The following is a 70,699-nucleotide window of genomic DNA, read 5'->3' as shown; positions in this document are numbered from 1 at the left end:
GGGAGGCTAGAATGTGCTAAGTGCTGTGGGCAAAAGGACTTGTGAAGTAGGCCAGGCACGGTGGCTCACACCTGTAATCCCAACACTTGGGAGGCCGAGGCTGGTGGATCACCTGAGGTCAGGAGTTCAAGACCAGCCTGGCCAATATGATGAAACGCCGTCTCTACTTAAAAATACAAAAAGTTAGCCAGGCATGGTGGTGGGTGCCTGTAATCCCAGCTACTTGGGAGGCTGAGGCAGGAGAATGGCTTGAACCCGGGAGACAGATGTTGCAGTGAGCCAAGATTGCTCCACTGCACTCCGGCCTGGGCAACAAGAGCAAAACTCCATCTAAAACAAACAAAAAAAAGGACCTGTGAAGTAGGTAAAGGAATGAGGGGGATCTGGGCTAGGGGCAGGGAGCGGTCAAGGTAGGCCTCATAGGAAAGGGGTGATTGAGTTGCAGGGTATCAGGGGCTTGCGCCCCTGGCAAGGGGAGCCTATGCCTGTGTGCTAAGATTCAGGAGGGCAGAGAGGCTGGGGCAGAGGAGCCAGGGGAGAGTGGTGGGAGTAGAGGTCAGGGCGGTTAGCACAAGGGGCAGATCACGAGCTGCCTTCCTGGCCATTGCATGAGCTTGGGTGAAATAGAGCCATGGAGAGTCTGATCCCTCTGGCTGCTGTGCTGAGAAAAGACCAAGGGGTCACTGGGAGGCACGCCAGGACGCCACAGCCATAACCCAGGTGAGGGATAATGGTGGTGTGGACCTGGGCAGAGCAATAGGAGAAGGTGAGAGCAGGTGGGGTCCTGGCCATTGGGAGAGGTGACAGCTTTTGCTGATGGTTTTGGTGTGGGATGTGAGAGAGAGAGGAGTCAGGGATGATTCCATGGTTTTTGGCTTGAGATGATGGAAAGATGGAGTTACCATTAGCATAGATAATTTGTGTTATTCTAGCTACTGACTGCAGACTCTGGGCCAGGGCCTGGGTCAACCACTTTTCACCCTGATCCCATTCAGTCCTCACAACCCCACAGGTAGGAACTTGTCCCTTCGGCTCAGAGAGGGTAACTAGCTGACCAAGGTCAACTAGTACGTAAGTGGTGGGGCTCAGATGCCACAGGCTGGTCTGACCCCACCAAGCAAATGTGTATATCCTGTCCCCAGGACTTGGGACACCAGTTCCCTCACCTCACCTGACCTTGCCTGGACTTGCACCTCCCTCCCTTTTTACCCTACAGCAAGCTGCCTCAAAACTACAAAGCTCTAATGGCCTGATGTTGTATACATCCTGAGGCTTCTCTCAGAGGCACTTTAGAACTCCTTATTTGGATATCTGAAATTAAGTAGAGGGGTGGCCAGGACTAGGTTGTTTAGGGACTTCCTCAGAGGCCTTGGGCAGACAGGGGGGCCGTGAGTCAGGGGCAACAGGTGGAGGGAACACAGGCAGGCTCAGCAGCTGTAGCAATAAAAATTTGGGATTCTTGTGAATACAGTCAGCTACCCTGCCCACCACCCCCGCGCCTAAGCTGGAGGCACTGCTCTCCCACCCACAGGATTTATTTTGCTCTTCTAGACCACCATATTTCCAGTGTAGAGGAGAAATGCGTGGGATCGAGGATTTGAAACTGATTTGCTCAGACATGGGGGCAATGCTTGTGTGTGTGTGGCGGGGAGGGGGACATCCACAGCATAGCATGACAAGCACAGCATGGTGGTGTTCGGGGCTCTGACCTCTGCCCACCCAGGACCTGGTCCTGTGCCAAAGTTTTAGCACCAGGCTGCTAAGAGCTGACTTAGCACTGAGCCCAGGCTAGGGGTTCCTGGATGGCTTTCTGGGCTCCGAAGTTGTGCTGAGGAGTTGGGGATATAGCCCCGCCACCTGCCCGAGTCACAGGGAGGAGATTTTAAAAATGAATAAGCACTTGCTCTGTGCCAGGCGCTCTCACACACACCACCTGCTTTAATTCTCATCACTGTGAGGTCAGGACAAAACTAAGTTCCGAGAGGTTAAGAGGCCACACGGCTGGGGGAAACTGATTGTACCCTTGGCTATCCGACTTCAAGGCTCCCAGGGCCCCAGGGCTTTGATGTCTCTGGCACCCATAGCTCAGGCTCCTCTGCACCTCCTCCTGGCTGAGTGACGAGTCTGCTGAGGAACAATTCTGGGTCAACCCGGCTTTCTTACCAGAAGGCTCGCCCTCGCTGGAGCGTCCCAGCCAGGCCTGGGATGTGGAGAAGCCCGCAGGGAAGGCTGACGCCTTAGGGTGGGAAGTGGGGGAGTTGTGCCGACATATTTTTGGAATTTTTCTGACTCCCCCATCCTTTTGGACAGACAGCAGACAAGGACTAGGCATGTGAGCAAAGAAAGGGCATCCCTCTTCTCAGGAGGTGGTCCTGAGGCTGAATGGGGTGACATCTATCTCCACTGATATTCTTAGATGCACTCTCTCCTAATCCCACTCCTCAGCTGCTGCTCCAAAGCTCCGGACCTGTCCCCCAGGGCTCACTTTCAGCCAGCGGGGGACTGGATGTCTTCATTGAGCCCCTAACCCTGGAGTGTCTCCCCTTTCCCCAGGCCCTGTATGCCGACCCAGCTTTTGAGCCAGTTTCTCCTGGCTTGTTTGGTGGTTGGGACTCATGCAGCTGCCTGCATGATGAGGTCCTATAAGACAGTGCTTATCCTAGAGGAAGGAACTGCTAGAAAGGGGTTGTCTGACCTCATGGAGGGATGCGTTGCATAGAGCCTGCCCCTGACATTATCAAAACATCAGGGAGATGTGCTGTCCTGGGGTCAAGGCTTCAGGATCTCAAGAGGCCAATTCAGAGGTTCCTGGAGCCCTAGATTTCCAGGACTGATGGGTACTGACAAAGGCCACCTCTGTGCCTTGGCCTTGAGGTTTGGGGTGGGAGGGGGACACTGAGCTGTGGTCAGAGTTCAGCTATCTGGGGTGTGACAGGCACACACCTTCTCCACTTACCATGCTGCTGGGTATCCCCACCGCCAGAATGTCCCCCTTCTAAACTCCCTTCTAACCAGCACTGATCTCTTGTCTAGATGCTGCCTCTCCTCGGATCCTGTGTCTGAGAGCCGCTGCAGAGAACCAAGGGACGCGCACATGCAGAAGGCCCCGGTGGAGGCCAGAGACGGAGCCCGAGACGGGGGCAGGGCGGGCGCACAGACAGCCTCTGTTGGCCTGGCAGGCGGGGAACAGTGGCAACTCAAATACTGTTGTTTGCAAATGAACAACTTCAAGCCTAGAAGACAGCTCATCTTTGTTTGCCCTGGTTGGTGCTGATGTGGCTTCTGCCCCACCCCCCATCTGGGGTTCTTTTTTTCTTGCTCACTGCAGCCATGGACCCAGGGAAGCAGGGACAGGGGTGCGTTGAAACCCAGGCCTGAGGCACCTGATCTCCAGACTCAAGGATTCGATTCTGACCCCACAGCCTCTCAGGTGTGACCCCTCTCACCTAGCAGTCATGAGAAGCTGTGCTTAGGATCACAGGCCCCAGGCCCCTCCCTGCTGGCCTGGGCCTCTGCCTCAAGCTCAGCGAGTTCTCAAAGCCTTGTAGCAACAAGGCTGCAGCTCTGTGCCATGCCCCATCAGAATCCTAGAATATCAGGGAAACTTGGTGTGTGGATAAAGAACCTAACTCCTGAGATGTTAGGTAATTTGCCCAAAGTCACACAGCTGGTGAATAGCTGAGCTGGCTCTCCATGCTCTTGGAAGTGTTCTCTTCCCATTTTTTCTGTGGGTTCCTCCCAGACCCCAGCCCACCCAGGAGAGCCAAAGCTGGGCTGGGATGAGCTCTCTCTCCACACATGTGGTGCTTATCAAGCAAACATGGCCTCGACGGGTTTCGCAATGAGCCTTATGTTCTGGTCCCTGCAGTGGGCTGGGAGCTCCAGGAGAGTGGAGACCCTCCTTTGCTGTTCTCTAACTGCTGCCCAGGTTGCTGCCCCACACACACCCAGGGCCAGGGCCCAGCACATCCTTCCTCAACGAGAGAAGAGACTAGCAAAACCTGGAAAGGAAATGGGCTCAGGATGGTTCAGACTGTTTTCTCTCCGAGGGAGCAGAGCCATGCGTTGTGCAGGAAGGCAGGGAGATGTTTGTAGGCTCCGGTTTAGGAGCGGGACTTGTAAAACAGGGAGGTGGCCAAATTCATTCAGATTGGCCTTGGAGCAGGCCCTACGCATGGAGCCAACTGAAATATTCAGAACTGCAGGCCAGCAACCTGTCCCCAGAGGCTGAAGGAGGAAGGCCCAGTCTACAGCCCACAGTGGCAGGACCGGGCTCAGGAAGGCCTGAGCTGGCAGAGGGTGACTAGGGGAGGTTCATGGGCTTCAGGGAGCAGGCAGGCGGGCTTCTCTGGGAGGCCTTCTTTCTCGGATTAATTAACCCCTCCTCCTCCACATTCAGCCAGTTAATCAATCGGCTTTCCCATGAGCCCAGTGTGGTGCTAGAGGCCTAGAATGGGGTTGGGGAGGCAGACACCAGAAATATGAGCCAGTGTCTGCCTTCAAGGGGTCTGTAAAATAGTTGGAGAAACTAAGCAAGCACATGCAAATCGGAACATGGTTAAGACAGGTTAAATAGCAGACCATAGGTGACCAAATGCAGTGGGGTAGGGAATGTCCTATCCACTGTGCCTAAACACTGGCTTCTGGTCTTTTATTTTTTGTCTTTCCTTCAACCATCCCCCCAGCCCACACAGAGTCCCTTGCTTAACAGGGTCAGCAGTCGAGGCTAGGGAACAATTTCCTAGTAAATCAGGGACTCTGTGAGGCCTTGGCAACATCTCAATTCTCATCTTGAATTTATAACTCTCAGGGCTCTCACTGCTGGCCACCAACCCCAGCATACCACCAACATCTTCAGTTTATTGACTGACAGGCTGATTATCGCTGTGCGAGCCGGCCAGCACCGGTAGTTTGCGGAAAGATGGCACACAGGCAGGAAAAAGCTGAGAGCAACTTGGCAAAATGCAGCAAGCATTCTTCCTGCAGGGAGAAGGCAAAGCATTAGAACACCTCTCTAATGACTTTCCCAGAGCAGATTCTTTGGTTCCCACTTCTGAGCCTCCACACTTTCCCCACAGCTGGAACTTCCCCACCTCCTCTCATCCAAAAGCTCCTCCCCAATTTTGAAACCAACTTCTAGGGAAACTGGCTCTAGGTCTCATGCTTGGCTAAGCCCATTGGACCTTCCCTGCTCTGTTGATTGAGCTTGGGCAGCCCAACTGTCAGTCTCTAGGGGCCAGGATCAGACTCTGGGGTCCTTCTTGTGTATACACAAGTTTTCTACTCAGTGAACCCTTCTGAGTGCCTGCTCCTTGCCTAGCTCCAGCCTACATCAGTGGGAGACAGTGGGGCAAGCCAGGCCTTGCTGCCTACAAGTTCACGGTTTTGTTAGGGAGGGAACACAGACCCTCACCAGAACAAGCTTAACACCACCAGGTGGCCTGGAGTCAATGTCCAATTAGCAGAAGCATCATGGCCTTCTTTGTTTTGCTTTGTTTATTATTTATTTTATTTGTTTATAGCGGTTCTATTCACAATCTCTAAAAACTGGAAACAAACCACATGTCCCTCAAAAGTTAATACGTTTAAAAAGTTCAGGGGAGAAAGATACTTCTGAGTGCTGGGAGATACCCCAGCTTCTTGAAGAATCCGAACCGTGAAAGAATGTGGACAGGTGGAGAAGACGGGAGAGCATTCCAGGAGGGGGAAATTGCCTGAGTCCAAGGGTGGAGGTCTGTAAGACGTGGGCAAATATATGGCACACACGCCAGCCCTCTTCCATCTCCTCTACGTGGCAGACATTGTCGACGTACTGTTTCCCTCTGACTCACTGCAGCCATCGCCAGTCAATCAAAACTGACGAGTGAGAATCAGCCTATCTGTCCTGGTGGTCTAGAGTGTTTAGAAGGCAAGGAAAACTGGTCAGGCTGGAGCAGAACATTTGTGCCATGAAGGAAAGGAGACAGGCAAACTCATCGAATTGTAGGATGACAGAGTGGGAATGGGCCACGTAATCTTAAGGAATCTAACGCTAGAAAAAAAAGAACTTGCCCGAGGTATGTGGAAGTTATTGGCAGGAGTGTTGGAACTCAAGCCTCCTGAACCCTGGGCAATGGATTGGGGCCAGACATTCAGAAGGGCCTTGAGCACTCAGCTGCTGAGTTGATACCTAATCTTGTGCAATCTGGAGTTGGCCACGCAGGAGCCACGGCAGGACAGGAAGGTCTTCTAAGCTCATTCTTTACTTCCTGACACTCTCTCCTCACTGTCCAAACTCTCATTCCTCCTGTGCTGGGAGTCCAGGAGGGTGTCCTGGGATCACTGAGGCAGAGAAACAGGTGGACTCTCCTCCCAAAGGAAAGAACTTTCTCCCCCTGAGCCTACCCTGAGGGACCGAAGCACCAGTGAAGAAGCCCCCCGCCACCTCCCCCAGCTTCCAGGCCACAGGCTTTGAGCATGAAAGTGTTATGATAAAGTGATATTTACAAAATATTATTATCAAAGATTAATCTATCCTGCATCCTTTTAGGAGAAAATACCTCCTATGGGACATTCCTGGATGACTGTGAAGCTCTGAGGAATGGGGTTCCCCCATGCATGAGGGCTCCAAGGAACAGGGTACCCACTGGAGGTGAGGGGGCCACTTGGAGGAGTTGCGTTATGGTGGAGAAAAGAAGAGGGCCTTACCCTCAGGTACAAATCCATGGGTCAGAATCCACTGAGGCCCCCAGGAGGGGTCAGGATCAGAGCCAGGAGCTGTATCTAGCTGCAGGAGCTTTGGATGGGTGTCAGGCTTCATAACTCCCCATCTGGGGTGGGCATGTTCTGCTTGTTTTGCTGTTTGTTTCCCTGAAGGAGATGTGAATAAAGGATGTTATAGGCTTGTCCTGGGAGGTAGAATGAATTGGAGACTGGGGGCCGTCTCTGCAGGCAGGATCTGGGGATCAGAGCAGCAAGAGGTGGGAGACAAACTCCAGGCAGAAGAGGAGTGACAGCAAGAGAAGGCACAGAGAAGGATGCAGCCTGCAGGAGCCCTCTCAGGACCCAGGGGGTCAGCCAGGAAGAACCCCAGTCTAAAAAGGACAGGACGGAGCAGCAGCAGTGGGTAGAGACCCCATTAGCCTGTAAGCCTGCAAAGGTTGGGGACCAGACCCCTGCCTTCCTCATCACAGTCCCAGGTTCTGGAAACTGGACATATAAGCTGTGACCTTGCTTGAATGGAATTGACTTTATCTCTCTTTCTGACCATTCCCCAAATCAGAAACAATTCTTCCACTTGTAGAAATGGGCAGGGAGGGGCAGTGTTGCCCCTGCCCACAGAGGGGCTATCAGAGGGAAGGTAGAAGGAGCTGGGACCGGAGAGATGAGCTAATTTTTCTTTTCAAAGGTCATGTCTGACATCCTGTTTTCCAACCCTGGGAGCCACTTCTCAGCGTTCACCCTCTCTGGGGCAGCTGACCATGTTGCTCAAGCTTCACTTCTTTAAAAGTTACCCCCTTGGCTTCCGGCCTTTGCACCTTCATGGTTCTCCCTCGAGGGCTGTAGTTCCTCTTTCCCCATTTCTGGTTTAGTTTACTCTTCTTCCTAAGCCCCTTAGATCAGGTGTCCCCAAAGTTTTATCAATAGTACCTTCTGCTTGGACATCCCCATGGTCTCCCTAGGGGTGCTCACCACTCACACAGCTCTGATGGTCACTTGCTTGTTGGCGAATCCGAAATCTACACCTTCAGCCTGGTCGTCCTTCAATTCTAGGCCCTTGTTTGTAACAGCCTGCTGAATAGGTACAACTGGACGCCCTCCACAATCCCCAAGCTCAACACACCCATTGTTCAGGAGTCTTCCATGGGACTTGGGAGAGCCTTGCTGGAGGCCGCACTTCAGTAGCCAGGCCTGGAGATGAAGCTGCTTGGGTTGCTGTACCTTCACTTCCACTCACCAGCATCAGCCCCGCCATCTCCCCACAGGAGGCTGCCAGCCCTCCCTCTTGTCTCTGGCCACTCTGCCTTCTGCTCATTCCTGTTGACATTCAGGATTCAAGTAACCCTGGCTGAGTGATTGGTGTTGGGCCTGGAGGATTGACAGCCCCACTTAGGCACATCTTGGTGTGTAAATTCTAAATCTATTTGAAAATGTTCAGTTTCGACGAATGCTCTGCACTGAGAACTCACAGGAAGGTAAGAGGGGATGTCCAAGGCTGAATGGGGAGAAAAGCTACTCCCTTATTTGTCCTTGAAGCATTAATTGAGCTCCTTGTCTGTGCCAGGGACTATGCCAGGGGCTCAGGATCCAATAGAGAAGACAAAGTCCGGCTCTTGTGGCGCTCACAGTCTGACAGAGAACCAGGCGTTGGCCAGGCCTTTAGAGGGTGGCAAGTGATCCACAAGAGAAAAATAGGATTGAGGGAGAGCAAAGGACAGGGCCTGAGACCTAAAGGATTATCATTAGCTAAGAGGAAAAGAGGGAGAGGAGGAGAGGATTGTTCCAGGCAGAGGGACCAGCATGCAGGAAGACCCAAGGCCAGAGCAGCACTTTCGAGGAACTGAAAGAAGCTCGATGTGGCTGTGGAGCATTGAGAAAGGGGAAGAATGGCCCAGAAACAGGAGGGAGAGGTGAGCAAGGACCACGTTAGGCAGGGCGTCGGGACCCTGGTAAGCGTTTCGGATTTCAGAATTTAAACCAGTGACAGCCATGATAAAATATGAATTTAAATAAGACCACTGGGCTGTTTGTGGCAATCACGTACTAGAGGCCAGCAAGGATGCTGTGGCAGGTAAAAGATGGGGTGGCCTTGACTAGGATGATGGCTGTTGCTGGAGTGAAGAGGTCAGATTTTAGGGATATTTTAGAGGATTTGGGAGCTAAAGAAGAACAGAGGAGTCAAGGTCAACCTAGCATTTTTCACTTGTACAATGCAGTAGATGGTTGAGTTTGTTTCCTGGGAAGTCAGCTGTGGATATGCTGAGTGGGGCTGCCGTGGGGTGGTCTCAAATAAAGGTGTCAAGTCATGCAGGGTTGCCAGATCAAATACGGATGCCCAGTTACATCTGAATTTTAGATAAACAACAAATAATGTTTTAGTATGAATCTGTCCTATTATATTGGGCATATTCATACTAAAACATCCATTGTTTATCTGAAATGAAATTTAACTGGGCATCCTGTGTTTTTATTCGCTAAATCTGACAACCCTACAGGCAATTGAACCCATGGATCTGAAGCCCGGGAGGGTTCTAGAAGAGAGGTGTGCTCCATAGTTTCCAGCCTAGAGCAGCACTTGAAGCATTAGGAGTGCAGGGGGTGGCTTAGGGGCAATAAACAGAGGAGACAGGTCTAGGGCAGTCTCAGTAAGTCCAATATTTAGGGTTTGGGTAGAGGAGGACAAACAGGAAAGTGTAACGGAAGCCAAGGGAAGGAGAAAGAAGAAGTGACCCTCAGTGGAAAAATCAAACACGCGAGGGCTAAAACTGTTCACTGAATGTATGGAGAAGGTCATTAGTAGTTTGGGTGCAGTTTATTTATATTTTGTGAGGGAGGAAAAATCTATCACAGTGAGTTAAAGCGTAAATGGAAAGTGTTTGAGATGTTTTCCTAGGAAGAAGAGGGTAATCATTGGAGGAAGAGATAGAATTAAGGGAGGGCCCGATTTCACATTAGAGACTTGAATGTGTTTAAATGATGGGGAGCTGAGAGTAAAGAGGGAGAAGTTGAAGATAAAGGAAAAGAGGGGATAGGCAAGGTCCCTGAGATGGCAGCAAGGGTTGGGATCCAAAAGCTAAGTGGGCAAATTAGATAGAAGGGTGTATGCCTTCCATTAAACCAGGAGGCAAAGTGGAGAGAACCTGTGCAGCCGGTAGATAAGAGAAGCTGCAGGATGGCCGAAGACTCACTGCCTCAAGGCTTCTGTCTTATCTTTTTTTTTTTTTTTTTTTTTTTAGATAGAGTCTCCTTCTGTCACCCAGGCTGGAGTGCAGTGGCGCGATCTTGGCTCACTGCAACCTCCACCTCCTGGGTTCAAATGATTCTCCTGCCTCAGCCTCCCCAAGTAGCTGAGACTATAGCTGCCCGCCACCATGCCAAGATAATTTTTTTTTGTATTTTTAGTAGAGATGAGGTTTCACCATGTTGGCCAGGCTGGTCTTGAACTCTTGACCTCAGGTGATCCGCCTGCCTCAGCCTCCCAAAGTGCTGGGATTACAGATGTGAGCCACCATGCCTGGCTGGCTTCTGTCTCATCTTTGAAAGGAGTAAGAGATAACATCTGCTGAGAATTCAAATGGAGGTAAATATGTGGAAAGTTTGAGGACAGGGATACGGTCTAGCAGCGTGGTTTTTCCAGGACTAGAAAATGTATGGCAGGCAGCACTGAGGACCCAGCCAAGCTTGGTGGTCACAGCGCTGGAGGACCTGGCTAGCTTGCCACTGTGGCCTTCTCCTGCAGAATCACCTGTCACGCCAGTGCCGTTCAGAGGAAAAGGACAGCTGCTTCATCCACCGGTGGAATTTTGGCAGGTGGTGCAACAAGGGGGAATTTATGTTATGGGAGAGAATGAATAAAATTCTGAGCTGTGCATCTCAGGTGTGAGAAAAGAGAATGCAGGAAGAAGGGGGCTGCTGGATTGAAAGAAAACAGAGGGATCTGTGGATGGGGCACCTGATGGGGTCAGAGGTCAGGAGTAGACAAAGTGATTGAGTGGAGAAGCTGAGAGGATAGAGAAGGCCATCAAGATTAGTGGTTTCAGAGGTGAGGGAGTTCTGGGTGGTGACTAAGTCTAGGGAGTGGTGATGGGAGTGGGTGGCCAAGTCACAGTGGGACAGAAGGTTGTCAGAGATGGGGAAAGCCAGCAGCTCAGAAGCTAGGGTGTGAGCTGCCACTCTCACGGACATAAAGTCATCCGATGATGGCGGGGGCTCCCTGTACGCACCACATCTTACCTCTCCTGGCAACACCCCACTGCGTCTCAACCATGTGGGTTGCTATGGTGGTGGGTGTATGTGGGGTGGTGGTAGTTAAAACTGGGAGGGCTCTGTGAGATGTTTCCATAATAGGAAGAGATTTTGTCACTTGTGTAAGCTTTGAACACAATGGGTTCCTCAGAGTCCTCACATAGCTTGTTATCAAGATGAATCAGGATTGAGGAAATCTAAGATTCTTCCTCTATTCCCATGCTGATGGCAGCCCAGAATGGAACGCCTCCTCCCCTTCCCCCACTCCAGGAGCCTGCTCCTCTCTCATGTCCTCCCAGCCACTCTGTGTAGATAATTCAGTCTCACTCTCATGTCACCAACTCTGCCTCTTTCTATTTATTCCCACTGTACCTGTTCTGATTCATGTTATTGCCACCAGTCTCCTAACATTACATTGCTTCTTAACTGATTTATCTACTCCACCCTTTCCCTCCAACTTTCCCCAGCTCCCCCTTCCAGGGGAGAGAGGCCAAAGAGAGGACACTCCTAGAAATGCACTCCCCAAAATACACCCTTCCCACAGCCATCAGCAGAGCCTCTGCAAAATGCAGGTCAGTTTAGATGACTCCTGTCATGGAAACTTCTCAGAGGGTCTCTGTGTCTACAAAACAAAGATGACACTCCTTGCTTAGCATGATACCAAGACTCCTCCTCGCCTGACCACCTACATCTCCTGCCTCCATGTCCTATGCGCCAGTCCCTGTGGGCTTTTGTATGTTAGCTGTAACAAACTGTGTACTTTCCTGACTCATGCCCTCCTCCTGTTTCTCTGGCTGGCAAGAGCCTGTGCATCCCATAGGGCTTAGCCGCAATCACACCTTCTCTTTGGTGCCTTTTTTTATCCTCATCATTCAAAATTAATCAGCCCTTTCTCTACAACAAAGCCAGCATGTTGTCAAATCTCTATTTAGCATATATCGTCAGCCTTGTATTGCAGTCAACTGTTTAGAAGTCGTTCATGTGACACTTATCTATAAATATGTTTAGTTGTGTGAGACACTGAGGTCACAAAGACAGAAGGCCAATCCCTGCCTTCAGAGTGTTCATGTTTTGGTGGTGGGGAGATGGGAGTTTCTGCTAGGCTGCCAGGAAATGGCACAGCTTAGTGGTATATGCTGTGATGTTTGAAGGACGTCTACCCAAACGGGGGTCAGGGAAGACTTCCTGTGGGAAGACGACATCTCAGCTGAGGCTGGAGGGAGGAGCTGCCTGGCTTTTCAGGTAATTCCACCATGTAGTAGAATTACCAGTTTATATGTCTCTGTCTCCAGCTACAATCTAAATTTCTGAAGTTCAGAGAAATGTTTTACTTATCGCTGAGTCCCCACACCTCATCCCAGAGCCTGGCACATCCTAAAGCACAGTGATGATTGTTAGGATGGTCCTCTAGACTCCTGGAAGGCAGGAGCTCTGTCTTCTCCATTCTTTTATCCTTCTCCCTTCCAGCGCCTTGTAGCGAAGCCTTGGCAGATTGGGTGTTTGCTGACATGAGTTACGAGAGAGCTTCCCGGAAGTAGCAGGTGCTCTGGGGACCCATGAGCAAACAGTTGGCCTGGGATGAGTCTCAGACTAGACAAGTGCACACAACTCATGTGACTGCCATCTAGACCCCAGATGCAAGCAAGTTGATGCTCATTCCAGCTGGGCTCCCTGAGGCTGGCTGACTGAACAAGACCTCCCAGCCTTGGCCTGTTGTCCATCATTCTTTCCTACACACTGCCAGGAAATGGACAGGGAAGGGACACTTCCAGGAAGCAGAGACTGGGCCAAAAACTCCAGGGACCAGGCTAGAGTGACTCACCGGGACAGTGTGGGGGCATGCTGAGATGCACCAGCAGAATGCCTCCTGCCCCGGCTAGAGATTGGACCTCAGCATGGTTTTGGAGGCTGTAGATTCAGCAGTTATGGCGTCAGCCATTGAGTCACTCGTCTCAAATAAAGGACAGGGGGGACTCAGTTTGAGCCCCAAACAAGAAGCTGATAGGCAGCTTCTGAGCCCTGGAGAGAAACTGTTTGCTCTTGGGCTGGGTAGTAAGGGGGGGTTCTCCAGTGGAACCTCCTTCCTCCACCCAGCCACCACCAATTTGTATTGGGGAGGGGTTGGTATGCAGAGGGTGAAGACAGTATCATAAAAGCAGGAAAGTGTTCTGAATTCCAGGGCTGAGGAAACTCCCCCCGGAGCTCTACAGTTCCTACCAGGAAGTGGGGAATTCCCAGCAGCTTGCAGTGGGTGGTGGGGAGGTGGAAAGGGAGAAGTTTCCAGAGGGTCAGGGCTTCCTTAGGAAGGGCCCTCCCATCCTGAGGCAAATCTCTGCTCATCCCCTGAAGGTAGAAGTGGGCTTTGGGATCCAAGGTGCCCTTTAGCTTGGGATGTAGGGCATGTAATTCTTACTCACAGGACAGCCTCTCTCCTCAGGCCTCGGCAAGGAGCCAAGACAGATGCCCTCTCCTCCAGCAGCCGGCTCCTTGGGGCTCCTCCCCCTCCTCTCCTCCCAGCGCTCCTCCCTGGACTTCTTTATTCCCCACATTGTCTTCTCATCTCCCCACTGAAACTAGGAGAAGGTGGAGGGAGGGCCCAGACTGTTCATCTCTGAAAGAGTCCCCCAGTTGGGTAAGAAGAGCTGGTCTGTGGTCACGGCCTGCAATCCAGTAAGCTCGGGCTCTGCCTGTGGCCAAGTTACTCAGCTACTCCAAGTCCAGTCTTGCTCCTCTGTGAAATGGGGATGCCCCTTTGCAAAGCTATTGTGCTGAGCCATTGCATGTCAGACTCTTGGCAAATTTGCTTTAGAGATTGTTGTTCATTAGTCGAACATCCATTCAACACGTTTATTGTATGCTCAGTATGTGCTGTGTGCTGTTCTGTGGGCTAAGAATGTAGAGTGAACAAAACAGACAAAACCCCTGTCCTCCTGGAGCTCACACTTTAGTGGGGAAGATGAACAAGAAGGAAGCCAGCAAATACACAAACATGTAAAAATAATAAATATAATTGCCTTCCATGCAAAAAATAAGGAAAGGTGACAAAGGGTGGAGAGTTCTATCTTAGGATACTCAGCAAGAGCCTCTCTGAGGAGGTGACATTTGAACAGAGGCTTGAATGTGGTGAAGGGGAGGACCAGGTGAGAATGTCCAGGAGGGCCTTCCAGGAAGAGTGAGCAGCGCCAGCCGGTGCTCTGAGGCAAGGAGCAGCTTGCTCAGGGACCAGCAAGGAGCCCGAGGGGCAGTAGTGGAGTGAGCAGGATACAGTTCCGGGGAGATGAGGTCAGAGGACAAGGTAAGGCCAGGTCCCCTAGGGCCTTGTTTGTCACTTTAGGGAACTTGCATTTTATTCTAAGTAATGGTTTTGAACAAGGGAGTGACATGATCTGATTTATGCTTTTAAAATATTACTCTGCATGGAGAATTTGCTGGCAAAGTGGGGCCAGCAGAGCAGTCAAGAGGCTGTGGTCATTATTCACCACAGCGCTCCCCCTCTTCTGTCTTTCCTCAGCCAAACTCCTCGTTTCCTCCCCACTGTTCCTGGAGTCTGTGTGCACACTCTGGAAGCTGCAGTGGCCTACCCCAAGGGGCATTGGCAGCCTCCAGCTCTCTGAAGCTTGCGATGCTCTTGGTCCGCTCCTCCTGTCAGGAATCTCCACGCCCTGGTACCTCGGTGCTGCACCACACAACCTAAAGTGCCCATCTGGGGCACAAAGCACAGCACTTGTATAAGGTCCACTCTCTGACCATGCCTTCTTTCCTCCTCTGGGGGCTCCTCTCCTCTACCTGAGGCAGAGGTGTTGCAGACCTCGGGTTCTCTTCCAGGCCCCTTCTCTTTCCACTCTGACTGAAGTTCTGCTGTCACCCCCACCATCCCGTTCCCTGCTGCAAGTGCAGCTATGGTGCTTCCTGGTGAGTCAGATGCTCCCGGTTGCATCCCGTCACCAGTGTCTACTAGATGTCCACTCTGGGCATGCCTCAGGCACCTGCAAAGTGACGGCAAAGCAGGCAGACTAAACCCCTCCCCTGAGGGAGGTCTCATTCTAGTGACGGAGATAGAAAAACACATGCACAACCTACAACATATCAGTCGGGGAGTGATAAATGCCAAGATGAAAATTAAAGCAAAGGAAGCACATTGAGAGTGATGGGGGTCAGGATCTACTCTAGACAGAGACTTGGATTATTTGGATGCACAAGCCATGTGAGTGTCAGGGGACAGAGTGTTTCAGGCAGAGGAAAGAGCAAGTTCAATGGCCTAAGGTGGGAAGTGAGCTTGTAAAGAAGGTAAATGTGGCTGGAGGGTGAGGGGGAACACGACTCACGCCACCATGACCTTGGCCCAGACCGTGTGAGCTGTTCCCATGTAAAGTCTCCCAACCTGCAGCTCACCCTCCTCCAATCTGTGGCCCCCACTCCAGTCACTCTGGACTTTCCAAGGTGCAAATTTGCACACTGTGAACCTCTGCTATAAACCATTCACTGGCTTCTCACAGCTCTTAGGATAAAGACCAAACTGTGAGGGACCACTGGGCCACTCCCTGCCTCTTCTCACCACCCACCTCACACCCTCTACTCCAAATTTTATGACCAACTTTCAGTTCCTAGAATGCACTGACTCTTGACTGAGGTCTTCCTACTTTCTGGTTCCTCTGGTCCACACATTTTTGCCGCCAGCTTCCAGCCCTTGTTCCCTTACCTACGTACCTCCTACTCACTCCCCAGGAAATCAGCAGGGGTGTGACCTCCTCCAGCCACCTTCTGTGATCTCGTGGTGGGTGAGGTGTCCCTCCCAGGTGCTACATTGCAAGTGCCTGAGTATGTCTCTGTACCTTCTGCAAGCCTGACAGGTCCATGAGTGCTTCTCTAGCTCATCAGAGGTGGAAACTTCAGCTCATAGCACCGGACTTGGCACATAGAAGGTGCTCATTAAATATCTTTTGGATAGATGGAAGGGTGATGTGGGATTGGAAATGGGAATGATGCAGCTGGAAAGGAAAAGGCATTCCAAGGAGGGGGATGATGGAGAAGGGCATGGCGAAGGCAGAAATGTGGAGACGGCCACGTGTGCTGTGTCACATGCAGGAGCAAAGGAGGCCAGCCTGATGGAGCAGAAGGCATGAAGGAGCAGGGGGTGAGGAAGTTGAAGAGGAGGTTGGGGCCAAGTGAGGACATTTGGACTTTATTCTGGAGGCAACAAGGAGCCTCTGAAGATTATAATCAAGATGTGACATGGTCACAGCTGTGTTTAAGGTGTGTCCTGCAGGTGTGACCTGCAGGTGAAACTGCAGGGCAGGGAGGAGTTAGGGGAGGGATTTGGAGACCACCTCCACTTTTGGGGGTCAGCAGGCAGACTATTCTCAGCCCCTTCTTCAGCAGGAAGACCCTGGTCTAGCCACAAGCCTTGGTGACCCTGGACAGTGAGCCTCCCCTCCCGGGGTTCCTCCTCCCCTCAGCAGAGGCAGATTGCCCTTCCTGGTGACTCACCCCAGAGGGGTCAGCTCCAAGCAGAAAGTCATTGTTGACAGGAAGAGAGGTCAGACTTTCCCTTCTCCGGCCAGCTTCCTGGGTACCAAAATAGCAACGCGGCACAACAAAGAGTTGGGGCAGTGGAGGCCTCCCAAATGGGCTGGAGGACACGCTGGCCCCACTCCATGCTGCCCACCCACCCATGGGACCCACCATGCCACATGACAGCCAGCCTGACAGCACCAGTCGCTGGTGAGTCAGGCAGCCCTGGAAACCCTCTCACAGCCAGCCGAGATGTGAGGGACACAGAGAGAGGAGGTGCCATTTCAGCCACCTATGCCAGGCAGGTTGGGGTGAGAAGGACACACCAATCAGAGCTGGTTCTGAGGCTCGCATCTGGAGGGAGATGCTGGAACCAGGGGGCATCCGAGTTGGGGACACAGTCTGGGAAGGTGTCTAAAGGAAGTGAGAATTGAAGGAGGGACAGAGCGCTACCCAGAAGGGCATAACTAGAGGCTGAGACCAGGTCAGGAAATGTGTCCCTCAGGTGTAGAAGCTGCAAGTGAGAAACCACTGTGGTAGGAACCTCAGCAGGCTGGCTTCAGCTCCAGAAGCTGTTGGAGTTGAGGATTTGTTCTCTGTAGAGGAGCGACATCACCTGTGTAGTCTGGTTCCTAGGCTAGGCCATCCTCTAGAATTCTGTGTGAGCCAGAATGTTCAACTAATAAGAGAAGGCTGCACATTGGGGGTGGAGAGCAGGAAAGAGAGGGGGCTTGTAGCATCTGCAGGGGCCAGAAACCACATGCACAGAGGAGATTTCTCAATCAGAAAAGAGCTTAGGAAACATTGAACTGGAGAACAATGGAAGCAAACCTGTGTCCGGGAGTGGCTCCAGTGAAACCCAGCACTTTCTCTGGGTATGGAATTCCAAACACCCCTTGTACAGGAGGAAGCAGCTACAGATCATCCTACTCACCAGCTGGGTGGCACCACCGGCTTTAAGTAATGGATAAACTGGCTCAAGCACGCCTGGGACTCAGAGACAGATGTGCGAAGCAGAGATGTTGCCATGCCTAGGCTGAGGGCTTTCAGCCAATTGGTGAGGGGAATGGAGGAGAAAGGAGAGAGGGGAGTTGGCTTGAGGGCTGGGATATTAAGAAAAGGGTTGTATCCTGGGAGATGAGCTAAGGATCAAGAGGATGAGGAGAAACACCCCCTCCCACAGCCTCTGCAGCACCCAGAGTTGCAAGATCCAACGAGATGTTCCTTTCTGTCCTCTCTTTGCTGTCCCCCTCCCCTCCTGGCCCTCCCAGCATTGCAGACCCTTGCCTCTGGTTTGCAGCTGGGCTAAGGGCAAAAGCAGAAGCAAGAGCCTGAGCTGCTTTGTCCTGCCTGGATTTCTGTTCTTGCAGTTGCCACAGAGCTGGCTCCTTCTCATCATGCTGGTCTTGGCTTAAATATTACATCCTCCAAGGGGCCTTTGCTGGCCACCACAGTGATGTATTCCACCCTGACATCACTATCACAGTCCCTGCTTTAGTTTTAAGATAGCACTTACCACGAACTGGCATTTTCTCTTGTTTCCTTGTTTATTTTTGTCTCCACCATCTAGAATGGAAGCTCCCCGAGAGCAGGAACCTTGTCTGTGTTGTTCATGGCTATATCCGTAGCACTCAGAACAGGGCCTGGCACAGAGGAGGTGCTCAAATATTTAGTTGATTCATGATGAATAATAATTGCTAACATTGGTTGAGTGTTACTACATGACAAGTACTTATTTCACATATTAACTCATGGGCCAGTGAGCTATAGGCCTCAGGGCAAATCCAGCTGCCTGCCTGTTTTTATAAATACATTTTGTTGGAACATATGCCCATCGTGTATATATTGTCCATGGCCACTTTCATGATACAATGGCAGAGTGGAGTAGTTGTGACAGAGCCTGAGGCCTCCTAGAAGTGCTAGAAACTTTTCCTCACCCCTCCAACCCTCTGCCACTCACACTTACCACACTGAGCCAGTCTCCCCTCTCCCCTTTGCTTTTGCTGCTCCCTCTGCCTGGGACCCCCTTCCCTGCCCCATGCTTCTCTCTTTTCCTTGGCTCACCTGTCATCAGCCTGAAAACTGCACCTGATACTGGACCTTCTCTTGGAGGCTCTCAGAGTAACCTAGGCATCTTTCTCCACAGCACTAACTATGGGATGCCGTCACTGGCTGCTTGCCAGGCTCACCCCTTCCAGTTCTGCTGGACTGTGAGCTCATTGACAGTAGACTAGCTTCTACTTTGGAAATCCCAGCACTTAACCTTGAGCCAGGCACATAGTAAACATTAAGTAAAGATTTATCAGCCGGGCTCAGTGGCTCACACCTGGAATCCCAGCATTTTGGGAGGTCAAGTTGGGTGGATCACTTGAGGTCAGGAGTTCAAGACCAGCCTGGCCAAAATGGTGAAACCCCATCTCTACTAAAAATACAAAAAGTAGCCAGGCATGATGGCGGGTGTCTGTAGTCCCAGCTACCTGGGAGGCTGAGGTGGGAGAATCACTTGAACCTGGGAGGTGGAGGTTGCAGTGAGCCGAGATCTTGCCACTGCGCTCCAGCCTGGGCGACAGAGCAAGAGATCAAGACTTCGTCTTAAAAAAAAAAAAGATTTATCCAGTGGATGGCTATCCGATTTTTGTCAGACATGGGATGAATAATGGCACATGCTAAAAATATTTACTATCTGGCCCTTTAGAGAAAAGATCTGTAGACCCTTGTAGTAACTCAGTTAATCCTCACCAGTACAATTAAGGTCAGTGCTGTTATTATCTCCATTTTACAGATAAGGCAACTGAAGCACAGAGGCACAGAAGGCTTGTCCAAGGTTACATAGCTAGTAAGTACAGAGGCTAGAGTTGAATCCAGGCAGTCTCGCTCCAGCCCATGTTACTAATCATTCCCTTTCTGAGAATGTTACCTGCTTCATTCCCTTTCTAAGAATGATCAGGAGGTGGTGGGTGGGGTGGGAGGGATGGGCTGGCCAACGTCATCATGGGAGCAGCACAGCAGGAAGGAGAGCTGGGAGCCCAGCAGAGCTCTGATGACCCAGGGCTATTGTTTTTGAGGCTTGGCCTGATTCTGGGACCCAGAGCTCTCAAATTCTGTTTCCTAGAGCCGGAGTCCTACCCCTAAACATACATAAACACTCCCAACCTTCCCAATCTGAAGATTGAGTGTAGAATATTCCCCACTTAGGACTTGAGGTCTCAACATTTTCCTTAAACCTTTGACCCCTGCTATGAGTTGTCTACATGAGAATTGTCTTAGTCTGCTTTCTGCTGCTATAACAGAATGCTTGAGACTGGGTAATTTATAAAGAAAATAAGTTCATTTCACCAGTTCTGGAAGTAGGGAAGTCCAAGGACATGGCTCCAGCATCTGCCTGGCATCTGGTGAGGGTCTTCTTGCTGCGTTATAACAGAGTAGAAGGGCAAGCAAGCATGTGAGACACAGAGAAGCATCAGGGGCCAGACCCAACGGATAACAGCACACTTTCATGATAACATTAATCCATTCCTGAGGACTTCCCATCATGGCCCAATCACTTTTTAGTAGGCCCCACCTCCCAACATGGTCACACTGGGGATTAAGTTTCTAACACATGAACTTTTGGGGGATGTGTTAAAACCATAGCAAGAACATGGATCCAGTAGTCTCTGATTTAACACAAGTTAGGTTAATTTGAGGTTGAATACACTGTTATTTAAAAAGACGTCGGGTGAGGTGGCTCATGCCTGTAAATCCAACGCCTTGGGAGTCCGAGGCAGGTGGATCACCTGAGGTCAGGCGTTCAAGACCAGCCTGGCCAACATTGTGAAACCCCATCTCTACTAAAGGTACAAAAATTAGCTGGGTGCGAGGGCTCACGCCTGTAGTCCCAGCAACTCAGGAGGCTGAGGCAGAAGAATTGCTTGAACCCAAGAGGCAGAGGTTGCAGTGAGCCGATATTGTGCCACTGCATGTGAGACTCCATCTCAAAAAAAAAGAAATTTTTTTTTGTAGTTCCACAAAAGATTGATCTGGCTTCTATGGGCTTTACAGTTTAAACATGTTTAAGAACTTCCCATTCTTCTGATTTTGAAATTTGGATGCAGTTCAACTCAGAGGTTTAAAAAAAACACACACATGCACACACAACCAGAAGTAAATCCTCTAGAATCAGAAGAAAAATTGCAGCCTTGAAAATCACAGCTTTACTCATGAGGCCTCCTAGAAGTGCTAGAAGCTTTTCCTTACTTATAAGAAATGGAAAAAAAAAAAAAAAAAAAAGGGCAGGTGTCCGGGAGGATGGGAGGACGGGGCAAGCTGCTGGAAGGTGTAGTGAGTGCTGAACAGGTCAGCCCCATCCTGGTGCAGAGGCCTGGTCTGAGACTTTCCGCCATGGAGGCATGTCCTGGAAGGTGTATGCTGGTGAGGAGCAGTGGAAAGGCTTCCCTACTCCTAATCTTCTGGACTTCGGAGGCTGCTCTAAAGTTTACCAAGACTTCACATTTGCCATCACATTTGCTCATGACAAGGCCCTGAGGGAGGAGTTACTTCTATCCCCATTAGAGAGGTTCTACAGTTTGCCAAAAGTCACACAATAAGTGGCACGACATGATGGTCCTCCTCTTGAATAAATTCCTTGCTTATGGAGCAGTCTCCAGATGATTCGCTGGGGAGCCTGAAAGAGGGACAGGGTCATTTGGGTGGGGATTGAGGTATTTCAATTCACCTGTCTCACTCTCCACTGTGTTCTGGTACCAAGACCTAGATCCTCAGTCAGTATTTGTGCAGAGTATTGAAACTCCATGTCCCTGCTCTAGGCAGGTACAGGTGTAGGGCAGGCCCAGATAGAAGCTGAAAATAAGCTGGCACAGGGAAAGGGTTAGGAGAGGGATGTAAAGTGCCACTGAGGTTCTGAGGAAGATGAGACCATGTGGGTCAGGGAAACGGAACCCTTGTTGGTGGAGAGAGCAGCCTAGAGGGCGTTGAGGGGGTTTACTTCCACAGGTAGGGATGGAGGCATAGTGACACCTCTGTGGCTTTGCCTCTGCCAGCCTTGCCAGACTTCTTCCCCTCCAACCCTCTGCCACTCACACTCACCACACCGAGCCAGGCTCCCCTCCCGGCTTTGCCTTTGCTGCTCCCTCTGCCTGGGATCCCCTTCCCTGCCCCTCCCTTCTCTCCTTGTCTTGGCTTACCTGTCATCACCCCTGAAAACTGAGCCTGACCCTGGACTTTCTCCTTAAGGCTCCCAGAGCAACCTGGGCTTCCTCCCCAATAGCACTAACTATGGGGTGCTGTCACTGCCTGCTTCCAAACCCACCCCTACAGCCCATTGGACCGTGAGCTCATTGACAGTAGACTGTCTTTTACTTTGGAAATCCCAGCATGTAACCTTAAGCCAGGCACTTAGAAAACATTCAATAAAGATTTATCCAGGGCATGGCTATCCGATTTTTGTCAGGCGTAGGAATGCATAATGGAAAACAAGACGGAAGCAGAAGGTTGGGACCAACCCGAGGAAGGCCCTGGCATCAGTCAAGGGTGCTAGCATTTACGCTGTGGGCGTGTGGAGCCACTGTCAGCACTAGGTGAGGCCACAGCAGGGAGGACAATGCCCATTGGTAGGACTGCTATGCCACATGAGGGCTGGAGCAGAGCAAGGACAGACCAAGAGCGAGGAAGGCCTGACAGGTGCCCCAGCATCCTGTATGCATGCAGGTCTCTGCAGCCTTCAGAGAGCCTGGACAAGCACCCCGAGTTCTGCTAGCACCTGGGTTACACTGACAGAGTGACTTCTGACCTGCAGCTATGGCATCCTGCCAGAACCCATGACCTCACCCAAGTGCAGAGGGCCCATGACAAGCATGTGACACAGCAGCCAGCACTGGGACAGGCCACAGTGGGATGAAGGGGTGGAGCTTAGCTTAGAAACAGAGGAGGGAAATGGTTGCTTCCAGCAGAGGGCATGACCTGGATTCATAAAATCCATTCATTCACTCATTCATTCATCCATTCAACAAATGTTTATTGAGCACCTAGTATATACGCATTCCGTGGGAGATAAAAGCTGTCTCTCATAGTTCAGTAAGAAGAAGGGTAAGAAATGTACACAAACACAAGAGAGACACAGAGACCAAGAACCATGGGGCCAGAGGAGAGAGGAAGCATTCCTGTTGAGAGTAAGGGGGAAAGCTTCCCGAGGAGGGGACATTTCAGACGGGCCCTAAAGATGAGTACAAGGAGATTCCAACAAGAAAACATGGCAGGGGCAAGCAGGGATGGCAGGAGACCATGAGCTCCTGGGGACGGGAACCATGGCAATCTGGCTCCTAATTGTCCCTGGTCCCCACTTGGTGGTCAGTGAGCATTTGTCTTGTTCGTTGAATGAGACAATGACTGTTTCCTGGTCCCTCCTTCTCTCTTCACCGGATCCACCACTGATTACCCGAATTTCTCCCTCTACAGCACTTAGTCTCCTGAGCTCTGTTCCTTCTGCCAAACTCACATCTTGGACCTCAAAGGCAAAACATCCATTTCTCCGACCCCACAGACCCTCTCCTCATATCCTTGATCTCACCCCTGCCTATCCCCAGGACCCTGCTCCTTTAGTGGCCCTGTCTCTCCATCTGCTTAGCTTCTCCCTCTGTGGACTCCTTCCCTTTCGCTGACAAACCTGTATAAGTATCTGGCACTCCCCCAAGCCCTCACTTCCTAATGAGATACTGCATTTCCTAAGGACAAGTCCAGGCAGCACCAGATGTGCCTCTTCACAGACCCCATCAGACAGTGCCCTATGCTTGGAACACACTCACTGAATGGATGGATCCAATCCTGTCATCTCCTAGCATCCTCAGTGGTGCTCAGTGTAAAGTCAAATGTCACGTGTATGACCTACAGATGCCCAATGAATGGGATTGGTCTGGCCTGTCTCTCACTTCCTCTAGTCTTCCTCCCCAGCTCCAATCATTCCTGAGTAATTATACTACCCAGAACCCACTACACTGCCCTCGCCTCTCCTGAGCTTTGTGCATACTGTTCCCTCTCTCTGGAATGAATGCTCCTTCCCCACTTCTGCACCACGTGCACTTTTGCTCTCAATGCAGCTCAAGGGTCTCCTCCTCCCATGAGACTGTGAGCTTCCTGGGAGTAAAAGGTGGTCCTGGTTAATAACTTTAGCCCTAGTGCCTAGGTAGGTGCTCAATAAATGTTCATTAAATACGCAAATTAAGGAATGTAGGGAGAAGTGCTAGTGATTCCAGAGGCATATGCTCAATTTTCCTCTTGAGTCCTGGCTCCCACCTGCAAAAAGGGGTGAAATTGCTTAGGGGCATGGAGTGTCCAAGAAGACATGAGCCCATAGTCTGATTTCCCCCAAACTCAGCTCTAGGAAGATTCTTCTTTTAAGTTGGCTTAAAGAATTAGGCTTGTGCTCAATGATTTTCTTTTAATTCAAGGCAGAACGGAAGTATGACTTCTATTGTCATGTTCTAAAAATATATCTTCTGTGGTTCTCTGCTTTCTTTGCAGTAAAATAGCCTTGGCATGACTCTGTTTTTGCATAACTGAAGACACAATTTAATGAAATAGCACTTTATGAGCTTTAAGGGAAGCAAATATCTGACCTAATCAGGGGTGAAAGGAGGGGAGAGAGACTCTATGCCAGGCTGTTCCATCTCTGTTAGGAAAGGCCCAGGGCCAGGCATTTCCCAGCTTTTCAAGGAATGTTGGCACTGGAGTCCAGGATCAATTATCCTCAATCAATCAGCGAATATTTATTGAGTAAGTACAGCATGGGGGGACCATAGCTGTGGAAAATAAGATGCATGTGAACCTGGTTTGCTTTCTATGGTGAGCTCCTTCTGGTCATATCATTCCTGTTACTTCTATGAATAATTGTAGCTAATAGTCACTGGGCACCCCACTCTGCAGCATGGGCCTGGTTATATACTATGTTGATTTTTTGTAACACTCTGAGACAGGCAGTATGACTTCCACTTAGTAGATGAGGAAATTGAGGATCATAAAAGTTCCTACATTGCCCCAGGTCACAAAGCTAGAAAGTAGTGGATCTGAGATCTGAATGTAGATCGGATTTCAACCCCAAAGTCCTTTACTAATAACAGCCAACATCACATGAGTCTTCCAAGATTACAGAGCATTTTCCAGTAAATTTCTAATTTGATTCTATCACTACTCATGGGAGGCCAAAATTACGATAATTCCCATTTTACAGATAAGAGAACTGAGGCTTGGAGGATTCAAGCAACTTGCCAAAGGTCCCTGTTGGTAAATGGTATATCCAAAAAAGATCTGAGCTGAAGCCAAATCCTGCATTCCTTCTGCTACACCTTGGCAAGGACTGGATCATCGAGTGTTGGCCCCTCAGCCGCTTCTAACAAAGAGCTGGACACTGACAGGCAGAATTCTCACCTAACAGCCCCAGAGAACACCCTGGTGCCAAGCCATGGATGGCCCTGCCTGGACTCTGCCCCAGACGCCTGCCCATGGAGGACAGAAGAGGAGGCTGCTCCAGGCCAAGTGACCAGCTGCTCTGGGGACTCGCAGCCCAGCACTGGGAGCTGGCAGGGAGAAGGAGGGGCAGAGCACTCTGCCTGGACTCCAACAAACAGGCTTTCTAGTGAATGGACCAATTGGCGGTTGTGGGTTATGTGGCCAATTGTGGTTAGGGGAAGGGAGGAGCTCCTGGAGGAACACTGCATTCCTGCTCCTGTCAGTGACTCTGACAGAGTTCTGGACTAGGAGGTGGGAGCACAAACCCTGCCCACTCCTCTGGGCTCCAGAGTTAAGCCCACCCCCACATCCTCCCGGCCCCTGGTGCAGGGGCTCTCCTCATGACAGGATTCAGAAGAGGCTTTCCTGAGTGGAACCAGCCTTGGTCATATGCCACCCAACTCCCCGTCCCCCACCCCCCACCACCATTCCCTGACTGAGGAGGCATTAGCACAGTCACTCTGGAGTCCCCCTTTAATGACACCTGAGGTGGCACCGACTGAACAACAAATGCAGTCCCCTCCCTGCTTCACCAGCCACTCAACAATGACCACTCTGCCCCTTCTCTAGCTATATTCTATATATTCTAAGCGATGCTGTAGGCATTTTATGCATAATCACCTAACTGATCCTTATACCAACACTAAGTGAGGCACCATTATCATCATTATTATTATTATTATTATTATTATTATTATTATTTTTGAGATGGAGTCTTGCTCTGTCACCCAGGCTGGAGTGCAGTGGCACTGTCTCAGCTCACTGCAAGCTCCACCTCCTGGGTTCACACCATTCTCCTGCCTCAGCCGCCCGAGTAGCTGGGACTACAGGTGCCCGCCACCACGCCCAGCTAATTTTTTGTATTTTTAGTAGACACGGGGTTTCACCGTGTTAGCCAGGATGGTCTTGATCTCCTGACCTCGTGATCCACCCGCCTCGGCCTCCCAAAGTGCTGGGATTACAGGCGTGAGCCACCGTGCCCGGCCGAGTAAGGCACCATTATTAACTTCATTTTACAGATGAGAAAACTGAGGCACAAAAAGGTTAGGTACCCTACCCAGGGTCATGGAGCTATCAGGAGGCAGAGCTGGGGTTTTAGCCCAAGCAGTTTGGTTACAGAGCTAATGCTCTTACTCGCCACACTCCACTTGTGAGGGCCGTGAGACTCTTCCTTCTCCCAGAGAGAAGTGCCCAGCTGCAGCCAATGGAAAGGGGACTTGCCTTCTGGCTGGAGGATCCTGGCCTGGGGCTCGCGGCAGCCACAGAAATGAGTGAGTATTGCTGGTTGTAGTTGGAGTCGCCCATGCCTTTCCTCCCTTCACATGGGGCAACCTTAGGAAGGTATCCTCTCCCCACTTACCCTCCTGATTTGGGTCTCCCCCACCTCTGCCCATCCTGGCCTCCATACAGAGCATCCAAGCATCACCTTGGACCTCCCAGTTGGCACTGGACAAACCAACATAGAGAACCAAGACAAGGAACAACCTTAAATCACATAAGTGGAATAGAGGAGTCTGTCTCTCTGGCTGTATCTAGGACCTGATTTCTTCTAATTCCCAATCTCTTCTCTACTCCAGGTTTCTGATTTCCTTCAAGTGACTTCTGAAGCCAAGCCACTCTGGGCCTTTGGGGCACTGGAACATTTCTTCATTGTCATACTCTCTGCCCCTTGATGTGTGTGTTCCTGGCAGTCTGTGAGGAGGGAGGCCATGTAATTCAACGAAGTGTGGACAAGCACAGGCCAGGCATGCAGCAGGCACTAAAAATGTCTATTGCACTAACAGATGACTACAGACAGTCTAGATTCTCACTTCCTGTTTCTAGGTAATTCTCTGCCTCGTTTACTCTGAAGTCACACAGGGCCAGGATAGGAAGTGGGCTTGCTGTGATGCTTGTGCACCAGCTGACACATCATCCTTTTCGTGATTCTCTTTTTCCGATGAAGGTTGGAAACTTTCATTCTAGAAGGGTCCTCAGCTGAGGGGTTGTGACTTTAGAGGGTAGGGAGGGCACTTGGGAAGCCAGAATTCACTGTGGATAAATTGTTTGTAAATTTCTGGGTTAGATTTTTCAGTTCTGAGGAGTTCATGAGAGCAACCTAAGAATCAGTCCTGCTGAGGTCCAGGAGACAGTGCTGGGCCTGGCTGTGGCAGGAAGCTCTGGGAGAAGAAAGTGGACAGGCTGCTGATATAGTCTTGCATTGCAGCAGTGCTTGCCCCTCGGGGGTGACACAAGTCCTGAAGCCAGCATGTATTTCTGTGGCTCTGGGACAAGGGGGACAGCTGACTTTCCCCCAGCCATAGGACGGGGTGGTCTCGACAAATATCAATAGTTCCAAAGTACCAAAGATTGGCTCTCAGTAGTTTGCCAAACACAAAGGCTTCACAGAAGCCCTAGGAAGCTGGCAGGTGGGAGCTGCTGTTCCCATTTAATTGACGAGGGCATTCAGTCCAAGATCCTTCCCTGGTGGCTGCTTTACCACCCTTCATGCTGCCTCTCACCTTGAAAGTGGGAGAAGACATGACTGAAAGGGCAGGCTGCAGTGCAAAGGACTATAGGTGCGTGGCTGGGAGATGGGACACTCTGGCTCTGACGTCCTGCTCCCAAACCTGGTCAGCCAGGAGTCCTACATTCTGTCCCTTTCTGTAGCACTGGGACAAGAAAGCAGCATTTTCTCTGCAGCCCCAGCTTCCAAGGTAGCTGCTGTCCACCCCCAGTCTACTTTCTAAAGAGCCACAGAGCCACTTAGGTGGAAGAAAGAGACAAATGTGGGAAGGAAGGAGAAAAGGAAGGGAGAAAGAAAGGAAGAGAGAAGGAATAGAAAAAAGAAAGGAGAAAGAGAAAGAAGTGAAGAATGAAAGAGAGAACAAAAGAAAGAAAAGGAAAGTAGGAAAGATAACAGAAGAAAGGGAGGGGAAAGTGAGGAATGCATGAATAAAGGGAGAAAGAAAGAAAAAAGAAAAGAAAGAGAAAGGAAGAAAGCAAGCTCTTTATGATAGAAGGCCATTCCCTAGAAAAGATCTCAAGGGGAAATTGGCTGTCAAATAGTTTCAAGGAAATGACATTTGGACAACCAGCAAATGAGGGTTTCCTCCCACTTCCTGCCATCCATCTCCATTTCCCTCTGTTCAATCTCTCTCCTCCCTCCAGTGGTTCATTCCTCTGGCAAATAGCATCTCTCCCATGCTCCCTTCTACTTTCCTCTGGGGTCAGCTGAGCACTGCTTTCTTGATGATGCTACATTAGGAAACTATCAAAACCCCAAATCTCAGATGCTTCCAATTCCCCTATACCTGTCCCAGAACCTGGCCTGGGACATGACTTCCCTGGTAGTCAGCAGGGAGGCCAGCAGCTAAGCTGACCAGGGTAAGCATGCAGCGCTGAGTCCTCTTACTCCAGGACTCACTCTGGAGGTCCCCACCCTCAACTCATCATTCATGTGTGACTCTGGAGGAGGAGGCTTATCCTGTCTGGGCCTCCATTTTTTCATCCGAGGCAACATGGGGTGAAAAATCTATTTCTGTGGTACCATCACTCCTTGCCCATGGATGGGTACAAACAGCTTGCATGGATGTGAAGAGCTAAGACACCATGTGCAGACGGACACCATCCTGCTGGCTTGGCCCTAAGATGCAGGCAGGACCTGCCAGCCACAAGTCTCCCAGCCAGCCAGGCAGACGCAGTGGGGCTGGGGGGCTGCGGAGGGTGGAGGGAAGAACATCAGCTCCAGGGCAGGAACAAGCGGAGGAGACTCAGGTAAGTCACTTCAGGCTAGCCATCAGCTTTTCCAGCCTCAATTTCCCTGTGTCTGGTGACAAAAAGTGTCCACATCAAGCAGATCCACAATCCCTCCTTTTAAGGTAACAGAGAAGAGACGGCTGCAAGTCCCACTGTGGAGTCATGGTTATCAAGGACCTTGCTCATGCCTCTGCAACTCCGTGAAGGCAGAGCCTCCCAGAGCCCCACAGCATACATGTCCAAAGAGCTTTCATAACTGAACCCCTACTCTGTGTTGTGCATTGCCCTAGGGACTCCCATATGTCAGCCCTTTTGACCTCATGACCACTCCTTGGGGAAAGTCTTAAAATTGCCACTGTACAAATGAGGAACGAGAGGCCCAAAAGGCTAAGGGGTTTGTCCAAAGTTACACAGCAAATGAATGGCAGAGCTGGGACTAAAATCTGGCCTCGGGACTCCCAAGTCCACTGCACCATTGTGGTGTCATTGCTTTAGAACCCATGTGAGTGAACAGACAATAACAATAGCACTTACTGTCTTCAGGCCCTGTGCTAAATACTTCGCAGGCCTTATTTCATTCAATACTCATAACACCTTGGTCAGAGAGAGAAGTTCACATCTCTATTTTATAGACACGGGAACTAAGAGAAGTTTGTCCAATGTCACACAGCAAATGACTTGGCAGAGCTACCAAGGTCAAATCACTTGTGAGTAGTGGAGTCAGATTCAAACCAGGGTATGTAAAGAACTTCAGTACGGGGAATGAGGACCTCAAACCTTGCACCAACGTGGAGAATGATTACGCTCCTCCAGAAGCTGAGCAAAGTCCAAATGCCAGACTCAGTGAACCTGGGCCAGGGCTGGGTTGGTAAAGGAGGGAGCAAGTAAACTGGACCCCTTTCTCAACAAGTCTGTTGGTTTATCTTTCTCAGGTTACTTCTTCTAACCTTTTATCAGTCTTAAGAACTGTGGTGTCAACATGTTATCTTAAATCATTATTGTACAGTGACCATGTCATTGTTGTATCCCCAGGGCCCAGCACGGTGCCTAGCATCTGGTAGCACATATTTGTCAAAAGAACAAAGTATTCTCTAATGGCCTCATTCAACTCAACCGTCATTAACTGGGTACCTATCATGTGCTAGGTACCATTGATCCAGAGGTGATTGAGCATGGGTGTCACCTGGAAGAAGTCTCGGTCTAGAGTGGGGACAGAATGTAACCATCGGTACCACCTTAAACACTTCAAAAAGTACTGTGGAGAATGAATGGATGGCAAATGACTTATCAGAGCCAGCATTGAGGAATGAGCCAAGTCCAGTGGGAACACAGGAAAAGGACCCTTTGCTCTGCCAGGAGAGTCACAGAAGCCTTTGCTGGTGGAGGATGAGATGCCATTTCAGCCTGAAATGATGAGGAGTTTGTCTTCAGCCATGTGGAGAAAGGAGCGTTCCAAGCAGAGGGACCAGTCTGAGCAAAGGCATTCGGGTGTAAAATTATTGCCTAGGACTGGAGTGAGGGATATGTAGCGCAACTGACAAGAGACTCCTCTTCAAGAGCAGGCCACATATCCTTTATTTCCCAGGGGGTGGAAATGGGCAACCTCACAGAGGAATTGAATCATAATGAATTGAAGAAAGAAAAAGCTCCTGAAGTTGGCATTATAATTAATAGGCTTAGGCTCATCCTACTAGTCCTCACTTAGACTCATTCTCATGTAGAAACAAAACGTGATTAATCACCTCAGTAAGTGCAATTTCCAAAAACATCCAGGGAAATCTAGGGTCCAGGTGCAGGACCTTTCCAATCTGAGTTGGATTTTGCCTCCAGGAGAGAGCATGGTTACCAGCCAGCATTTTCATCATCTAAGGGTCAGGTGCCTTGAAGTGTCTGCTGGCACCCAGGGAAGAGCCCCCCAGCTTGCTGTCACAGGACACAGCTGCTCCTTTCCTGGTCAGGTAGCTGGCCTCCCTCCCAGAATGGGACTTGAAGCTGGGCGGGCTGCTTGGGGGCTGCAGAGGAAGAAGGGGGCTGCCGGCAAACCTGCTGACTCAGGCTCCACGAGGGAGCAAGTAACACTGGACTCCTTTCGGCAGTCCGAGAATGGGGTAGGGGCGTCTTCAAAGGATTTCCCTCCCTTCCCAGTGCTTGTCCCTGCTCTCGGTCCGTTTTCTGCTAAGATTTGGGGATTTTCAGGCCTGGAGGGAAAGTCCCTTGGGACGATCATAGAGCGCTAGCACTGGATCAGCCTGGAGAGCGCGGAAGGAAAGGGTCGGTCCGCACAGGGCGCGGGGAAGGCAGGGTGGGGACGCGGTGGAGCCCGCGCTCGTTTGATGAAGGCTTGGAAGTGCAGCGCAGAAGACAGAGGGTGACTAGGAAGACGCGCGAGCGGGGCTGGCCGGCCGGCGGGTGGGGGAGGGGAGGCGGGGAAAGGCGGCTGAGTGGGCCTCTGGAGTGTGTGTGTCTGTGTCAGTGCGTGTGTGTGTGTGTATGTGTGTGTCTGGCGCCTGGCCAGGGTGATTTCCCATAAACCACATGCCCCCAAGTCCTCTCTTAAAAGGCTGTGCCGAGGGCTGGCCAGTGAGGCTCGGCCCGGGGAAAGTGAAAGTTTGCCTGGGTCCTCTCGGCGCCAGAGCCGCTCTCCGCATCCCGGGACAGCGGCGCGGCCCTCGGCCGGGGCGCCCACTCCGCAGCGGCCAGCGAGCGAGCGAGCGAGCGAGGGCGGCCGACGCGCCCGGCCGGGACCCAGCTGCCCGTATGACCGCGCCAGGCGCCGCCGGGCGCTGCCCTCCCACGGTAAGCGGCGGCCGCGGCGCTGGGCCCGGGGGGCTGAGGCGGGGGCTCGGCGGGCGGGGTCTCGGCGGCCAGGCGGCCTGGAGCGGACCCTCGGAGCCGACAGCCTGGGCGCGCCGGCTGCACTGGCCCGGCGTTCCCGCCGCGGACCAACCGCCTTTGCGCACGGACTGGGCCCCTGGCGCCAGGGCGGAGGCCAGTGGCGGCCCTGCAGCTGCACCGGGACTGCCAGGCTTCCCTGGGAAACGGAGGGCTGCACACCCCATTGCACGGAGGTGAACACTGAGCCACCTGCAGGCAGGAGCCCCCGCTCAGCCAGGGTGCCCTGCCTCTCTCCCTACCCACCACCACCAAGGCACGGGCGGAGTGGCTGTGCGCTGAGTGTGTGCCCTCCCCGGTGGGCATCTTCCTCATCGGCCACACACGTGCTTCCAAGGCCCTGCTGGGGAGTGGGCGCTTCTGGGCAGGGAAAGTTCAGGGGGTCAACCAGCTTATAGAACGCCAGGGCCTTGCTGGCAGAGGGACGGAGAGGGGCAAGCCACTGCTTGTTCCAGCCCACAGGCAGGAGCTACGGAGGACTTGGGTGGCTGTTTGGGGGGTGGGGTGGGGGACTGCAGCAGCCGGCAAACAACCCCCCCATCCCCCCCCACCCCCACCCCACCCCCGACCCGGGCTACTTGGGGCTAGCTCAGAATCTCTTTTTCTTGCAAATTCTGGTTTCACGGGTTGGGGAGATTCTGGGCTTTGTGGTGGTTTATGGTGGTTTGCAGTGCTTGAGGAAAATGGAAAGAGGGTTTAGTGCTGCAGAGCTGTGTCCAGGGGCAGGGTCTGCTCCTGACTCCGTAGGGGACGCCCTGCCCCAACTGTGGCAGTAGCAGATGCAGCCATAGAAAGTGAGGGTGGCACTGTTCATGACCAGTCAGTGGACTCATAATGGATTTGCTTCTGAGGAGTCCTGGAAGAAAATGAGAGGGGAAACCTGGGGGAAAAAGAGCAGAAAATTGTTTGGGGGTAGAGGACAGAGGGTTGCAGGTGAGGTGAGAGAGAAAGGGAAGAGTGGGTCCACAGAAAGAAAGTGCCCCACTGAGAGAGAGGAGATAGGGTTGAGAGGGGAAGGGAGAAGGGTTAGCCATAGGCAGAAAGCAAAGCTTCGGGGCTGAAGGGGAGACCACGAGGAAAGAAGAGAAAGACAAGGAGGCTGTGTTTAGACAGGGGAAGTCCAAGGGCCCGGTTCTGCCAGGTCTCTCCAGAGGCCTTGTCGAGGGGGAAGATGAAATGGAATAGGATGGGTGGCAGAGGAGGCTGGACAGCTGGACTGAGGTGTCCTAGCATCTCTGAGCCTGCAGCAGAGATTCCTTCTGAGGGCTGCTCCCCAGGCAGAAGCCAGGGCTGGGGGTGGAAGAGGCAGCCAGAGGAGAGCCTGCCCAGCCAGATGCAAGCCAGATTGTTAACCCCCCACTGTCTGTCCAGATCCTCCTGAGGCAGAATGGAGGCCCTGGGTCCAGGGGTATCCCCTTTGGCCACCTTCGAAGTCAGCCTCTCATGTGGTGGCTGCACTCTCCCCACACTGATGCCTGAAATATCATCAAAGCCAGACAGACCTTGGGGTTAAGCATTGCTCCCACCTTGCTCTCCTCCAGGGAGGTTGTCTTCCTGAGCGGTCCCTTTCATCCATACCATTCACTCCAGACCTTGAGTGGCAGCCAGCATGGGATAGATACACCGTCTAGTGGCCCAGTTTCCTCCAATCATTCCTGAACCTAAGGTTTCTGAGAACCTGGGCCATTGTTCCCACCCAGGGCAACCTCCCCAACAGAGCCGGAAGTCCCCCCAGCCCCGTGACTGCCGTCCCCCTCTTCCACACTTTCCCTCCTTCAGATCAGCCAGGACCCTCACAGTCCCTGTGCTGAGTGGTATTAAACCATCCTTTGCCTCTTCCTTCCATGCCTCCCACCCCTCTCCTGCCATCAGCTTCTCCCCATCTTTCAAGGCCTCGCTGAGGTCCCTGCTCTCTGCAGTCTCCCTGGTCACCCAGCCAGAGCTGCCTTCTCCTCCCCAGAAGAGCTGGCAAGCATTTGGGCTTTTGGTGATATGTAGATTAGCACACTGTTGTGGGCTGTTTCATAGCCTCCTTGTGTTTTTCCAGTGAGCAACTTATTTGCAGTATTTGTCTCAACATCTGGATTACTGAGGCAAAACCCAGAGTCCAGGATAGTGTCAACCCTCACCCTACCCTGCCAGCATTTCCCTGCATCTGGGGGCATCAGCCGCCAGGAAGCTTGGGAGCTCTCAGGAGGTGACCTCAAGCTGGAGAAAGAAAGCCCAAGAGTCTGTCTGCTTTTGGCTGAAGAAGGAGAGACCTAGGGCCAGGGGTAGGGATGAGGAGACCTCAGTGAAGAGAAGGAAGAGAGGAAGGAACGGGAAAGACAGGGCATCAGGAGCCAGTCCTATCACTCTGGGGCTGAGCAGCTACTGGGCCAGGTGGGTGCTGGGAGAGAAGAGGGGTCTCAGAAAACTTCCCCGTTATGGTAAGAGGTGGCTGGCTGAAGGCAAAGCCTGACGGTGCTCAAATAGGCAGGTGCCAGGCAAGGGATGGCCCATTACTGGCACTGGTGCCTCTGATTAATCAGTTGGGCTCCTTTTGAAACACACACCCAGGGCTCCAAGATGTCTCTGGCAAGGGATGAGTTCCAGTGAAACTGAGTTTGATCCCACAGTTTTTCCAGTGGCAGAGCCAGATCTGCATGGAACCAGGTGGGAAGAAATGCTGGGCCCAGGGGAGCTGTCTCTGGCTTGCCATCTGAAAGCCGGTGCATGAACATGAACTTGAGGGCAGTTCAAAAGGTGCTTGGCTCACTGTTGATGTTGCAGAGACAGAAAAAAATGGGTAGATGCAAGTCCCGCCCTCGAGTTTCCTGTGTCATTAAAATTTAGACTGGTAGGCACACCATCTGTGTCAGTATTAGTTCAATGTGTAGTTAGGTTTGGCTGGCTTAATCTGGAAAGGCTTCTTGTAGAAGGTGACATCTGGATTGTTTTCATGGGAGAACAAGGTTGTGCTGTGGCTACTAGAAATCCTGGGAAAGCTGGATTTGAGGGATGCTGTGTCCTGAGGTAAGGGGCAGAGCCTGTAGCATTGTAGATATGAGGCCTTTGTTTTTCCCCTGTGAGCAGGGCATGGGGATAACTGGGGAGAGTGAGACCTGGGGAGAAATGACACCCTCTCTGTCACAGACATGGCTGGGCTCCCTGCTGTTGTTGGTCTGTCTCCTGGCGAGCAGGAGTATCACCGAGGAGGTGTCGGAGTACTGTAGCCACATGATTGGGACTGGACACCTGCAGTCTCTGCAGCGGCTGGTGAGTGTGTGGCCATGCTGTGTTCTACCTTCTCCCCACTGGGGAAATGGAGACAGGAGACAGGGAGAAGGTCAAAGAGAGCAGCTGCAGGCAGGAAAACAGGGCAGTGCGGGGCATTGCTTGTGGTTCCCACTAGCTCCACCAGTGATACCCTTCACTAACCTTCCCAAAGTTAGGACCTCTGGTCTCCCCAGCTCTGAAGCCCTCTCTGACTCCCCTGCAGGCAGTGGATGGGGTGGCTTCCAGCTGCTTGCCTGGGTTAGTGATTGCCCAGGAACATCAACCACTGATTCTGAAAAGGCTTCTGAGGTCTGCTGTCCCTCAGTGGGATGCCTCCTCTGGGAAGCTAGCCCAAGTGGCCTGCTGTGTCCAGATGTTGCATCTAGCTCCTGGACTCTCATATGTGGCGCCAGTCTGGCATCAGAGCCCCACCCAGATTTGGAGGGGAAGCGCTCGCCTAACTCCCAGCCTTCCACACTCACTTCCCTGGCTCTTGCCCATACCCTGAGGCTGGGATGGCCTGCTCATCTGGGCCATGAAGGAGGCTGTATCTCATTCTAATCAGGCCCATACGTGGTCCAGCCAGGCAGAATCAGGTTGCTGTCATGGCTGCTGTCCTGCTCAGTGGGAATTTACCATCCCTCTGGCCAGCCAGGCAGGGTGGGGCATCACTGGCTAAGGCCAGCTCCAGGGCCCTGAGCTTGGGGCCTGTGGGCTGTGCCTTCTGCCTCTCTTGCCCCAGCACTACTTCTCCTGCATGTAGTTGCTGTAGCAATCCAAGGTAGACCAAGAGCCCCAGCATTCTCTGAGGCTTAAAACCCAGAACTGCTGCTCTGGGGCTAAAGAGGGCTTTAAGGGCATCCAGCTCCAACCCCTACAGGTGTTCAATCCCCAGAGCTTGTCCGGCCTCTGCGTGAATTCCTACCATGACAGGGTGCTCACTACCTCCCAGGGAAGATTATATCCTATATTCTCCTATAGACATCTCTTCCTTAAAACAAACGGGCATTTGTCAGATTTCCTGGGGTGGTAGAAGGAAAGAAGAGATTTCTTTTTCTTCTACAGCCTTCCCCTGGGCATCTGGAAGGCACTGATCTTCTCCTAGACTTGACTCTGTCTTTCCACGTGTGGTTGGCAGGGATGAAGTTCAAACCCCAATCCACTCAGAAGCTAAGGTCCCCGTTCTGAAGAAGGCTGAAGGCTGAGTTGAGCTGTAGGTTACCCTGCAATCATTGGCCTGCTCTCTCTTACAGATTGACAGTCAGATGGAGACCTCGTGCCAAATTACCTTTGAGTTTGTAGACCAGGAACAGTTGGTGAGTGATGGCTGTTTACAAAATCCATGCACCAGCCTGCATGCAACTCCCAGGGTGGGGTGTGTGGGGCAGCATGAAAGCAGCAGAATGCCTACCGCTGGAAAGGGTGAGAGTGCGAGGATCCATGGGTGCTCAACTCTGGGGTGCCAGGATCCAGGGCTCAAGTCCCCTGCCATTCTCTTCTCCTGGCCTGATACATAACAAGCGCTCACTAGGTACCAAGCACTTTGCTAATTTAGTTCTGACAGTACCACTATGTGGTACACAAATACAGTTTATTATCCACAGAGAGGTGAAAGGAGCATAGCTAGTAGGTGCTAGAGGCCTGATTTGAATCCAGGAAGGTTGGCTGTAGGGCTTGAGGCAAATCAATACTTCTTCCAGGTCACATGCTTTGCTTAAGGATGTCACTTCTCTTCACCAGGCCAACCAGCAGGCAGGGAGGCAGTCCAGCCCTTCCTGGACTTGCCCCACACCCAACCAGCCACCGAGTGCTACTGGTTCTGCCTCTCAGCATCTCTGGGTTCTGTCTCTTCCATCCCCACCTTCACCCCTTAATCAGTTGCTTGGACAATTTCAAGAGCCTCCTAACTGGTCTCCCTGCTTCTAGTTCACTCCTCATCTTACCACCAGGGGAAATTTTCTTTTTCTTTCTTTTTTTTTTTTTGAGACGGAGTCTCGCTCTGTTGCCCAGGCTGGAGTGCAGTGGCGCAATCTCGGCTCACTGCAAGCTCCGCCTCCTGGGTTCACGCCGTTCTCCTGCCTCAGCCTCTCCGAGTAGCTGGGACTACAGGCGCCCGCCACCACGCCCGGCTAATTTTTTTGTATTTTTAGTAGAGACGGGGTTTCACCGTGGTCTCGATCTCCTGACCTCGTGATCTGCCCACCTCGGCCTCCCAAAGTGCTGGGATTACAAGCGTGAGCCACCGCGCCCGGCCCACCAGGGGAAATTTTCGGAAACACCAACTTGCTGCCTTTACCTCCCTCTCCCAAAAACATCAGGGCCCCCATCACTCCAGAAGAAAGCCAAGGTTGTCTAGTCTGGGTTACACCAGGTCTAGCCATTCTCCTCCACACAATCCTGTACACCACCTCCCCATTCCCTGCTCCTTCCTGCCTCCCATCTTTGCACAAGCTCTTCCCAATGACTGTCATGCCTTTCCACCTGCCCCCCAATCATTATTCCACATCTATTCGTCTTTATGCCTCATGCAAAACTGCCTTGATACCCAGAAGTTGCCCCTGTCTCTGAGCTTACACACACCTGACCCATATGCACCTCTGTTAGGACTGGAGACCCCCTCATGGTCCAAAGAATAGCCTCAGTGTTTTATTCACTCACTTGCTTGCTCTAACACTCGTGCCTGAACTAGCATTTGCTAGGAACCTACTGGACTAGATGCTGGGGGTAGAGAGCTAAAGCAGAGTGGGTCTTCAAGGCAACTACCACACAGAGGTTATTCTTTGGACCATGAGATAGTCTTCAGCACCCCTATGTCCTGGACAATTTGAAGGGGCCATATGGTAAAAGATTTTTGTGAAAGCAAGCCAAGAGGAAGAAAGAAAGAAAGGCAGAGGGAGGTTGCCTGGAGCCCACCTTCCCTATGTACATCCATCGTAATTAAAGCCTCATATTCCAGAAACCCAGAGAACTCTCTAATCAGAATCCACATTTCCTTCACTCTAGCCCAGTCTCCAGTAGCGCTAGATCCCAAAGAGAGAGAAAGACAGGCAAGCCGAGGGCGGCATTCTCCTCATTGCTGGCGTGGTGTGGTCCCTCCCCTGGGGGAAGGGGGAGAGCAATCTGCAACCCTCCATCTGCCTGGGGTTGGGGGTTCCCAGGCCACTATGGCCAGGCCATAAGCCCCAGGTTCCTGTTTTTCAGAAAGATCCGGTGTGCTACCTTAAGAAGGCATTTCTCTTGGTACAAGACATAATGGAGGACACCATGCGCTTCAGAGATAACACCCCCAATGCCATCGCCATTGTGCAGCTGCAGGAACTCTCTTTGAGGCTGAAGAGCTGCTTCACCAAGGATTATGAAGAGCATGACAAGGTAGGAAGCCCTGAGGCCTGGAGCACTGAGTAAGGGCAGAGGGTGGCTGTGGAGGCACCGCTCCATCCACAGGCACAGAGTACATTCGCTCACCTCGCCTCACACCATTGCTTGCTCACTCTCATTCATTTGTCATCCCACCAACCTTTACCAGGCAGGAGGCATGAGGGATCATGCTGGGCCCTGACGATGTCATCATGAGCAACAAATACATGGTCCCACCCCATGCAGCTTATAGTCAAGTGAGCTTGGCAGCTGTTAAACAAACCATGACACCAGTAAACAGAATTACAAACTATAAAGACTGTTCATTCCAACAGCAAGCAGTTATTGTGTATCTAATGTGTACCAGATACTGTTCTAGACACCAGGAAACAGCTGTGATCAAAACAGACAAAAATCCCCACATTCCTGGAACTTGCATTTGGGGGTGGTGGTAGTGGTGGTGAGACAGTTAACAAAATATGTAAGTAAAATATACAATATGTAGCATGGCAATAACAGCATCAGAGAAGAGTAAACCAGGGATGAGAGGACCCGAAGGAGGTGGAGGAGTGAGCTGGGAACAAGAACCTGAAGGGCTCAAGGAGAGCAACAGGGAACTCAGACTTCCATGGAGTTGGGGAAACAGAGACAAGAAAGGCTTCTGAGTAAGCAAATACTGATTTGAGCTCCAAAGATGAGTAAGAGTTGAAAGCGGTAAAGCTAGAAGAACATTCTGGAACAGGAAAAGCTATGCACAAAGCCCTAAGGTAAACAAACAGGAAAGTGCACATTCAGAGACCCAAAGGGTTATCAGCATGGCCAGAGCATGGGAAGTGAAGGAGGGGGAGGAGAGAAGGCAAGAGCCAGATCACCTGTGGTTTTAGAGATGTGGGATTTTGTCTTAAGGGTGAGGGAAGCCGTCGTGAACAGGCATGTGGCTTAATCTCAGGTTATAAGACTGATCTGGTTGCTGTGTGGAGGATAGACCACAGGGGGCAGGAATGGAAGCTGGGAGACCAGCAGAAGGTGCGAGTCCAGGCTAGACACATTGGCAGCTTGGACCAGGGTGGGACAGTGAAGGTGGAGGCAAGTGGACTGGACATGTTCCTGTGCGTTTGGGGGCAGAATCAACAAGACTTGTTACGTGCAGTGGATGTGAGAAGCTGAGGGAAAGAAAAAGCCAAGGATGGTTTTTCTCTTGAGCACCTGGATATTCCAATGATGCTGAAATGGGGATGATCCATGGGCAGAGCAGGTTTGAGGGAAGACAGTTCAGTCTGTGGCACAGCAGACGTGAGGTGCTCATGAAATGGTGAGTGGAGACGTCGAGCAAGCAGTTAGGTGTGCGGGTCTTGAGTGTGACCGGCAATGCACAGATCTGTGAGGCATGGGGTTCGGCTTATCTGTGAAGCCATGGGACTGGACAGCACTGCCACTGTGAGAAGAGAAGCAGGCCCAGGAACCCAGCATTTGGAGGGCAAGCAGAGGATGGGGGACCTGGCAAGGGGCAGCCTGAAGGTGGGAGGAAAAGAGGGAGAGTGCAGAGTCGAGGCACTGCATTCCAAGATGGAAAAAGGGATGGAACTTCATAAGAGTGTTGAGAAATCAAGCAAGGTGAGGGCTAAAATTGTCCATTGGATTTGGCAACGTGTCACAGGTGCCGGATCAGGGTGAATAGAAAGAGAGGAAGTAGAGACACCACTGTGGAAGAACTTGGATCCGAATGGGGGCAGGAAAAGACATGCAGCTGGAGGGAGTGTGTGATTGAGGGAGGACTTTTTGTTCTGTTTTTGTTGTCGTTGTTGTTTTGAGACAGGGTCTCATTCTGTTACCCAAGCTGAAGTTCAGCAGCACAATCACAACTCACTGCAGCCCCAACCTCCCAGGCTCAATTGATCCTCTGACTTCAGTCTCCTGAGTAGCTGGGACAACAGGCACACCCCACTATGCTCAGCTATTTTTTGTAGAGATAGGGTTTCGCAATGTTGCCCAGGCTGGTCTCAAACTCCCAGGCTCAAGCGATCTGTCTGCCTTGGCCTCCCAGAGTGCTGGGATTACAAATGTGAGTTACTGTGCCTGGCCAGGAAAACATTTTTAATAAGAGAGGTATTAAATCTGTGGTTTTCCAACATTAAGATTCCTAAGAATCACTTGAGGAATGTGTTGAAAATGCATATTCCTAGGACACACCCCTACAGAGTCTGATACACTGGGTGTAAGAGTGGCTCCAGGGCCGGGCGCGGTGGCTCATGCCTCTAATCCTGGCACTTTGGGAGGCCGAAACAGGTGGATCACCTGAGGTCAGGAGTTCAAGACCAGCCTGCCCAACAAGGTGAAACCACATCTCTACTAAAAATACAAAAATTAGCAGGGGGTGATGGCGCATGCCTGTAATCCCAGCTACTTGGGAGGCTGAGGCAGTAGAATCGCTTGAACCAGGGTGGCGGAGGTTGCAGTGAGCCAAGATCGAAACTCCATCTCAAAATAAATAAATAAATAAAAGACTGACCCCAGGAATCTGCATCTTAAGCAGCTGTCCCACTGATGATTATGACCCCCTTGGATATTCACCTGTAGACAGGTGTGAATGCTGAGGGGCAGGCTCCAGGAGAGAGGGTGGGCGAAGCTAGAGGAGCTAGCTCCCAGCAAGTCTCCGGAGAAGACAGTGGGAGGGATTCGGAGCTCCTAAGGGACAGTGAGAGTGAGACTCCATCTCAAAAAAAAAAAAAAAAAAATGTTTACCAGATAGACGTATGAATGAGAAAACTGGGCTCAGCTCCATCACTCACCAGCTAGGAGGCAGTGACCAAATAAACTGCCGGAATCTCACTCTGTCTCCCAGGCTGGAGTGCAGTGGTGCCATCTCAGCTCACTGCAACCTCTGCCTCCCAGGTTCAAGCAATTCTCCTGCCTCAGCCTCCCGAGTAGCTGGGATTACAGGCACGCACCACCATGCCCAGCAAATTTTTGTCTTTTTAGCTGGGATTACAGGAACGTGCCACCATGCCTGGCTAATTTTTGTCTTTTTAGTAAAGACAGGGTTTCACCATGTTGGTCAGGCTGATCTCGAACTCCTGACCTCGTGATCAGCCTGCCTCAGCCTCCCAACTTGCTGGGATTACAGGCGTGAGCCACCGCGCCTGGCCTATCTGGTAAACATTTCTTAAGGGCTGACTGTGCACAGGCCAGGGGGATGCGGCGATGCCTTCAAGGACTTCACAGCTTAGAAAAGCCCATGTTTCTTCCCTGTGAAGCTCAGTTTAAGGAAAAACAGGAAAAACTTGGTATCTGTGATTCAGTGGCAGTTAGGCCCTGGATGAAGCTGTGAGCATGCATGGCATGACCTTGTGTGAAAGGAGAGGTGGGCCCGGGAGTGAACCCTGAAGGATGGCAGCATTTGGACATCAGGAGGAGAAGGGGAGCTTGGTAAGGAGACAGAAAGAGCAGCTTGAGCGGTGGGAGAAGACCCAGGATGATGCAGCTTCTCAGAGCTCCAGTGGGTGTAGGAAGCCGGGGCCCCTTGAGCAGCACGGAAGACAGGGCTGGGACCTCCTCAGCCCTCCCTCCAAGACACACTAATCCCAGCAAAGGACCCACATGCCTGGCGGCTGCCCCATTCCCTTCTCCACACCACAGCTCAATGATTTTTCTCAAACTCAAGTCTTACCATGCCACCGCCCACCCCTAACACCCCTTCAGATGTTTTCCCTTTGCTCTGTGGACAAAACTAAAAGTTCTGGTCTTGGCCCATGAGGCCCTCAAGACCGGGCCCTTGCTAACCTCTCTCCATTTGCATCTCTTGCCACGCTCCTCCTAGATGGTAGTGCTGCAGCCACCCCAGCCTTCTTTTAGTCTTTGGGCTTTTCATGCATTTTCTTGCCTCAGGACTTTTGCACAGTCTGTTCTTGCAGCCTGGACAGCTCTCTGGAATCCCATCTCTTTCCTGGTTTCTCTTGCTCATCTTTTAGTTGATTCCTTGGGGAAATTCTCCCTGAACACTTGTTTAGTTCCCCTTGTTGCACACCATCGGATGGCCCAGTACTTATTCATAGAACTCATTGCACTTGTAACAATGTGTTTAGTCCCTACTGGATTGCTGGACTCAGTGTCCAACTCAGCCAGGAACGACCTCTCTCTTGTTCATTGCATGATTCCCAGGTAATTACCATACGCCTGGCACATAAACATATGTTGAATGGGTCTGTGAATAAATGACATATCTCATAACCTCAGGACTCATTCTGCTGCAAACCAGGGGAAAGGGGAGGGAGGAAACAAAAGGGAAAAAGAAGACAGATGTGAGAAAGGCCAAGGGAATTTGACAAACAAGACGGAGACACGGGGCCAATGGTCATGCTCACAAAAGGGGGCCCTGATCTCCTTCCAGGCCTGCGTCCGAACTTTCTATGAGACACCTCTCCAGTTGCTGGAGAAGGTCAAGAATGTCTTTAATGAAACAAAGAATCTCCTTGACAAGGACTGGAATATTTTCAGCAAGAACTGCAACAACAGCTTTGCTGAATGCTCCAGCCAAGGTAAGCATGGCAGGGGCCAGCAAGTGTGTAGGGGTGGTAGCATATGGAATGGGGATTGGGAGGTGAGATGTGAAGCTGGGGGGACCCCTGGGGAGGCAGCCTGGCTGCTACTCGTGTTCCTGTGTGCATGAATGTGCTTGTTTCGTGTACATATGTGGCTTCACGTACCTCCGGTCCTGGGCACATGTCTTTTCTGACATGTGTGTGCATGCACACCTACATATGTCTGCATGTGGCAGCATCAAGAAGGATCACGCTGGTGCCTTGAGATTAGGGAGTGGAAATGGGAGCCTGTCTTGGGAGCCCTGTAGGTATGGAAGCTTTCCCCACTGGCTCTGCAGGCTGGCTGAACGTGTGGGGGGTTCTGTGGAGACAGCTGACACCCATCTGGGAGTCAGGGCCCTTGCTCCAGGAGCTCTGCTGCGAATCATCGTGATACCCTGGCTCCAGAAGTCCCCAGGATGCCTTGGGCGTTTCCTCAAGGGACAAGGCTGGATTTGAAGTCTGAGCATCATTGGAAATCCCAGGGCTGGCTCAGCTGCATACATGTGTACACTGCGTGTCCTCGTCTCTGCGTCTCGTGCCACACGTGCCCTCCTACATTCAACCTTGCTTCCCAAGGCAGGGTCTAGGGCCCTGCAACCTGCCAGTGGCCAAGTCCAGTCTCGTTGCTTCAATCCCAAGACTTTAAGCCTTGGCTGCATTCTAGCCCCAGCCTGTTCCTGCCTGTAGCTGTGGCTGTGTGGCTCTTGGCTATGCATGAAACCAGTGTCTCTGGGGCTTGAAGTTGTCCTGTGTTGGTCCGGAAGGCAACTGTTCAACCTCCTGACCTGGCTGCTGCTCATCCCTAGCTTGGCCTGTGGCCAGTGGGAACCCCTGCATGGGCTGTTCTCTTATCTTCCTTCTCCCCCACCCCCAGTGTGTGCATCTCAACCCTGCTCTTTGTCGCTGCTCATGAGACCCTGCATACGGCACCTTCCCTGTGTCATGAGCACCCACTCTAGTCCCATCCTCTTCTCAGCCCCAGGGCTGAACTAAGAGATGAGGGCCCCCCAGACTCACATTCCCCTCTCCCCCTGCTCTGGGAAAGCTGTGCTGGAGGCTAGTGACTCTATCTCCTCCCCATCTTTCTCTCTCCCTCTCTCTGTGGTTCTTTCAGATGTGGTGACCAAGCCTGATTGCAACTGCCTGTACCCCAAAGCCATCCCTAGCAGTGACCCAGCCTCTGTCTCCCCTCATCAGCCCCTCGCCCCCTCCATGGCCCCTGTGGCTGGCTTGACCTGGGAGGACTCTGAGGGAACTGAGGGCAGCTCCCTCTTGCCTGGTGAGCAGCCCCTGCACACAGTGGATCCAGGCAGTGCCAAGCAGCGGCCACCCAGGAGCACCTGCCAGAGCCTTGAGCCGCCAGAGACCCCGGTTGTCAAGGACAGCACCATCGGTGGCTCACCACAGCCTCGCCCCTCTGTCGGGGCCTTCAACCCTGGGATGGAGGATATTCTTGACTCTGCAATGGGCACTAATTGGGTCCCAGAAGAAGCCTCTGGAGAGGCCACTGAGATTCCCGTACCCCAAGGGACAGAGCTTTCCCCCTCCAGGCCAGGAGGGGGCAGCATGCAGACAGAGCCCGCCAGACCCAGCAACTTCCTCTCAGCATCTTCTCCACTCCCTGCATCAGCAAAGCGCCAACAGCCGGCAGATTTAACTGGTACCGCCTTGCCCAGGGTGGGCCCCGTGAGGCCCACTGGCCAGGACTGGAATCACACCCCCCAGAAGACAGACCATCCATCTGCCCTGCTCAGAGACCCCCCGGAGCCAGGCTCTCCCAGGATCTCATCACCGCGCCCCCAAGGCCTCAGCAACCCCTCCACCCTCTCTGCTCAGCCACAGCTTTCCAGAAGCCACTCCTCGGGCAACATGCTGCCCCTTGGGGAGCTGGAGGGCAGGAGGAGCACCAGGGATCGGAGGAGCCCCGCAGAGCCAGAAGGAGGACCAGCAAGTGAAGGGGCAGCCAGGCCCCTGGCCCGTTTTAACTCCGTTCCTTTGACTGACACAGGCCATGAGAGGCAGCCCGAGGGATCCTCCAGCTCGCAGCTCCAGGACTCTGTCTTCCACCTGCTGGTGCCCAGTGTCATCCTGGTCTTGCTGGCCGTCGGAGGCCTCTTGTTCTACAGGTGGAGGCGGCGGGTGAGCAGATCCCCATGAGGAAGAAGAGCGCGTTCCTTAGGGCAGGGGCAGAGCCTGGCGGGGGTGCAGGTGGGGGGACAGCTCGGGTGCGGCCTGAGTTCTTCAGACACAGAGAGATAGGGGCTGGCTCAGCACAGAGGATGAGAGGTGGAAATGGAGGATTACTTCGAGAATTGGGAAGGCTCAAGCCATAAGGTCAATGGGAAGGGACTGGAGCAGAAGGGAGCGGGAGAGAATATTCATGGGCTGACAGCAGGATGACATCCAGACGGGCAGGGAGCTGGAGGAGGAGAGCAATGCTGTGTGAGCGTGTCAGGGCGGGCGTACGCTGGGAGCTCCGCAGAGCCTGGGGCAGGAGGACCCATAGGGAACAGCTTGCAAGGGCATGGGGAGAGGAGAAGGGACACCATCAGCAGAGAGACCTCACAAATCTCCCTTGGGCCCCTGGCTGATCTCCACTTTTGGGAAGCTGGGAGGACTCTTGCAACTCTCTCATAAATACCTGGGGCAGCCCTTACTGGGGATGGGGACACCGCCCCCCCCACACTCCCCCAGCTCCTCAGTGAGTGCTCTTTCCTGTCCTCAGAGCCGTCAAGAGCCTCAGAGAGCGGATTCTCCCTTGGAGCAGCCAGAGGGCCGGTGAGAGCTTGACGCGGGGCTCTGGGAGGCACTGGGGGCCTGGCTTGGGATCTATTTCCCTTCTTCGTGGTGGTGGGCCTCTCCTGCTTGCTCTGAGGAAATGGAGCTGCGGAACAGGATGGGGGAGAGAAGAAGGGCCTCTGTCCTTTCCCAGATATCTGGGCTTTTTCCTGATTTCTCCATAGAGTTAGACAGTTCTGGGTCTTTTCAATCTGAGAGGGCCTAGAGCATGTGTGGGGCTTAGGGGTAAACTTACGGGGTCCCCTTATTCCCCTGCTCCTGCTGATGTCTAATGCCAGCCCTGTGCTCTGCCTGCAGCCCCCTGACTCAGGATGACAGACAGGTGGAACTGCCAGTGTAGAGGGAATTCTAAGGTAAGATTCTGATTTTGATCTCCACTCCTAAAACTTACCTATACCCTTTTCCAGTCACCCTCACCTGTTGGTGACACCAGTTCCCCTGAGGCCCCCACACTGACTCCCATGCCTCTCTCCGGTTCCCTTTCCATACATCGCCAGCCAGGTCCAGCCACCCTCTCCTTTCCAGGTCCTCAGCTATCCCCCTGCCCCTCCTTTCCATCCACCCCCGCTGAGGCCAGGGATTATTACTTCTGCATTGGGCTTCTAGTGTTGCTGCCACCTTTGACCTCAGAGCAACTAAACCCGCCTTTTTCAAATGTGGCCTTTATAAGGTCTTTACCCTCCTGGAGAATCTTCAGTAGCTCTGTGTGGCAGCCACTGCAAGCCGTATATTCTTGGCTTGGCTGCCAAGCCCCTCCAACAGCAGCTGCTTGCCAGATCGCCACCCCCCCCACCATTTGACCCTCCTCCCCAGCTGAGGTCAGTTCTGCTTCCTTGCCTTTAGGATCATGTTGACGTAGAACCTGAGTCTTAGAAGGGCTCTCAGGGGTCATTTGGCCCTGGGTCCCACCCCAAAGGGACTGCCCCTCTCCATGTCCCCAACAGGGAGCCAGCCAGCTGGCTGTCACACACTCCCAGTTCCAGGCCAGCTCCCTGCCTAGCCACGGCCCATGCCATCTTCCAGTCAGACTGGGAGAAACGTCTTCCTCATGTGAGGCAAAACTGGCTTCCCTGCCCCCTCCATACTGCTCCTCCCTCCTGTTCTCATGAAAACCCTCAGATATTTCAAGTCAGGTGTCCATGTCCCCTTTGAGAATTCTCTAAGCTGAGTATGGCCAAGCCCCTCAAACGTTCCTTATATGATATGGTTTTCAGACCCCTCACCATCCTGGACACACTCGTTTGTCAATGTCCCTCTGAAAATGTGGCGCCCAGCCCTGGACACAGTACTCCAGATGTCTGACCAGCTCAGAGAGAGTACAGTGGGACTGTTACCTTCCTTGATATGGACAGTATTCTTCTCTTTGTGCAGATTAAGATTGCATTAGTTTTTTTCTTAACAACTGCATCATACTGTTGTCATATGTTGAGCTTGTGGTCTATTAAAACCCCTAGTTCCATTTCCCATAAACCTCTGTCAAGCCAGACCATCTCTACCCTGTACTTGGACAACTTAACTTTTTTAACCAAAGTGCAGTTTATATTCACCTTTGTTAAAGCCACCTTGTTGGTTTCTGCCCATCACCCGAACCTACTGAAGTTGTTTGAAACCCTAATTCTGTCATCTCCGTAGCCCTGCCAATTGTGGCTCCTGCACATTGATGAGTGCCTGCTGTTGTCTTTGCCCATGTTGTTGATGTAGCTGTGACCCTATTGTTCCTCACCCCTGCCCCCCCCAACCCCAGCTGGCCCACGTCTTCCCCCTCCCACCCAAGCCCACAGCCAGCCCATCAGGAAGCCTTCCTGGCTTCTCCACAACCTTCTGACTGCTCCTTTCAGTCATGCCCCTCCTGCTCTTTTGTATTTGGCTAATAGTATATCAATTTGCACTTATTTGGATGTTGTTTTCACATTTTTTAAAATCTTATTTTATATGTATTGTACATTCCACATCCCTAAGATTGTAAGCCCCTTGAGGGCAGGGACTGTCTTCCACTTTTTTTGTGTTTCTTTTTCCATCCTGGGTTCTACTAAGAGAGGGCCTCTCCACATTTGCCAAACATGCAATAAATGTTGACTGACTGACTTCAGGGCTGACTCACGGACTGACCCTGGCCAGTTGTCTCTAACTGACCAGCCTCTAGCTGACCAGTTAACCAGCTAACTGACTAACTCTGACTGACTGGCTGACCAGCTGGCTGGGTGAATGACTAACCAACCAACTATCTTGGTAACTGCCTAACTGGCCGGCTGTTGCTTGGGGAGCCCATTGAGCAACTGACTAGCTGATTGCCTGACTAACTGGCTGGTTGGCTGACTAGCTGGGGTGACCCAGTCAAGTTTCCAGTCACACCCTTTACCAAGTGCAAGCCAGTGCCGCAGGGCACTCCCATGTGTGGAGTGACAGGTCTGGGCCCCTTCCAGAGAGAGAGGGAATTTGGCAAATGCTCAAAACCAGGGGAACCTATTTAGACAAGAGCCAGCAGTAACAACATATCTGGAATCCTGGGGTCTACCTTGTCAGTGGGGTGGGCTAAGATGGGTGAGTGGGTCAGCTGGGGCACTGGCAAGACTGTGAAATGATCCAGGCCTCCTCAGAACTGGTGGCTGGTGGCTCAGTGCCACAACACCCTTCCCACTGGTTGCCTGTCCCCAAACCCCTTGCCGTGTTCTTGGCCCTCTGTCCCACCCCTCTACACGCCCATCCTCCTTTCCCCACTTGCTTATTCTCAGGCCCATCCCAAGCTTTCCTCTTCCCCCTCAAGATTTCGCTTGGAGAGGGAATCCGGGACAGGGGCTACATCCAGACCCCACTTGGCCCAGCAGGTCCAGCCCTAAGGTGGTCTCCAGGCCAGGCACCAGTGGCCTTGGAGAGATTGAGTGCCAGCCCCTAGACTGACTGCTGCTGTGATTTGAGAAGTGAGAGAGGGAAACATAGAGGCGGAGACTGAGATAGGGACTCAGAGCCACAGAAAATGCAGACACCAGCACCTCAGCCCTAAGCAGCTAGGAGATGGGGCAGCAGGCTGGAACTCACCCACTGGGTCCTTCTCCCCTCCTGGGCCCTAGCTGGACCTGTGGCCTGGCTGTACCCAGCATGGCTCATGTCCAGTTTATGGTTCCCCTTCTTTCCCTCTAGAGCATGGGAATGGGCAGGGAGCCAGAGGCTGTGGTTCCATCTTCCCTCCTTACCCAGTAGGGCCTATGGATGTTAGGGAGGGAGGCTCCACACAAGGTCCAAAGTCAAACTGTTGGATGGGGTCCAGGGGATTTCTGCTCTGGGAACAAAGCGTCCTGAGGATGCTGGGCAAGAGGACAAGGATGGGGGTGGAGGGGGAGAGGACAAGGCCCTGACTCCCATGGATGATGCGGGGCAAGGCCCTCGGCCCATCCAGTAGGGGCTGGGTTGCTTAGGGGTGGCGTGCCAAATGACAGTGTGGGAATTTCCTTGTCCCAGCACTGCCTCTAGACTTTTCCTCTCTGGCCCAAGTTCTTCCTCTTCAGCTATCTCTGCCCTGCTGTCTTGAATATCATATGTGATGCCCCTCTGATGAATGCTGTGGAGGTGGAAATGAAAGATTCTTCTTTGCTAGTGTTAGCAGGAATCACTCTTTGTTTACTGGACCAAGGCCAACGAGATGACCTTGCCTGAGGAGGGGTCCAAAGACATTCAAGTGCCCGCTTCGATCCTCATCAGAGCCCTCTGCTTGAGCAGTAACCCCTCTTCCCAGCCCTGCTCAGACCTCTCCCGGGCCCCGTTATCTTCCACTGAGGCCCTGATTCCCCAGGAGGAGGTAGGAGGTGAGGCCAGTTTGGCCAGAGGCCTGGGCTGGTGCCAGCGAAAGCCGCCTGGTCTCTCTGTGGTGTCTGGAAAGGCCAGGGAAGGGAGGAAAGGAAGTCCCGCCTGCAGCACCGCCAGCAGCCCACAGGAATGCCACACCTCCCAATCCATGTCCTCAACGACCCTCCCCGCACTCCCATCTGCTGACTAGCCTTTCTTTCTCTCCCACAGCTGGACGCACAGGACAGTCTCTCCGTGGGAGGAGACATTATGGGGCGTCCACCACCACCCCTCCCTGGCCATCCTTCTGGAATGTGGTCTGCCCCCCACCAGAGCTCCTGCCTGCCAGGACTGGACCAGAGCAGCCAGGCTAGGGCCCCTCTGTCTCAACCCGCAGACCCTTGACTGAATGAGAGAGGCCAGAGGATGCTCCCCATGCTGCCACTATTTATTGTGAGCCCTGGAGGCTCCCATGTGCTTGAGGAAGGCTGGCGAGCCCGGCTCAGGATCCTCTTCCCTCAGGGGCTGCACCCTCCTCTCACTCCCCTCCATGCCGGAACCCAGGCCAGGGACCCACCGGCCTGTGGTTTGTGGGAAAGCAGGGTGGACGCTGAGGAGTGAAAGAACCCTGCACCCAGAGGGCCTGCCTGGTGCCAAGGGATCCCAGCCTGGACAGGCATGGACCTGTCTCCAGAGAGAGGAGCCTGAAGTTCGTGGGGCGGGACGGCGTCGGCCTGATTTCCCGTAGAGGTGTGCAGCCTGAGAGACAGGAAGAGGAGGCCTCTGGACCTGCTGGTCTGCCCTGACAGCCTGAAGGGTCTACATCCTCGGCTCACCTAAGTGCCCTGTGCTGGTTGCCAGGCGCAGAGGGGAGGCCAGCCCTTCCCTCAGGACCTGCCTGACCTGCCAGTGATGCCAAGAAGGGGATCAAGCACTGGCCTCTGCTCCTCCTCCTTCCAGCACCTGCCAGAGCTTCACCAGGAGGCCAAGCAGAGGCTCCCCTCATGAAGGAAGCCATTGCACTGTGAACACTGTACCTGCCTGCTGAACAGCCTGCCCCCGTCCATCCATGAGCCAGCATCCGTCTGTCCTCCACTCTCCAGCCTCTCCCCAGCCTCCTGCACTGAGCTGGCCTCACCAGTCGACTGAGGGAGCCCCTCAGCCCTGACCTTCTCCTGACCTGGCCTTTGACTCCCCGGGGTGGAGTAGGGTGGGAGAACCTCCTGGGCCGCCAGCCAGAGCCGGTCTTTAGGCTGTGTTGTTCACCCAGGTTTCTGCATCTTGCACTTTGACATTCCCAAGAGGGAAGGGACTAGTGGGAGAGAGCAAGGGAGGGGAGGGCACAGACAGAGGCTGCAGGGCGAGCTCCGACTGAAGATGGGCCTTTGAAATATAGGTATGCCCCTGAGGTTGAGGGAGGGTCTGCACTCCCAAACCCCAGCCCAGTGTCCTTTCCCTGCTGCCGACAGGAACCTGGGGCTGAGCAGGTTATCCCTGCCAGGAGCCCTGGGCTGGGCTGCGTCTCAGCCCCACCTGCATGGCACCCAGCTTCCATCCACTTCTCACCCTTCTTTCCTCCTGACCTTGGTCGGCAGTGATGACTTCCAGCTCTCACCTACCCCCTCTACCATCACCTCTAACCAGGCAAGCCAGGGTGGGAGGGCAGTCAGGAGAGACAGGCCTCAGCTTCCAATGCCTAGAGGGCCTCCACTTCGAGGCCAGCCCGTGGTGGTGGCTCTGAGGCCTAGGCAATGGGCGACAGGGCTGCCAGTTGCCCCTGGGCTCCTTTGTGCTGCTGTGTGCCTCCTCTCCTGCCGCCCTGGGTCCTCCTGGCTGAGGAGACCCTGCCCTACCTGGCTGCTGGGCCCATGACTTTCCCTTCCTGCCCAGGAAAGTGAGGGTCTGCTGGCCCCACCTTCCCTGTCCTGATGCTGACAGCTTAGGGAAGGGCAGTGAACTTGCATATGGGGCTTAGCCTTCTAGTCACAGCCTCTATATTTGATGCTAGAAAACACATATTTTTAAGTGGAAGAAAAAAAAAAACAAAAAAAGGCATTCCCTCTTCATCCCCCTACCTTAAACATAATATTTTAAAGGTCAAAAAAGCAATCCAACCCACTGCAGAAGCTCTTTTTGAGCACTTGGTGGCATCAGAGCAGGAGGAGCCCCGGAGCCATCTCTGGTGTCCCCCCAGGCTACCTGCTCAGGAACCCCTTCGGTTCTCTGAGAAGTCGAGAGAGGACATTGGCTCACGCACTGTGAGATTTTGTTTTTATACTTGGAAGTGGTGAATTATTTTATATAAAGTCATTTAAATATCTATTTAAAAGATAGGAAGCTGCTTATATATTTAATAATAAAAGAAGTGCACAAGCTGCCATGTGAGTCATGAGAAAGTTGCTTTTGGGGTGTGGGTGGCAAACATCAGGGTGGGTGGGCAGCAGTTGCTGGGTGAACCCCAGCTCAGAGAACCTTTTTCCACAAAACACAGGGGAGGAAGGTTCTCTCCAACTTTCAGTCTTGTTACCAAAACCTCCTGTATTATTGCTGTCCCAAACACATTCATCTGCATATCTGCTCGTATTGGGCAGAAAGTGGCCAAAACTCAGGCCTGGTCACTGGCCCCTGCTCCTGCCCAGCCTAGCCCAGCCTGGGAAAATGGCTGGTTGGGCTCTGTCCAAGGGCCCCGGGGGCCTGCAAGGATAAGGCTCCTTGACTGCTGAACCCTGCTGACCAGGGCAAAGGTTGCTGGCTAGGTCCTTGCAGGCTCTGAGGTGAATGAGTCCTGTTTCCAGGCTGGGAAGTGAGTGTGGCTAGCAGGGGAGAGCCAAGAGTTTGTGTGAGGGCCGCCATTTGGGCTTGATCTTGCTACTGGAGCTGGAGAGGAGACTGAGGGTGTGGCTTTCCATGGGGAGAGGGGTGTTAGGCAGGGCCAGAGGAGTTGAAGGCCCAAACATACACCCTGGGCAAAGCTATGACAAGAGGGGCCTCCCCATCCCCGAGGGTGTGGTAGACAGCTTTGGATTAGTGGTTCCCAACACTGGCTTCCAGGAGAATCACCTGGGTTGTTTAAAAAAAAAATACTGATCGCCGAGCCCCACCCTAGATCAACAAAATCGAATCTTAGGGGCGAGGCTCAAGCACCAGATGTCAGAACTTTAAAAGACATCTCAGGTGATTCCAATGTGATCCAGGATAAGAAGTATCTAGAGCTGCAGTGTCAGGTAGGGTGGCTATTTAAGTTTAAATTAATTAGAATGAAATAAAAGTAAACATTCGGTTCCTTACCTATACTACCCACATGTCAAGGGCTCAGTAACTACATGTGGCCACCATGTTGGACAGCACAGAAATACAACATTTGCATCATTCCAGAAATTCTACTGGACAGTGCTACCCCAGAGATTAGGTCCTTGGACTTAGGGACCAAGGATACACCCCTTTCTGTGCCCTCACCCCTGCCATCCTGTCCCTTATCCTTTCCCTTAAGATGGCTCTTCCCTTTCTATCAAAAGAGCTACGGAAGAGATTTTTGAAGAAACTTACATTTTATCCTTCAAGGCCCCTCTGAGAAGACTTCCCAGCCTGCCTCAAGCTCCTGAGGCCTACCCAGGTTCAATTCCTTCCTCCCCTGTGCTTCTACAGATTTGGAATTTGGAGGCTGTTTGTCTGTCTGTCCCAGCAGGCCATGGTCAGTGGCAGACACTGCTACATCCCTTCTTTTATTAAAGGGGGACATGTGCCTAGTGCCTTAGTGCCTAAGAGTATCTGGCACACAGTAGGTGCTCAGTAATTGTGTGCCAAAGGTTAATACTGAAAGCATGAACAGAGGCATCATAATGCAAATTCTGACCAGATGTAATGGGTGGCCTTTTCTAGAGGCCTTATTGGTGTTAGCAAATGAGATTAGTATCTAATAACTACTGTTCAATGGCCAAGCAGAAGGATTTTCAGCAGAGGAGTCTTCCTGGCTTCTGACAGAGATGGGGCTAGTTAGAGCCCTTCCTGATCACTGGGCCGTGGTGGATGGAATGTACACTTCAAAGCCTCTAAGCAAGGATTGGTGATGAGGACAGCAAAAGACCCCTTCCCCTTAGCTGCCTCTCTGGAACCCCCAGAAAGACCTGAGAATCTCAGCAGGCCTTTCCTGGGCTTCATGTGCTGCAGGGGCTGCTTGGGAAGCATCATACCTATAAAGCAATATTTGCTTTGAATTGAGAACTAGAGAACTGGCTGAGCATGGTGGCTTACACCTGTAACCCCAGCACTTTAGGGAGGCTGAGGTGAGAGGATCACTTGAGCCCAGGAATTTGAGATCAGCCTGGGCAACATAATGAGACCCCATTTCTACAAACAAAAAACTAGCCAGATGCGGTGGCACACACCAGTAGTCCCAGCTACATGGGAGACTGAGGTGGGAGGATAGCTTGAGCTGGAAGGTTGAGGCTACAGTCAACCCTGATCGTGCCACTGCACTTCGGCCTGGGAAATGAAGCAAGACCCTGTCTCAAAAACACCAAAACCCAAAAAACAACAGAACTTAGGTTCTTGGCTTGAATCTCTCATTGGCTCTTACTGTTTGACCTTGAGTAAGTATTTGACCTCTGTGAACCTCAGATTTCTCCTCATCTGTAGACCTAGTTTAAGAGTACAAACCAGGTGGCTGGGTGTGGTGGCTCGCACCTGTAATCCCAGCACTTTGGGAGGCCAAGGCGGGCAGATCACCTGAAGTCAGGAGTTCAAGACCAGCCTAACCAACATGGTGGAACCTGGTTTCTACTAAAAATACAAAAATTAGCCGGGCATGGTGGTGCATGCCTGTAATCCCAGGTACTCGGGAGGCTGAGGCAGAAGAATCACTTGAACCCGGGAGGCAGAAGTTGCAGTGAGCCAAGATTGCGCCACTGCACTCCAGCCTGGGCAACAGAGCAAGACTCCATCTCAAAAAAAAAAAAAAGAAAAGAAAAAGAAAAAGAAAAAGAAAAGGTACAAACCAGGTATACCTGGACTGCAGTTCAAATAAAATGACAAACCCAAAAGTACTTTGTGGGCTCCAAAGGGCTGTCCCTGAATAAAGTGTGTACTGATACTGTGCCTGCCAGCTGGTCCAACAGTGCCCAAGTCAGACAGACAGCTCCCCTCTGGGCAAGCCCTGGGGACCAGCATGCTACCAGGGCCTGGCTGTTCTCAGAGGCAGGTGGCAGAGCTGGGTGCTTCCCACAGGGATGAGCAGTTAGAGATCTTGTAGCTCAGGGATTTCTGGCTGACAAGAAGAGCCAGGTAGGAGACTGGAGTGGAAAGTGGCCTTGGGTTGCTACGGGTGCCGGTGAGCAGGCAGGGTCAGGAACTCTGGCTTAGACTATATAAGCAGAGGCCACGGCCAAACCCCAAACCACTATCCGGCCAGAGGCAGGAAAGTGAATCAGAGGAGACAAGGAAGAAGCCTGAGGTTAACCTCGTGCAGACTGTGGGCCGTGGCAAGAAAGGGGTTGGTGACAGGACTAGATGCAGGGCCTGGGTGGGTGTCCAAAGACCCCTTGAATAAGGCACTAAAGTCATTTGGTGAGGGCAGTGATCAGGCAGCCCTGAAGAAAAAAGGCCACATTTCCCAGTGAGCACATGTACCCTGTCCCAGTGAAGGCCTCCTCTGCCAGAGCAGCACTTTTGTTTGCTGCTTTCCCTCTTCAGGCTCTAGGAAGGATAGGGGAGTGACCAGGCTCTGCTCCTGAATGCTGGGACTGCTGAGGGAGCAAGTGAACCACACTAGCTTGGAAAGCCCCATGGTGAAGTGGCTGGACCATAGGAAACCCACAGGTTGACCCCTATGGCACCATCTAGAGTCCATACTGACTCAGCTCCACTACTGGGTGGCTGAGTCAGAAGAGGCGATGGATCGGGGCAGTGGAGAAGGCTGGGTCCGGCAATTGTCGAGTGAATTCCTGGAGGAGGGCTAGGGGAGAACCCCAATTTGGACCTTAGCCTCTCTGGTCCACAGGCCCTGCCCCTGCTCTGAAGTCCTGGACATCTTCCCCCAACCTCTTTGCTGTTTTGTCCCCTTCATGTGTGTGCATCTAGTGAGGTCTGTGAAGGCAAGAGCCTCATCCTTATTTATTCATTTATTTCCCCATTGATTGCCACACACTGAGGACAAAATGGTAAATAAGAGTCAGTGAAGGAGACAGGTATTAGTAAAACAATCACACAAATAAATGTCTAGTCATAAAGTATGAATAGAATTAGGAAGATACCTAACAGGGAACCTGACCAGGGATGCTGGACCCTGCAGGCCTTCAGGAAGATTAAGACGAAGGAAGCCATATAAGGGTTACAGGCAGTGAGGCACGGTCTGTTCCTCTTCCTTGTCCAAGACTGTCAACAAGATCGAATGGAAGGCTATTTACTATGTACTGGTATGTATGGGGCACTCTATAAAATGCAGTTGCATTCTATCCTACAATAGCCCTGTAAGCAAGGTGCTAATATCCTCATCTATAGATGTAGAAACTAAGGCTTAGAGAAACTTAACTCAGCCAAGGTCACAGCAGCTGGCAAGTAGCAATGCTTGGATTTGAAGCCAGATCTGGCTGTTTTCAAATACAACATCATAACATCACACGCTAGCAGACATTTAATGAATGCTTCTTGCACAAATGGACAGCTCGTGCCAGCTTGGTGGGCTTTGAGGGTCCCCAGGGCCTTAGAATTCTCCTTCTTCTTCCCCTCAAAAGGATTGTGTAGTCTGACCCGGGCAAAAGGTGCCTATGACAGACTCCTGTTTTCTCAGTCTTGCTGCTATCCCTAAATCGACCAGGAAAGAAGAGGGACCTCTCCTGGGTGGTGGGTCCACTGCCTAAGCCTCTGAAAAAGGCCTCTCTTGACTGGCAGTCCCTCCTTCTGGCTTCTCTTGGCTTGAGTCCTTTGTGACCCATGTGATTTCTTCCTGCCCACCCTTTGGACATATCCCAACCACCCGGTTAATTATTGAGCCAGGTGACACCTGGCCATTGATCACTCCAGCTGGCAGCAACTTTGTCATCATTCTTATTTTGCCTGATTACGAATTTCCCGGAAGAAAGGGGTAGAAATTTGTTCTCCCACACCCAGCCAGATCTCCAGGGGAGGTTGTTCAGGCCTGGGCTGGGGTTGCATGGGCAAGGCTGGATCAGAACCACCATGTGTGACATCTGCAGGCTCAATATGCTCTAGTGATTCTGGGGAGACAGGCCAAAGACTAGGGTGCTAAAGAATCTCAGAGGTGGGAGCAGGGCCCTCACCTGGCCTGTGATATTTGGGGGATCTTCCAAGAGGTGTCACTATCAGAGGGCACTATTGGTACGCTTTCCATGTTGGTTTTCCTGAAAACAGCTCCATGCCTACATGCAGGAAACTGTCTCTGTCTACTCTCCTGAAGAAGAGTTTCAAGTTTGAAGCTCTTTGGGTATTTGGGTCCAAGTCCTCTGCTACGTTCAGAGTATTTCTCTGTATTAACAACAACAACAAATCCTGGGGAAGGGGGTAAAAATATGACTTCCAGAGGTGATGCATTATATTATTTTAAATGTCTAGCTTCCAACAACAACAACAAATGCAAGGCATGTAAAGATACAGAGAGTATTCCCTATACACAGGGGGGAAAAGCAATCAATAAAAACTGCTTCTGAGGAAGCCCCAACATTAGATTTACTAGACAAAGATGTTAAATCAGGTATTCCAAAGTGTTCAAAGACTAAAGGAAAACATGTATAGAGAACTAAAAGAAGATACAAGAATAATGTCTCACCAAATAGAAAATATCAACAAAGATGAGAACATATAGACAAGGAACGCCTATAATCCCAGCACTTTGGGAGGCTGAGGCAGTGGATCACGAGGTCAAGAGATCAAGACCATCCTGGCTAACATGGTGAAACCCTGTCTCTACTAAAAATACAAAAATTATCTGGGCGTGGTGGTGCATGCCTGTAGTCCCAGCAGCTACTCAGGAGGCTGAGGCAGGAGAATTGCTTGAACCTGGGAGGCAGAGGTTGCAGTGAGCCAAGACTGTGCCACTGCACTCCAGCCTGGGCAACAGAGTGAGACTCTGTCTGAAAAAAAAAAAAAAAAAGGAGCCAAATGTACAATAACTGAAATGACCATTTCACCAGAGGGGCTTAATAGTAGATTTATACAGCCAAAAGAAAGAATCCATGAACTTGAAGTTAATCTCAATTGAGATTACCCAGTCTGAGGAAGAGAAATAACAAAGAAACAATGAAGAACAGAAAAAATAAACAGAGCCGCAGAGGCCTGTGGAACATCTTCAAGTATACCAACATGTACATAATGGGAGTCCAAGAAGGAGAGGAGAGACAGAAAGGAATAAAAAGAATATTTCGGCCAGGTGTGGTGGCTCACACCTGTAATCCTAGCACTATGAGAGGCTGAGGTGGGTGGATCACCTGAGGTCAGGAGTTTGAGACCAGCCTGGCCAATGTGGCGAAACCCTGCCTCTACTAAAAATACAAAAATTAGCCAGGCGTGGTGGCAGGCACATATAATCCCAGCTACTCAGGAGGCTGAGGCAGGAGAATCACTTGAACCCAGGAGGCAGAGGTTGCAGTGAGCTGAGATTGCACCACTGCACTCCAGCCTGGGTGAAAGAGCAAAACTCCATCTTAAAAAAAAAAAAAGAATATTTGAAGAAATAATGTTTGAAAACTTTCCAAATTTAATGAGAGACATTAATCTACACATCCAAGAAGCTCCATGTACTCTAAGTAGGATCAACTCAAAGAGAGGCACAGACACATCACAATCAAACTTTCAAAAGACAAAGAGGGACTATTTTTTTAATTTTTAATTTTTGTGTGTACATAGTAGGTGTATGTATTTATGGGGTACATGAGATATTTTGATACAGGCATACAATGCATAATGATCACATCAGGGTAAATAGGATATCCATCACCTCAAGCATTTATCATTTCTTTTTGTTACGAACATTCCAATTATACTCTTTGTTATTTTTTAATGTACTATAAATTATTGTTGACTGTAGTCATCCTGTTGTGCTGTCAAATACTAGATCTTATTGATTCCATCTAACTACATTTTTGTACCCGTTACCCATCCCTGTTCACCCCCACCCTGACTACCATTCACAGCCTCTGGTGACCATCATCAAAGAGGGATTCTTGAAAGCAACAAGATAAAAGTAACTCATCCAATATTGAACAAAGAATGCTCAATAAGGCTCACAGCTGATTTTTCATCAGAAACCAGAGAGGCTAGAAGACAGTGAGATGGCATAGTCAAAGCACTGAAGGGAAAAAAGTGTCAACCAAGAATTCTACATCCAGCAAAACTGTTCTTCAAAAATGTTGGAGACATTTCTAGATAAACAAAAACTGAGAGAATTTGTCACTAGGCAGATCCAACCTAAAAGAAATACCAAGGAGGTCCTTCAGGCTAAATTGAAAATACACTAGATAGTAACTTGAATCCACACAAAGAAATAAAACCACCATTAAAGGTAACTACGTAGGTAAACATAAAAGACAGTATAAATGTATTTTTTCTTATTTGATTTAAAAAAATTCATAAAGCATTAATGATAAATCTATGTCAATGGGAAAAATGTATAAAGATATAATTTGTTTTAATAGCAGCATAAAGGAGAGAGAGGTACAGAGCCAAATAGGAGCAAAGTTTTGTGTACTATCGGAATTAAATTGGTATTAATTTGAACTAGATTGTTATAAACTAAGTTGCTAATGGTAATCTTCAGGGCAACCACTAGAAACACAACTCAAAAATATATAATAAAAGAAATGACAAGAAAATTAAAATGGTGCACCAGAGTATTTTTCTATGAAAACCTCACTCTCAAGCAACCAGCAAAAAATGGGGAGCCTGAACTCCCTGAGGAGGGGAGGTATGCATATCCTCTTTGTTCCTTAGCCCTATGCTTTACTCATACCTTAACATAAAATATCCAGCATTCCTTAGTTTTGCATGTCCTTTCCCAGAAAATATCATGTTTTCTCCTCACAACAACCTTGTGAGGCAGGCTTTATAATATCAGTTTTAGAAGTGAGGGCTCTGAGGCTCAGAGAGGTTAGGTAAACAGCTCAAAGACACACAGCCAGTTAATGTGAGAGTTGGGATTAGAGTGAGGTCTATCTTACTCAGGACTCTTTCTTCCACAGCTCAGCTCAGCACATGGCTATCAGAAATGCTGGCTTGCTTTTCCTTTGTTTCTTTTCTAAGTTTTAATTGTGGCAAATATAAAACATGTACTGGCTGGGCACAGTGGCTCACACCTGTAATCCCAGCACTTTGGGAGGCTTAGGCAGGTAGATTGCTTGAGTCCAGGAGTTCAAGACCAGCCCTGGGTAACATGATGAAACCTTCCTCTACAAAATATACAAAAATTAGCCGGGTGTGGTGATGCATGCCTGTAGTCCCAGCTACTCGGGAGGCTGAGGCAGGAGGATCGTTTGAGCCCAGGAGGCTCTTGCAGTGAGCTGCAAGATCATGTGATCTTACAGTGAGCTGAGATCATGCCACTGCACTTCTGCTTGGGCAACAGAGCAAGATCCTGTCTCAAAAAAAAAAAAGTACCAAAATAAACAGATAGTAAAATGAAATGCCTTGTACTCATCACTCAGCTTGAACAATTAAGCCGATATTCATCCATCTATATTACCACACACTATTCCCTACTCCTACCTCATTATTTTGAAACAAATCCCACATATACCCATTCAAACATAATGATTTCTGTATGAATCTTTAAAAGATAAAGATTTGTTTTTAAAAACACAACTACAATACTCATCACTTCTAAAAATTAATAATCTCTTAATGTCATCCAATAATTTGTCTCAAATTTTTTTAAGCTTGTTTGAATATGGATCAAATATTCATACATTGCAATTAGTCAATATGTTTCTTAACAGTTTTCATCTATAGGTCTCCTTCTCCTCATCTCTTTCCCTCAGCAGTTTATCTGATGAAAAACTTGTTTATTTGTCCTATAGCGTTTCCCAGAATCTGAATTTTTCTGGTTGCAGCTTCAAAGTGTCACTAACGTGTTCCTCTGTCACTTATAATTTCTACAAATTTGGAAATTCAATCTATAGATTTAATCAGGTTCTGGATCAGTTTTTTTTTACAAGAATACTTCATAGGTGCTGTTGTATACTTTGATCAGAAGGTTATATAGAACCAGTTGTCTCCTTTTGCCCTCATGATATCTGTATCTTTAAACTTGGAAACACCTTAAATGTCTGATACTAGGAGAATATTTATACAATAATAGTTCATCATTTACAATGGAATTTTAGGCAATCATTACCGGTCATAGTTTTTAAAGAATATTGAGTGACACCGGAAATGCTAATCATATAATGTTAAGGAATAAATGAGAATAGAAAATACACATGGGGCTGGGCACAGTGGCTCATGCCTGTAATTCCAGCACTTTGGGAGGCCAAGGTGGGCAGATTACTTGAGACCACGAGTTCGAGACCAGCTTGGCCAACATGATGAAACTCTATCTATACTAAAAATACAACAATTAGCCAGGCATGGTGGTGCACATCTGTAATCCCAGCTACTCAGGAGGCTGAGGCACGAGAATCACTTGAACCTGGGAGGTGAAGGTTGCAGTGAACCAAGATCACACCACTGCACTCCAGCCTTAGCGACAGAGCAAGACTCTGTTTCAAAAAATAAATAAATAAGGTAAGCCATATAACTGTACATAGAAAAAAGATTAGAAGGAACCATTAATTGCAAGGAAAAATGACTGTGTAAATGGAGGCTATTACTGAGGGTTAGAATTATGGGTGATTTAATTTCTTTCTTTATTCCTTCTACATTTTCCAATTTTAATAATACATTTATATTACTTTTGTAATCTGAAAAAATATTTTATAAAACTTGTATTTTTGTAATGAAGTTGTGATTTTTCTAAAGTCATCCACAGCAGGGCCAGGAACTGGTACCAGTCCATAGACTGTTAGGAACCAGGCTGCACAGCAGGAGGTGAGCAGTGGGCCAGTGAGCAAAGCTTCATCTGTATTTACAGCTGTTCACCATTGCTGGCATTACCACTTGAGCTTTGCCTCCTGTCAGATCAGCAGCGACATTAGATTCTCATAGGAGCACGAACCCTATTGTGAACTGCACATGTGAGGGATCTAGATTGCACACTCCTTATGAGAATCTAATGACTGATGATCAGTCATTGTCTCCCATACCCTCAGATGGAACTGTCTAGTTTCAGGAAAACAAGCTCAGGGCTCCCACTCCCTCTACATTACGGTGAGTTGTATAATTATTTTATTATATATAACAATTTAATAATAATAGAAATAAAATGCACAATAAATGTAACGCACTTGAATCATCTCAAAACCATACCCCGCTCCCTGGTTCATGGAAAAATTGTCTTCCACGAAACCGGTCCCTGGTGCCAAAAAGGCTAGGGACTGCTGATCCACAGAATGGCAAAATGCTACCTTGAGGCAAGATCTAAACATACTAAACAGTGTGGTCATAGAACAAATTGCTAGTCCGTTGCTTGTTGGTCACTGGTTGTTTGATGACCCTGAGTGGTTATTTTGGTCACAAAAATTAGTCTGCTGGTCACGAGAGCCTGGCAAGAGTGGAGAAGAGTTCATTAGGAAGGCCAAGAGAGAAGATCCTTTGGTTCAGCTGGTCTGGCCAGTAGGCTTGAGTCTTCAGAAAGCCCAGTCTCAGTGCCCTGTGCCCTCCATCAAATCGTTCACCATAAGGCCAGATCACTCACACAGCCACAGAGGCGCAATCCCTCTAGCAGCAAAGATCTCCAGCAGGGCTAGATTAGTGTAGCAGCTATGGGAGGCATGCTCAAGGGTCCTGCCACCAGGACAGCAAGGCCAGACTTGAAATTTGGCCAGGACAGAGGAAGACGTGAGATTCCATTTCTGATTTCAAACTTCTTCTCCTTCCTGGTTGATGTTAACTTACATCATTACCCTAAACAAAGGAGGCATCAGATACTGATCTGTAAGAAAAGAAGATTAGATTTTAGGATCTCTGAAGCCCCTTTCCAGCTCTGACACTCTAATCTTTTCTGGACTGGTTTCCTCCAAATTCTATAAACCATTTAAACTCTAAAAAGGGACATTTTTTGTTTCCTCATTCATAAGTACTAATTTAAATCTATATCCCCACATGTAGACCATCTAATTGCAGCAATGTGTCACATACACAAATCTACTCATCATGCAGCTCCACCCTTGGGAGACCACAGATCTCTAGGACGACCATTGAATCAACCAGTCTCTTCTACGGTGTTCATGTCTTCCTTTAAGTGGATGATTTATTTTAAAACATTTTTTTCTTTTTATAAAGTTAGCACGAGCTGATAATAGATAAATAGGAAAATACAGAAAACTATAAATAGGAATATAAAAATCACTCTTGGTTGGGCGCAGTGGCTCATGCTTGTAATCCCAGCACTTTGGGAGGCTAAGGTGGATGGATCACTTGAGGTCAGGAGTTGGAGACCAGCCTGGCCAACATGGTGAAACCCCATCTCTGCTAAAAATACAAAAATCAACCGGGTGTGCTGGTACAAGCCTATAATCCCAGCTACTTGGGAGGCTGAGGCACAGGAATCACTTGAACCTGGGAGGCGGAGGTTGCAGTGAGCTGAGATTGTGCCACTGAACTACAGCCTGGGCGACAGAGTGAGACTCCATCTCAAAAAAAAAAAAAAATCACTCTTAACCCCACCATTCAGGAATAACTACTATCAACATTCTGTTGTATTTCCTTCCAGTATTTTAATAGTATGTTTATATTTTACATAGTTGATATCATAATGAATGTACAGTATTGATTTTTTACATAATGTCATAATCGTGAACATTTTTCGGTGTCATTATAATTTTTTGTAGATAGCTTTTTACTCTTTCACCTTCTAAGTTTTGTGAATTCAAAGCTTTCAGACAAGGCCAGGGAGGAAAGAGGGTTCATGTGTCTCAGGACTGGGAGAGAGATGATAAGCAGTTCTGGGGACCACATTTTCTGACCCAAAAATTGAGCCACAAGATCTGACCGAAGTGACCTTGGGTAAATAATTTAATCTCTCTGGGACTCAGTTTCCTCATCTGTAAATTGAGGGTGATAATAGCACAGTTTTTACTTCTAAACTGTCCTGGAAAATAGCACCATACAAGTTGTAGTTTTTATCACTTGAGAGACACAGGTATTTCAGAAGCTGTTGCTTGGTTGTCAAAATATTTGCATTTCACTATAATGTAGGGATTGTGGGGTAAAATATTTGAAATCTTAACTGTCCTGGGAGATGTAGAATAAAAGATTACTCCTACCTAGAGGAAAGGGTATGGAGAAGGGAGTGAGGCCGAGGGACAGATAAAGAGAAAGAGAGAGTCCTTCTAGCAAGTTATCAGGGAAAAATACATGGAGGAGGAGAAATTTTAAGTGGGCTTTAGAATCTTCCTTAAAAGTCATAACTCTTTGAGTTAAAAGCTCAAATACTGAGGTAGATGAACGTCATCTGACACTCCCTCATCACCGGACTGGAACTCAATTCACAGGGCCTGCCCACCACCCACCACACACACCAGCAGAGAGTAGGCGCTCAGTTAACGTCTGTAGAGCTGATAAGAGCAAAAGGGAAAGAGAAGATGAATACAACTTCCAGACCAATTATTCCCCTTTTTTATTTTTTATTTTTATTTTATTTATTTTTTTTTTTTTGAGATGGAGTCTTGCTCTGTTGCCCAGGCTGGAGTGCAGTGGCGCGATCTCAGCTCACTGCAAGCTCCACCTCCAGGTTCACACCATTCTCCTGCCTCAGCCTCCCGAGTAGATGGGACTACAGGCGCCCGCCACCATGCCTGGCTAATTTTTTGTGTGTTTTTAGTAAAGACGGGGTTTCACCATGTTAACCAGGATGGTCCTGATCTCCTGACCTCGTGATCCGCCCGCCTCGGCCTCCCATAGTTTATTTTTTAACCAAGAACCAAACCCTGAACCAGAATTTTTGTTCTAATGCAAATATTCTCCACCAATTTCTCAGCACAATGTTATTTCATATGAGAATATCAGCAGAGGTCCAAGTAGAATGTACTTTAAGCAGCATTTGGCTTTTTGGCTCACAGTGAATGCTCATCTGTCCCAGAAACTATTGTCTTCATCCTTTGCATGATTTAACAATTAGCAATTTTCTTTTTCTTTTCCTTTTTTTTTTTTTTTTAGATGAAGTTTTGTTCTTGTTGCCCATGCTGGAGTGCAATGGTGCAGTCTCAGCTCACTGCAACCTTCACCTCCCTGGTTCAAGCGATTCTCCTGCCTCAGCCTCCAGAGTAGCTGGGATTACAGGCGCCCACCATCACACCCGGCTAGTTTTTGTATTTTTAGTAGAGACAGGGTTTCACCTTGTTGGCCAGGCTGGTCTCAAACTCCTGAACTCAGGTGATCCATCCGCCTCGGCCTCCCAAAGTGCTGGGATTGCAGGCATGAGCCACCGTGCTGGCCAACAATGAGTAATTTTCTAAAACAAAAAACAAAAACAAAACAAAAAACTTCAACAGTATTTTTTAAAGGGAAAAAAAAACACGAACAAGTTTCAGCTCCTAACTCTGCCTTGTGTTGAAATAGAATTGATGGAGAAAGGAGCACTGATTGGAGCCACACAACCTGGGTTCTGCTCTGGACACCTTAATGAGGAGCTGGGATGAGGCGGTGGAAGCAAGATTAAGAAGGGCTTATGGAAAAGTTAAGATTTAGCCCTATGAAGGTGCCAACTTCCCCACCACTGAAATTCCTCATCATCTAGAGGTTCAATTCACCTACAAAGGATGCAGGTTATGCCTTCACAATCAGGGCCCAAGCTGTCATTTAACCGTTTAACCTCATCTCCAGCCACTCACATTCACATTCACATCTAGTAAATGTTCTTCCTCCTTGCCCTTCCTTGGGGTCTTGCTCCCCTTCCCCTTCTCACATCTACTTCCTGTCCCACCACAACCTGCTAAAATGTCCTTCCTCTAGAAAGCTGTGTTGATCCTGCTAGCTGAGTTAATCTCTTCTGTCACTCCATCTGAATCTCCAGTATGTCATTTATGTCTTTCTTATATGCCTTCAAGCTACTTGAGTGTCTTGTGGTTTTTTTATGTCTTTCTCATATGCCTTCAAGCTACTTAACTGAGTGTCTTGTTTTTCTTATACCTAATTAAAATAACACCTTTTATTTCTATAATGCTTTACAGATTACAAAGCAAGTTGGCATATATTTTATCACTTGGTCCTCACATCTCGTGAAGCAGCTCTTTCTATGGTTTACATAGAAGGACCTAAACCCAAAGAGGTTAAACAACTGGTCCAAATTCATGATAACCCAGAGCTTTTATGCCAACTCTCCCCTGCTGGACTATAAGTTCCTTGAGGGCAAGAACCTTGCCTTAATTATTTTCATATCCCATCAAAACCAACACAGGAGCTGGTTCAGAGCAGATGCTCAATAAATGGGTATGTATGACCCTGGACAATCCCTTCACCTCTCCACACCTCACAGTGCTAGGTAAAGATGTTCTTTACGTCCTTCCCAAATTCCTTTATGGCAAGAGTCAATAGCACCACTTTGTATTCCCTTCTGACACCTGGATGAGCTGCACATCAGCAGGGCAATTGTCAGGATGTCCATTCCATTCTGTGCCTCTTCTTTCACTAAACACTAGTGTATTAGTTTCCTGTTGCCGATATATCTAATTGCTGCAAACTTAGTCACTTAAAACAACACAAATTTGGCTGGGTGTGGTGGCTCACACCTGTAGTCCCAGCACTTTGGGAGGTCAAGGTGGGTGAATCACTTGAGGTCAGTAGTTCTAGGCCAGGCTGGCCAACATGGTAAAACCTGGTCTCTACTAAAAATACAAAAATTAGCCGGGCATGATGACTCAGACCTGTAATCCCAGCTATTCAGGAGGCTGAGGCAGAAGAATCGTTTGAACCAGGGAGACAGAGGTTGCCGTGATCTGAGATTGCACCACTGCACTCCAGCCTGGGCAACAAAGTGAGACCCTGTCTCAAAAACAAAAACAAAAAAAACCACAAATTGATTCAATTTATTCTCTTAAAGATCTGGAGTCAGAAGTCTGAAATTGGTCTCAGTGGGCCAGAGTTGAGGTGTGGGTCAGGCTGGCTCCTTCCAGACACTCCAAGGGGGAATCTGTTTCCTTGAGGGGAATCTGTTTCCTTGACTTTTTCAGCTTCTAGAGGCCTCTGCATTCCTTGGTGTGTGCCCCCTTCCTCCGTCTTCAATGCCCATCACACCAGTTGCAGCTTCCGCCATCACATTGTCTTCTCTTCTGTGGGGAGATCTCCCCCTGCCTTCCTCTTATAAGGACTCTTCTGGTCACATTTAGGGCCCACCTGGGTAAGATGGCATTCATATGTTCCAGACAAGAGGACCTGGATCTCTTTGGGAGACATTATTCAGCCTACCGCAATTATTATTACACCCACAATTTACCTATTATTTGTATATTTATCTGTATCTCCAGTACACTGTGAGCAACTTGAAGACAAAGACTGTACCTTATCTACCTCTCTATTCTCATCTCCTAACATGGCTCCTCAGATACAGTAGGTGCTTAATAAATAATGATTGTGTGAATGAACAATCCCATATTTATGGACTTCTATTGCTTGTGCCTTAGGGGGCATCACAGCACAACATTCCAAAGAAATCTAAAGCTAACTTTTTCTTAAAGCCTTAAAATAAATGTCAGTCTTTAGCAAAATTATCTTGGGACATAGAGGAGAAGATTATAAAACACATTGCACAGCAAAGCTTCCTGAAAATGCCCTGAAGACATTTCTTCCCTCCTCCAGACCCCTTCACTTAGTCCCTGCACTTGCCTGCCCATCCACTGCCTCAGCCAGCCAAATCTGCAACTTTTCCCAGGGAAAATGCACAAGCATCAGGATTTAATTTTGACACTACCCACTCTCAACCAATGGGCAGGCAATCAGCAGGAAGAGAAAAAAAAAGCACTGTCTACTTCCTAAATTCTTGGATGTGTTTCTGAATCTGTCTCTCACACAGTGGGGTCTTCAAGGCACCCGTGGTCTAGTGCCCAATGATCCCATGACTCCATTTGGGACCAGTCCTGCCTCACTAGAAGCAATTCAAGGAGAACTGCCTCTAGCCAGGGCCCCAAGGCTGACTGTGAGATGGCCTCTGGTGAGGGGAGAAACCTGCCTGGTAGCCCAACTGTGACCTGAAGGCTTAGGGCATCCAACCTCCCCACGCCAACCTAGCATCTCTAGTGCAAATAACTTGAAGGCTTTCTTTCTTCCTCCTCCCAGATACCCACTGGTTTGGGTAGCTCTTGGTTATAAATTCCTGATGTTTCTATCTGATCCAACCTTTCTTATTCTCTGAGTTGTGCTCCCAGGCACTTTGTTGCATGGCAAGATAATCTTAGTAAAAAATAATGACAGGAGCTTGCAGTTAATGAGAATCCCAATGTGGGAGCTTTTCCTGTTTTGTTGCACCTAAACCTCACTGCATCCCTAAGAGGAAGGTGCTGTTGTTAAACTGAGCCACGGGCGTGTAAGTGACTTGCCCAAGGTCACACAGCTAATAAATGGTAGAGTCAAAATTCAAAGCCAGGGCTGGGTGTGGTGGCTCACACCTGTAATCCCAGCACTTTGGGAGGCCAAGGCGGGTGGATCACCTGAGGTCAGGAGTTCCAGACCAGTCTGGCCAACATCGTGAAATCCCTTCTCTACTAAAAATCCAAAAATTAGCTGGGCATGGTGGTGCGCACCCGTAATCCCAGCTACTCAGGAAGCTGAGGCAGGGGGAATTGCTTGAACCCAGGAGATGGAGGTTGCAGTGAGCCAAGATCATGCCACTGCACTTGAGCCTGGGTGACAGAGTGAGACTACATCTAAAAAAAAAAATGAATTCAAATCCAGGCAGTCTGGCATGGCATGCAGGTAGGCAAAACATCTCATCTTCCTGTTTACCTGCATTATGAGTTGGACAAATAAATTGTAGCTCCTCTCCGTCTTGCCATGTATCCTGTTTAGAACTTTCAGGCATCCTGTGGCATTTACAGAAGGCTCCGGGTTCACACAGGCGAAATTCCCTCACAATGGACCTTTATTCTGGAATTTTCCTGTCCCAAGGCCTGCCACTCCTGCAGACTTAGAAGGCACTTCCTCCCTGGTCCCATGCTCCCTGCGAAGTTCTCTAGTTTCCAGGAGCGTGGCTTATGGCTTCCTCCTTTGGGCACCCAGTTCCTAATGAAGCTGAACCTTTCAGTCCTGCCTGCCTGGGCACCCTCCTCTCTTATCTTACTGCAGGACAAGTGTGTCCATGAGGCCGAGTTAATAGTGTCCATGAAGTGAAAAGAAATCGTTACTTCAAGCCTCAAGCCTCACCAGGGAGTTTCTTAGACTTTTCAGTCTGGCAGGTTGGCATAAACCTGTGTAAGAGGATTCTTCACCTAGGACAGTAAGTTCTGGGCAGCGCATTGTTCCAAAGATTAGAATTCTGATCTCAGGGGTGACCTCTCTTGGCTTTATTACAGAAAAATCACACTTCAACATCTCAGGTGGTAGCACTGTTGTGTTGACATTCACATTCTTTCATGTTAAAAAAACGTCCCCAGATTTTCATTCTTAATTGTCCAGTGTGTTATTATAAGAAAGTTTGCTTAGAATTTCCTCTATTATTTGGCACCTGAGTCATTTTCAAGTTTCACTTTTTTACACAGTATGAAACAGATTGATTTTTTCTGTTTGCTTAATTTTTGGTTTATTTACTTCCTTGTAGATAAGCTTCCAAAAACAGAATAAATACTCCAAAACAGATGAGCATTTTTACTGCCTTTGATGCATATCCTTTTATTGTTTAAGAGATTGCACAAGTTCATATTATCACCAGCAACATATAAGTACCTGTTTCCCCACAGTTCTGTTAACATGGGATTTATTACTTTTGTTAGCTTTTTGCTAGTCTAATAGTTCTAGAATGATATGTTAAAGTTGTTTAAATGGGCTTCTCTTTATTACTTTTAAGGCTGTATTTTTTTTTATGTGATAATCGTTCTTCCTTTTTGGGGGGAATAAACTATTCCTCTCCTTTGACAATTTACAGAGTAGAACCCAGACACAAGCCAAGTATTTTCTCCATCTGTTGTTTCCTACTTCGGGATAAGCTTTTAATAATTATATTTGTCACATCTTTTATTTCTATAGCATAGTCTTGTATGTAGCTGCTGTAAAGTTCAGAGTAATCTTTATATATTTGGCCAGGTGTGGTGGCTCACGCCTGTAATCCCAGCAGTTTGGGAGGCTGAGGCGGGCAGATCATTTGAGGTCAGGAGTTCGAGACCAGCCTGGCCAACAAGGTGAAACCCCATCTCTTCAAAAAAATACGAAAGTTAGCTGGGCATGGTGGTGTGTACCTTTAGTCCCAGCTACTTCTGGGGCTGAGGCAGGAGGATCGCTTGAACCCAGGAGGTCAAAGCTGCAGTGAGCCAAGATTGTGCCACTACACTCCAGCCTGAGGGACAAAGTGAGACCCTGTCTAAATAATAATAATAATAATAATAATAATAATAATAATAATATATGTTTATATTTCTCTACCTTGCCCTTAATACATTTTTTTCATTTCTTCAATAGTCAGACATTTATGACCCCTTCAAACATGAGATAACCATGTTATTTTTCCCCATTTAAAAAAATACTAAGCAGGGTGCAGTGGCTCACGCCTGTAATCCAAGCACTTTGGGAGGCCAAGGCTGGCAGATCGCTTGAGGTAGGGAGTTCAACACCAGCCTGGCCAACATGGTGAAACCCCCTCTCTACTAAAAATACAAAAATTAGCAGGGTGTGGTGGTACATGTCTGTAATCCCAGCTACTTGGGAGGCTGAGGCAGGAGAATCACTTGAACCCAGGAGTCAGAGGTTGCAGTGAGCCGAGATCACACCACTGCACTCCAGCCTGGGTGACAGAGCAAGACTCCGTCTCAAAAAAAAACAAACAAAAACAAACAAACAAACAAACAAAAAAAACAAACAAAAAAAATTAGGTTTTACTCTAATCATCTGAAATTTATATTATTATAATTTTTTTTTTTTTGAGACAGGTTCTCACTCTGTTGCCCAGGCTCAAGTGAAGTGGCACGGTCTTGGCCTCACTGCAGCCTTGACCTCCTGGGCTCAAGTGATCCTTCCACCTTAGTCTCCTGAGTAGCTGTGATTACAGATATGTGCCACCATGCCTGGCTAATTCTTGTATTTTTTTGTAGAGATGGGGT

The 70,699-nt window shown here is 50.1% G+C and overlaps 1 protein-coding gene across 3 annotated transcripts; it reads left to right on the top strand.

Annotated features, from left to right (window-relative positions):
• Positions 1-31,231: 31,231 nt before the first annotated feature.
• CSF1 (colony stimulating factor 1) lies at positions 31,232-51,736 on the top strand. Of its 3 annotated transcripts, none has more exons than XM_030824878.1 (9): positions 31,232-31,488; positions 34,720-34,842; positions 36,096-36,158; positions 38,044-38,214; positions 42,587-42,734; positions 44,788-44,918; positions 45,505-45,557; positions 45,876-45,931; positions 49,590-51,736. In XM_030824878.1, exons 1-8 carry the CDS (start codon positions 31,450-31,452, stop codon positions 45,916-45,918), a joined length of 771 nt encoding a protein of 256 aa, XP_030680738.1. In that variant the 5' UTR covers positions 31,232-31,449; the 3' UTR covers positions 45,919-45,931; positions 49,590-51,736. The 3 variants fall into 3 exon arrangements, with proteins under 3 accessions (XP_030680738.1, XP_030680736.1, XP_030680737.1); XM_030824876.1 differs by having other exon boundaries at positions 43,894-44,918; XM_030824877.1 differs by lacking the exon at positions 49,590-51,736 and adding an exon at positions 46,793-47,470 and having other exon boundaries at positions 43,894-44,918.
• Positions 51,737-70,699: the final 18,963 nt, after the last annotated feature.

This window comes from Nomascus leucogenys, chromosome 12 (genome assembly GCF_006542625.1).
Source record: "Nomascus leucogenys isolate Asia chromosome 12, Asia_NLE_v1, whole genome shotgun sequence".
NCBI lineage: Eukaryota > Metazoa > Chordata > Mammalia > Primates > Hylobatidae > Nomascus > Nomascus leucogenys.
The sequence above is the reverse complement of the archived record's forward strand: the minus strand, read 5'-3'. Positions and strand labels throughout refer to the sequence as shown.

What these genes read in the sequence shown, in the direction of transcription:
- CSF1 (XM_030824876.1), top strand. Translation starts at nt 31,450, where the DNA reads ATGACCGCGCCAGGCGCCGCCGGGCGCTGCCCTCCCACG. An exon ending in ATTATGAAGAGCATGACAAG is followed by an intron (nt 38,215 to 42,586) that starts GTAGGAAGCCCT and finishes ATCTCCTTCCAG; the next exon opens with GCCTGCGTCCGAACTTTCTA. An exon ending in TCTACAGGTGGAGGCGGCGG is followed by an intron (nt 44,919 to 45,504) that starts GTGAGCAGATCC and finishes TCCTGTCCTCAG; the next exon opens with AGCCGTCAAGAGCCTCAGAG.